The sequence below is a fragment of the Nicotiana tabacum genome, chromosome 9, assembly GCF_000715075.1.
Source record: "Nicotiana tabacum cultivar K326 chromosome 9, ASM71507v2, whole genome shotgun sequence".
Lineage (NCBI taxonomy): Eukaryota > Viridiplantae > Streptophyta > Magnoliopsida > Solanales > Solanaceae > Nicotiana > Nicotiana tabacum.
Window position 1 is genome coordinate 113,166,135 of NC_134088.1, and position 72,089 is coordinate 113,238,223.

A 72,089-nucleotide genomic window follows, 5' to 3' on the forward strand; every position below is an offset into this window, starting at 1 on the left:
TATATATATATATTGGGTATCAACAACCGTTGTGCTAGTGATCTTGGCAGAGTTGTATCGAACCCTCAGTGAGGTTAGGGGAGGTGTTAGGTTTTTTGAGGGGAGTAACCTTTTTGTTGCAATTGGGAATTATGGAGCACTTACACATTGCTTCCTTACTTTGTCCCGTCGACCGTGCTTTGCGTGATTGAGTGGTATGTATTGAGCGAAGAATGGAGTCTCCTAAGTTTACATATCCAGTAGGTGTCATGGCTTGGATTGAGTTTTTAGGGTTGAGGACAAGTGGGAATGTTTTGTGGACCTGCCTTTGGCTTCCTTTAGATGAGATCTTGGTAGGATGTAGCATGCAACCTTTCTTGATATTGATAGGACTTAGGTGTGTCAGGTCATACACGCCAATTTGGGTGATGCGACAGTTGGGCAGAAGACAAGGGGAGTCGCCAACTCTGAATCTTCGGAGGCACGTCATGAATTTTAGCAAAAAGATGGCTGATGAGATCAAGTACATGCAATATTGGAACAATGCAAAGAGGATGAAAAAGAACACATTAGAAGAGGACATTGGCAGGCTCGAATGTACTCATGAGTATTTGATTTAGTTGCAGTCTATTCTACCAGGGGTCAGTACCCCATTACCAGCACAACTTAGGGGGCGAGCAGTTCAGACAGATGATTCCTAGGAGGCTTCGAATCCAGATCTTTGGGGTAGGCTTGAGTTGGTAGGGTCTCAGTTAGCAGGTTTGTAAGCCAATGTGGAGCAGTATGGTTAGTATTTGTTTAGGGTCGGCCTTCAGGAGGCGGGGTCACACGCCAGGACCTTTGTTCCCAGCATTGTTGCATCTTTACGGGGCATGTTACAGAGCTTGAGCATGACAGACGCCCCAGGACCATCCCAGCTGTGGGCACCGCATTCATTAGCTGCATGGGGAGGCTTTTTATTTATATGCTCTGAGTCTGTTTTGTGTTGTGTTTTACTTTCTAGTCTTGTCCAGTAGTACTGAGTCCGATAGGAGGTATCAGAGTCTGTCGTAGTCTAGTTGAGTTTGTTGAGTCTTTTGTTATAGTACTTCATGTTTTATATTTGGAAAACCAAAAATAATTTAAATTAAAAAAATCCAAAAATATTGTTTTTTAGTTAGTTTATTTTGTCCATTACTTATTCCAGAACTACACTTGGTCTGATTCATGTGGAACATGATACGTAGGTAACCTACATCGAGTTCGATCGAATCATTTTTAAAATTAAAAAAAAAAGAGATGAAGTTGTGTGATGTGAGAAATGAGAGGAAAGAAAAGAATGGTAAGCATAAAGGAAAAGAGAGGATAGATCTGGAAAATACAGAAAAATCAGAGAGAAAGTTTTGGGGAATGCAGAATTAGGTTTTTTAAGAGGTTCTTCTTCTCTGTTTTTGGAGATTCCAGAAAAATACGAAAAAAAAATCAGTTTAGTCTTACTCATTTTCGGATTTCTCTTTTAGATTTTAGGTTGGTTTAAGTTTCAAAAAATACAAAAAAATTCTGCCTCTTCGCTTCAATTTCGAATGGAGTTTGACGGAGTTTGAGGTGTTCGAGTTCGAGCCGTCCGGTTGATATTTGCAGTTCGCGTCGTTATTCTTATTTGCTTGATGTTTGGATCTGAATAGTCAGATTCAATTGTACTTCTTCAAATCATCCTATTTAATTTTTAAAGAAAGCTTCTTACAAAGAGTCATTAGTTACAATAGCCCTTCCCTACAAACACATTATTTTTGGTCATTATGATCTTATCATATTCAAATGATACTTTCACTCCGGCTCTTCCCAACAAAGATACAGAGATCAAGTTTGCCCTCATAGTAGGAATATGCAGTACATCAACAAGGGCTAAAGCTTTTCCCGAAGTGAGTTTCAGGAGAACTTTACCCTTACCCAAGACTTTGGTAGTACTTGAGTCTCCAAGGTAGACCTCTTCTCTATCATCATCTAAAGGAGTGCAATAAGAAAATGCTTCTCGATTTGCACAAATGTGCCGAGTAGCCCCAGAGTCTACCACTCATTCTTTTGCACGTGCTACAATGCTTACTTGAGAAATAACAACCACAATAATATCACCTCCTTCAGCTAAGTTAGCCTTAGGAGTTTTAGTTTTTCCTTTGTCATTTCCTGCTCTGTACCTACAGTGTGAGGCATGATGGCATGGTTTTTCACAAACAAAACAAGAGCTTTTTTTTCTCTTATTGTTAGCATTTTGGGGCTTGTAACCTTGAGACTTATTCTTATAATTTTTGCGGTTGTTGTTATTACTTTGCACTAAGTTTGCTTTAAGAGCTGTCATCCGAGCTTTGGGAGATTCTTTTCTGTTTGAATCTTCAATTAGGATGTGGGTCACAATTTTCACAATGGTGAAATTTTTCTATTTGTGCTTTAAATTGTTCTTGTAGTCACTCCATGAGTCAGGCAGCTTCTCAATTAGTACTCCAGTAGCAAACTTTTCTGGTAGTACTTGAGTCTCCAAGGTAGACCTCTTCTCTATCATCATCTAAAGGAGTGCAATAAGAAAATGCTTCTCGATTTGCACAAATGTGCCGAGTAGCCCCAGAGTCTACCACTCATTCTTTTGCACGTGCTACAATGCTTACTTGAGAAATAACAACCACAATAATATCACCTCCTTCAGCTAAGTTAGCCTTAGGAGTTTTAGTTTTTCCTTTGTCATTTCCTGCTCTGTACCTACAGTGTGAGGCATGATGGCATGGTTTTCCACAAACAAAACAAGAGCTTTTTTTTCTCTTATTGTTAGCATTTTGGGGCTTGTAACCTTGAGACTTATTCTTATAATTTTTGCGGTTGTTGTTATTACTTTGCACTAAGTTTGCTTTAAGAGCTGTCATCCGAGCTTTGGGAGATTCTTTTCTGTTTGAATCTTCAATTAGGATGTGGGTCACAATTTTCACAATGGTGAAATTTTTCTATTTGTGCTTTAAATTGTTCTTGTAGTCACTCCATGAGTCAGGCAGCTTCTCAATTAGTACTCCAGTAGCAAACTTTTCTGGTAAAGATATCCCCTCGGCCTTCAAGTCTTCTAGAAATTTTTGATATTCGTGATTTGCACATTCATCTCTTTGTGATCTCTCATCTCCTAATGATAAAATTTTTCTACCACAAATTTTTGTTTTGTAGCATCTTCAGCAATGAATTTTTTAATTAAGGCTTCCCAGATAGCTTTTGCTTCCTTATAACTGCAATACACGTCAAATAGTTCATTAGAAATAGTTTGCAATATAGTATGACAGCATACCTTGTTGGCATGTTGCCATGATTCCACTATTTTATCATCAACGTCTGCACTAGGTTGTGGATGCATCAGTGCATGTGAAATACCATGGGCATCAAGCAGTGAGAAAATACGTTCTTGTCAACGCTTGAAATTTTTATTGGCGGAAATTTCAATATTTGACACATCTGGAAATGGCCTGGCATATGGCAGTGCAACTGGGGCTAGAGCAGCAGACGTAGCGCCAATATTGGCGGTATCGGTAGTATTTTTAGTATCAGGGTTATTTACCATAGTTTCTTAGATTGTAGGGATATAACACTATAAAATAACAACAATACTGTAATAACATTATTGAGCGAAAATATACGAATTGGCTTGAGTCGTGCTGAGCACTGTCCTAAGAAACTATTTCGGCAGTATGAAATATTTTCCCAGGATTAAACAAGCTTACCTCTATTTTATTTAGAGGATACAAGAATCAAAAAAATATTAAATTATAAACCCATCTAGTTGGAAGAGAAAGAACAACTAATATGTAATGTTAATTAAATATTATAGAAAAGGGAAATAGAAAGAAAGAAGAGGGACAAATAAGAGGGAAAGAAGATGACCTACGTTTAGGGTTCACTAACAAGGCAATTTGGGGGAGTGTATGGCCGATGGTGGCTGCTCAAGCTTTCCACCCACTCCATACGCCCGACGGCCCCCTCCTAAAATAAGGGTGACTGAAAAAAGAGTTTGTGTACGCGCATACTACGAGACTTGTTGCAGAAAGAATTGACCTAGAGTTATGCAAGTGATGACAGTTATTAAGCAGTAACACAAAAAAGGAAAAATTGTAAACACATAAACAACTACCAAATAATAAAACAAAATAAGCAAAATACTAATCAAACAAAGCAAATAAAGAACATAAAAACCTCAACCGGATATACTAAAAAGCCAACAATATCAAGTACCAGCTCGAACCTGCAAATCCCCAGCAGAGTCGCCAAAGCTATCACACCCCTTTTTCACCTTTACAACCTCTTAAAATAAATATAAAAAGTAATTTTAAAGCTCAAAAGGGTTTTCAATTTGAAAGTGACAAAGTTTACGTGTTTAAAAGAGATTTTTCAGAGTCGCCACTTTACATGAATCTCGGTGTGCTAAATCACCGTTTAAAAATAATTTTCCCTTAAAAATAATTTTGACTCTAAAACATAGTCTGCACCATAAATCCAAGTTATGGGGTTCATTTGACTCAGGAAAAAGGTGTTAGGCACTCCCCAAGTCCCGTGAAAGTCACAATTGCATACATGATCGAGTTGGCTTCTATCACGACCCAAATCTCACCTGAATTGATAGTGTCTATATCGATACTAGGCAAGTCGACAACCTCAATGAACCACAGTTTCTCTTAAGTTTGAAAATAAAATATTTACATCTAGTGGAAAAAATCTCACAAATACATATATAAATACATTCCCAAAATCCGGTGTCACTGAGTACATGAGCATCTAATATGAATACAAAGTCTGACTGATAAAATATTGTCTGAAAGTATATAACAGTACAATAACTGAAGGACAGAGAGACAAGGTCAGCGGACACCAAGCAGCTACCTTGATAGTCTCCAACTAGTAATACATTGAGGTCTAACAGTCGCCGTATCCGAAAGCACCTGGATCTGCACACGAGGTGCAGAGTGTAGTATGAGTACAACCAACTCAATAGGTAACAAGACTAACCTTTGGGCTGAAAGTAGTGACGTGCTCCGCAGGTACAGTCCAGTACATAAATAATGGTACAGAAATGTAAGCATGCTTTCAAGTTCAACAGTTAAACTCAGTACAAGCAAAATAGATCAATACTGCATGATATGAGGAATGTGACATCTCAGCGGAAAGACCTCATGTACTACTAGTCACTAATCATTCGGCCACTCGGTACTGTTTATGGCCAATCCAGCCTAGAGATATTCTATCCCGTATATATATATATTCGCATCGACTGACAGTCAGTCACTCAGTACCGTATAAGGCCAATCCATCCCTGGGGTAATTTATCTCCACATGTAAGTGATACGGACAAGATCCATGTCCGAAAAAAATTCATCACAATATAAATAAATAAGGCAAGTCCATGCCCTGGGAAGTCCATCCCGAATATATATATATATATATACAAATCCATGCCCTGGGATGTCCATCCCGAATATATAATCATCTACGCTCACTGGGGGTGTGTACAGACTCCGAAGGGGCTCCTTCAGCCCAAGCGTGATATAAAGCCGATATGGCCTACTGCAGGCGGGCAGTCTCGATCCGTATAATAATAAAGCCTATAAGACTTGTTGCAGGCGGGCAGCCCCGATCTATATAATAGTAAAGCATATAAGGCCTGTTGTAGGCGGGTAGCCCCGATCCATATAATAATATATATACAAAGATAATATGGCATGTTGTAGGCGCGCAGCCCCGATCCCATAAATATCCTCACAATGGATGAACATGACTGAGTGTGAAATGTATATTTTTAAAACAATTAATTCAACAGCAACACGACCCCATGGGTCCCAAAATATCGGCATGTAGCCTAAACATGATCTTTAATAGGAGCCTCAGCTCAATTTCTCTAACATGTGGAGGATACACAGATAATAACTTGATTCTTTAATTTTACAACTTCACAGGATTTATTCAAGTCACAATTTCTATGGTGCACGTCCACACACTCGTTACCTATAGTGTGCATCACCTCCAAACAATTTAAATAACACTAAATTTGAGGATTCATACCCTCAGAACCAAGTTTAGAAGTGTTACTTACTTTAAACCGTATAATTTTTTACTCCGCTATGCTTTTGCCTCGTGAATAATCATACTCTCAATAACCCATCTTTACCCAAACTCAAAATTGAAGACTTGGGTTAGAAATTTTTACCTCTTTGAAGCCCCAGCAAGATCCTTGTGAAATTTTCAAACCTTGAACAAGAATTGATAGACAAATGGCTAGGTCTTCACTTTCTCTCTCTAAGATGCTCTCACATCTCTCTAAAATATCAGATGAAACCCTTCAAAATGACCCCTAATAGTGTTTTATAATAATGAGGTCGGGTTTATAAAATCAGAAAAATGAAGCTCTGAAACACACTCTGCGGTCGCATATGCGACCGCATAATGCTTCTGCAGCCCGCAAAATGGGTCGCAAAAAGACCCTCCGGAACTAGGCAACACTGTTTTAGTCTGCGGCCTTTATGCGGTCCGCATACCTATTCTGCGATCGCATAATGCACCGCAGAACTAGTCTGCGGTCGCATAATGCGTCGCAGACCTTCCTCCAAACTTGCCCTACTTCTGATTCACTCTGTGGCCATTAATTCTTCCTCCAAACTTGCCCCAAAAATTTTTTGGGGTCGTTACATATAAGTCAATATCCGGTCAACCTTTTCAACTTAAGTTCTAAACCTTGTAACTAAGTGTTCCAAATTATTCCAAAACCTCACCGGGCCCGAACCAACTACCCCGGCAAGTCAAATAATAACCGTAAAGTACATTTGAGCAATAAATGGGGAGACGGTGTTGTAATACTAGAAACGACCTGGCCGGGTCATTACAGCTTCAAAGAATAGTCTAATTAAGGTAAAACACACAAGAAAATAAACACAAGGAGATTCAAGGTTGTCCCCGCCTAATAAAAGAAAATGAAAAGAAACGACAACAAAAGTCCTAAACTAACCTACACTATACATCCTCCACGATGCTCGTCACGACATCCAAAATATTTACAAGTTCTTCGGGGCATTCCCCGGATAATATAATCGACTAAAGGGACAACCTCTCGCCTCAAAAGAAACCAAAACATAAACGCCTTATAAGTTTGCCTACCCAAATATAGTCGGCCTAAACATGCTACTACCGATTAAACTAATAAAGCAAAATAATTAACAATATAAATTCAACCTTTCATCCTTAATGTCCAACCCCCACGGCCCAATTCACACAAAGAAGCACGTAAACCGTGGATATGAACGAAACCAAACCAAATAGCAAGAAACATTCCATCAAATAAGCACTCAAACCATTCAAGGAAATTGGATAAATAAGCAAGCAATTAAAATTACAAAATACTAAACAAGACACAAAATGAATCAAAACTATTAGAAAAACCCTTAAAAGATTTCTTGTTACCCTAATTCTTCTGTTAGGATCGGAAACCCGGGTAGTGCAGAATTTAGCCAAACAACGGTATAATGACAATAACAAAGACAATGGAAGTTGATAATAACGGCAATTAAAGAATATAAAGAAGACACAAATTTAACGTGGTTCGGTCAAGGTGACCTACGTCCACAAGCGGAGATGAGCAATTTCACTATACCAACAAGAGTACAAAAGAGAGTACAAAATTAGAGTAAATACTCTAATTAATCCCAAATACCCCAAGAGAATAACCTCACAAGATCACTCCAAAGAAAAGGTTCACACAAGTATTTTCCAACACTCACTCTCTTACAAAATACTCTATAATGAAATAAAGGAGGAGAAAGAAAGACAAGAGTGAAAAGCTCTTGAATTGGTGTGTTTACAAATGAGGAGAAACTTCTCTATTTATAGCAAGAAATCCTTAGCTTAATAATGGATATTATGTCATGGCAAATGTCATGATCCACAAATTTGTTATAATGTATATTATGTCATGGCAAATGTCATGAACCACAAATTTGTTATAATGGATATTATGTCCTGGCAAATGTCATGAAAATTTGGCCATATTACAAATCTCCACCTTGGCCTAATTTCGTCTTATAGTAAATTTGCTCCACCTTCTCCGAAAAAACCCCAATAGGCAAAATCATTCTTCATAAATGTCAATCAAGTTCAGGCAAAGCTTGAACCTGGATACTGGAAGAGGTTTTGTGAACATGTCAGCAGGATTGTCTCTAGTGTTGATCTTCTGAACAGAGACTTTTCTTTCAGCAATGGTTTCTCGGATGAAATGATACTTTATATCAATGTGCTTCGTCCTCTCATGATACATTTGATCTTTAGTCAAGTGAATGGCACTTTGACTATCACAGAAAATGGTAATACCACCTTGGTGTAAACTGAGTTCCGCAAATAGACCCTTCAACCATAAAGCTTCTCTGATCGCCTCGGTCACTGCCATATATTCTGCTTCGGTAGTAGATAAAGCTACTACATGTTGTAATGTAGCTTTCCAACTAATAGCGCAAGCCCCGATGCAAAATACATAGCCTATCAGTGATCTTCTTTTGTTAAGATCACCTACATAATCTGAGTCTACAAAACCAACCAAAGTGTTAGTATTTCTCCCAAACTCCAAACATGTGTTTGAAGTACCTCGCAAGTATCTGAGAATCTATTTCACAGCATGCCAATGTGCTTTACCAGGGCAAGCCATATACCGGCTTACCACGCTCACTGCTTGTGAAATGTCTGGACGTGTACAAACCATTGCATACATAATACTGCCGACTGCACTGGAATAAGGAACCTGTGCCATGTACCTCTCTTCTTCCTCTGACTGCGGGAACTGAGCAGCTGATAACTTAAAATGAGCAGCAAGAGGGGTACTAACTGGTTTAGCATCTTTCATGCCAAACCTCTCCAAGACTTTCTCCAAGTACTTCTTCTGGGTCAGAAATAGCCTGTTGGCTTTTCGATCTCTTTTGATCTCCATGCCAAGGATTTTCTTAGCTGCTCCCAAATCTTTCATCTCAAATTCACTTTTCAGCTGACTTTTCAAATTGTGAATTTCTGTTAAATCCTTAGCAGCAATGAGCATGTCATCAATATATAATAATAGGTACACAAATGAACCATCATTTAACTTTCGGAAGTAAACACAACTATCATACATGCTCCTCGAATAACCATGACCCAACATAAAGGAATCAAACCTTTTATACCATTGCCTTGGAGACTGCTTTAATCCGTACAAGGATTTCTTCAACAAGCAAACATGATCTTCTTTTCCTTCAATTTCAAATTCCTCGGGTTGATGCATGTATATTTGTTCCTCAAGTTCGCCATGTAAGAAAGCTTTCTTAACATCAAGTTGTTCTAATTCCAAATCATACATGGCAACGAAGGCAAGCAAGACACGAATAGAGCTATGTTTAACAACAAGTGAGAAAATATCATTAAAATCAACTCCTTGTACCTGACTATAGCCCTTTGCAACTAATCGTGCCTTATACCTCGCATCTTCAACCCCTGGAATGCCATCCTTTTTCTTGAAGACCCATTTGCAACCAACAATTCTTTTTCCTGATGGTAGCTTCACAAAATACCAAGTACCATTCTTGTGGAGAGACTCAATTTCTTCATTCATTGCAATCAGCCACTTGGCTGAGTCAGCACCAGAAACTGCTTCTGAATATTTTGATGGTTCTCCAATTTTTTCAGTTTCCTGTGCAACTGAAAAAGAAAATGCAACATAATCTCCAAACCTTAATGGTTGTTTACCTTCTCTTCTTGGTCTATGTTTGGCTATAGAATACTCCTCTTCTTCTGGTTCAACTTCAGGAATTTCAGCTTCTGTCTCAACTTCAGGAGTTTCAACTGTATTTTGCTCCAAAGTTGATGAGCTTGGCTCAGAAGGAATGCCAATCTCAATCTCCACCTGGTTCTGTGGACTCTTTCCTTTATCTGTATTACAAGAACTAGAAGACTCTTTTCTAGAATGTAACATAGAGGATTCATCAAAGGTTACATCTCTGCTAATTATAAATTTTGGTGTCGTGGGATCAAGATACCATAGTCGGTATCCTTTCACCCCAGATGCATACCCAAGGAAAATGCACTTTTTAGCCCTTGACTCTAATTTTTTATCATTTACATGCATGTATGCAGGGCAACCAAATATCTTTAAATCAGAATAATTAGCAGGAGTACCTGACCACATTTCCTCTGGAGTCTTAAAGTTCAAAGGTGCAGAAGGAGCTTGGTTGACAATATAACAAGCTGTAGAGATAGCTTCTGCCCAAAAGGCGTTTGTCAACCCAGCATTTAAAATCATGCAACGAGCCCTTTCCAAAAGAGTTCTATTCATCCTTTCTGCCACACAATTTTGCTGAGGTGTCATTCTCACAGTACGATGTCGAGCAATTCCTTCATTCTTGCAAAATTCGTTGAATTTATCATTACAAAATTCCAAGCCATTATCTGTTCTAAGCCGTTTAACCTGTTTTCCTGTATGCTTCTCAATCAAAACTTTCCATTGTTTGAAATTTAAGAAAACATCACTTTTATTTTTGAGGAAATAAACCCAAAATTTCCTTGAATAATCATCAATGAAAGTTAACATATACCTGGCACCACCTTTTGATGGGGTACGTGAAGGACCCCAAAGATCTGAATGAATGTAATCCAAAGTACCTTTTGTTCTATGAATCGCTGGAGATTTGAAGTTGACTCTTTTCTGCTTCCCGAACACACAATGTTCATAGAACTCCATATTTTCGGTACTTTGGCCACATAAGAGGCCTCTTTTACTGAGGATGGAAAGACCTTTTTCGCTCATATGCCCCAATCGCATATGCCACAATTTGGTGATGTCAGAATCTGATTTATCTGATATTGAAACTGCAGCAGCACCTGTAACAATAGATCCCAAAAGAGTATACAACGTACCAGATCTGCGTGCTTTCATGATCACAAGAGCACCATGAGAAATTTTCAGAACTCCACCTTCACCTGTGTACTTGCACCCAAGAGATTCTAGAGTGCCCAAAGAGATGAGATTTTTCTTCAAGTTAGGAACATGTCTAACATCGGTGAGAGTTCTCACCACACCATCGTGCATTTTGATTCGGACTGTACCTTTTCCAATAACTTTGCAGGCAGCATTGTTGCCCATCAAGACAACTCCACCTCCAATAGATTCATATGTGGTAAATAAATCCCGACTGGGACACATATGATAAGAACAACCCGAATCTAAAATTCACTCATTGTTAGATATGAAACTATTATTAGTTGCTAAAAAAATAGTTCCCTCAGTCTCATCAGCAGCTATACTTGCTTCAGCAGTGTCAATATTTTTGTGCTCATTTTTCTTTTCTGTATGCTTTTCTTTGTTTTTCAATTTAAAGCATTCAGAAATAATGTGACCTTTCTTATGACAATATTTGCACATGACATTTCTGTATCTGGATTTTGACCTTGATTTAGGTTTCTCACTACTTGAATCTTTCTTATTGGATCTACCTCTTATGAATAAGCCTTTCTCTTGGTTCCCACTAGTTTCCTCAGTAATATCTCTATCTATTTGTACTTTTGATTTCAAAATAATTTGATATCTTTATAAGAGATATTATCCTTTCCATAAAGCATAGTATCTCTTATATGTTTAAACGACTGGGGTAAGGAAACAAGTAATAACACAGCTTGATCCTCATCTTTGATTTCAACATCTATGTTACTTAAATCAATAAGAAGAGAACCAAAAGTATCAAGATGAGTAAGTATAGAGGTACCTTCAGCCATACGAAAAGTGTAGAGTTTTTGGTTTAGGTAAAGTCTGTTTTCTACTGTTCTTTTCATATATAGGGTTTTAAGCTTTTCCCATATGCCTTTGGCTGAGATTTCTGTTGCAACTTCACGCAAAACCTCATTTGAAAGATTTAAAATAATACCTGCTTTTGCCTTTTTGTCTATGACGGCAAACTCCTCGTCCGTCATTTTATCCGGCATCTTCTCCTTTCCTTGCAGTGCCAAATCTAAGCCATCCTGAATTAGGATAGCTTTCATCTTTAATTGCCACATTCCAAAGTTTGTACTTCGGTCAAATTTCTCAATATAAGACTTTGTTAGAGTCATTTTGGCCGGTTAGATCTGGCTCTGATACCAATTTGTTAGGATCGAAAACTCGGGTAGTGCGAAATTTAGCCAAACAACGATATAATGACAATAACAAAGACAATAGAAGGTGATAATAACGGCAATTAAAGAATATAAAGAAGACACAAATTTAACGTGGTTCGGTCAAGGTGACCTACGTCCACAAGCGGAGATGAGCAATTTCACTATACCAACAAGAGTACAAAAGAGAGTACAAAATTAGAGTAAATACTCTAATTAATCCCAAATAACCCAAGAGAATAACCTCACAAGATCACTCCAAAGAAAAGGTTCACACAAGTGTTTTCCAACACTCACTCTCTTACAAAATACTCTATAATGAAATAAAGGAGGAGAAAGAAAGACAAGAGTGAAAAGCTCTTGAATTGGTGTGTTTACAAATGAGGAGAAACTCCTCTATTTATAGCAAGAAATCTTCGGCCTAATAATGGATATTATGTCATGACAAATGTCATGATCCACAAATTTGTTATAATGGATATTATGTCATGACAAATGTCATGAACCACAAATTTGTTATAATGGATATTATGTCATGGCAAATGTCATGAAAATTTGGCCATATTACATCTTCCCTAGTCCTTTAACGTGTCATACCTTAGAATTCCACCAAGCAAATGAAAATGTTGAATAAGCAGGATGCAAGACTTGGTAATTTCCATGCACACACGTAGCATTCAAAGAGACGAGCTAGAGCCCAACAGCATACTCAATACACTCAGGTCCAAAAATCCTGAATTACTAAGAATTATTTTAATGAAACTCGAATGAAGTCACAGCAGGATTGAGGTTTAGTGACACTCTTTAACAAAGCACAATGTAAAGAACCTTTAAATTTACTAATAGACCAAACTAAAGAACATACTATTATGTCTCACTTTTAATATCATTCTATCTATTTGTTCATGGAGAAACACTGTCCGGATGTTAAAAGAAGGAACTTAGGAAAACAGATTGGTCCAAAGAGTTAAAAACATGCTCCAGAACACTAAGTTAATGCATGGATCCAAATAGTAATAAATCAACTAATATTGCAAGAGCAATACATTACTATCTCAAATCAGAAAGATAAAACATATATTAACAAGACACTCAAACTAGACTAAATCAAAGAGAAGGTCAGCACCATACTTATCACCAAAGAGCACAAATAAACAAAAGATGGGAAAGAAACGGACCTCACAAGAAGCTTTCTTTAAAAATTAAATAGGATGATTTGAAGAAGTACAATTGAATCTGACTATATAAATCCAAACAGCGAGCAAATCAGAACAGCGACGCGAACCGCAAATATCAACTGAACGGCTCGAACTCGAACACCTCAAACTTCGTCAAACTCCACTTATTTTGAAACAAAAATTCGAAATTGAAGCGAAGAGGCAGAATTTTTATTTTTATTTTTGAAACTTAAACCAACCTAAAATCTAAAAAAGAAATCCGAAAATGAACTAGACTAAACTGATTTTTTTTTTTTTTTTTGTATTTTTCTGGAATCTCCAAAAACAGAGAAGAAGAACCTCTTAAAAAACCTAATTCTGTATTCCCCAAAACTTTCTCTCCGATTTTTCTGTCTTTTTCAGATCTATCCTCTCCCTTTAGTGAATTGTCAATGAGTTTATAGTAAAAGATGAGAGTGAATGTCCGGAGTATATTGTGTATGTGATGGAGGGGATAGTGGTGATATGAGTAGGCGCGACATGAGTGGTGAAAGTAAGAGTGTGAGCGAGGGAAGTGGGAAGTTAGGTATCGGAGAGATGAGGGGGAAAAAATTCAAGCACGGTTAAAAATTAAATGCTCACAAATACCATGTATCAAAATTTTCGATTTCGTTACTGTAATTCGGTATTTACCAAATTATGCACGGCCATCAACCTTGATTCTACGACTTTCCTTAATCTATTCAAATCTCCTTAATTGCTTAATCTTCCCTTATTAATGGAGGATTGTTGCAGATTACACCCCAATATCTTTATATTCAAGTTTTCCACATAATCACCGTTTCCCCATGCAGTAAAAAAGCAGTCTGGTGCACAAGATATTCCGCATTCACGCAGGGTACAGGGAAGGGTTACACCCCAAGGGATGCGACGTAGACAACATACCCTAATGCAAGCATTAATGGTTGCTTCCACCAGTGGCGGAGTCACATTCAACCGAGTGGTGTCAATCGATACCCCTTCGCCGGAAAATTACACTGTATTGCTAGAATTATTTTTTTATTTTATGTATATTTATTATACATTGATTTCCCTTGATTTTACGGTGTATTTAAATTCTTATATTTTAATACCCCTTAATGAAAATCCTGACTCAACCACTAACTTACACGGTTCGAACCCGTGACCTATAAATTTTAAGGCCCCCTTCCATTTCCTCGTGCAGTGTGATCAATTAATTCTGAAAATAACTTAAGCACATATATGATAAAATTATTTTATTTGCCACTAAGCTTTGGAATAGGTAAATATATATAAGATCGTATTCCGATTATATGGACGAGATAGTGAGAAAAGAAGATTCGATTTAAAAGTGTGGTTAAGATCAAAAGCTACTAGGACAAAAGCTACTAGGAGCAATAAAGCTGGTAGCATTATGAGGAGAATCGAGTTACGTTAAGAAAAATAAAGAAAATCCTATGGTCGATGTTGAATAACCTTTTCTTATTATTATTTTTCCACCGAGTAAGTAGTAACCCTTTTCTTATAGCTCTTTCATTTATTTATTAAGCTCATTTTCAATCAACTTTACTTCCCAAGCATCATTTTTTACTGGCTTCCATTTTCAGCAACACCTACATCCAATTTATGTTTAGTTGAATCTATATTTTTATTTTGATTAATAAATTGCCAATGTTTTCATGTTGAAGTAAGAGAAAGTAGTAATGACGTTTTATCTTGAGAAGATATCAACATTATCAGTGAATGATTTTTCTCAGCTGTACTAAATTGTGTGGCTAATTCATTACCCAAAAAATTTAAAGAGTACATTTGTTATTTATTTAATTATATCTTCATTACACCCCTACTGTGTGTGCTTAATTTTTTCATGAATTACTAATATGGATGTATTTTTATGAAGGGTGAGGATAAAACTCGACCTGAAGGGCAATGTTCGATATCTTAACTCTAACTATGTATCTCCAGCTGGAATTCTATGCATCATGCATGATCATGCACAAGAATCGTACACACAAACCAAGAAATTATTCAAAATTATGTTTATCTATCTCCAGTTAATATGATTTTTATGTTAGTTGAATAGAATCTATATTTGACTTAGCATGATTAGGTAAGACTTGGAACATTTATTTTTGAGAAGATCTACCAACTATATATCACCAAAATGATTTTTCTCAATTAATGCATTGAACTGTTTGACCAACTTATATACAAACTTAAACTATATATTAGAATTATATTTCTTTCTTTATTTAATTACATTTTTAATACGCCCCCTCTTGTGTGGGGTGAGCTTGATTCTTTTTTACGAGTCAACAACGTGAATACTTTTCTTTGAATAAGGATGGTGGTGAGACTCGATGCAGTCCTATATTGAATTGTGAGATCATCCCTTTACATATGAACAAAAAAAAAAGTCCTTAACAGAATGGTACTTATTTTCATATAGGTGTTGTTTGGTTGTCGTCAGCTCGTGTCATGAGATGTTTGGTCAATTCCTATAACGGGTGAAACCCTTATTTTGTATTGCTGAGACATGTGTCTAAGAAGAAAGTTTTTGCTTCTGAAGTGAACCAAGAAGCCGAGTAACATGCCAGATCTGTGTGAGAAAAATAAAGTAAAGTTAATTTTTTGGAAAAACATAGGTTTCTCTAGAATGTCCTAGTGTAGTATCCTTAATATTTATCTAGTAGACACATCTAGATATTTTAGAATATTGTGGGAAGATAATGTTATCTAGTAGACACATCTAGATATTCTAGAATATTGTGGGAAGATAATGTTATCTAGTAGACACATCTAGATATTCTAGAGTATTGTGTGAAGATAATGTTAACTAGTTTTTTCTTGTACATGTTCTAAAATTATATCTAGAACCATCCTTAGAGAAGTATAAATAGGGGTGGTCATTGACATTTGTAATTAAGCCAAAATCAAGAAAGCCTTCTTTTAATGACAAAGTTATCTTCCAAAACTTTTCTTCTCTTTTCAAAGCTTCCTCTTCTTTAGTTGAATCTTCCTATTTTTAGTTAACAATCTTGGGTTAGCGGAAGGTCTCCAAATAATACTTTTCTTCTGCTATTCTTTACATGGTATCAGAGCTATAGTTGGCTTCTAGATATAATTCGCAAGGTCGGGTTAGTGATTTATTCAATTGGTTTCTCTAAATAGATTTGGGTGGTCGTGCTAATGGACTGGGGATGGAGTTATTGAACCAGTCCAACTACAAGGTATGGAAGACTTGTATGGAGTCTCCTAATTTATTTGATCATATTATAAGGTGTAAATCAGCTCATGAAATATGGAGGACCTTCGATCGGCTGTTCAACAAGAAAGATGAAGCTCGGCTACAGATTTTGGAGAATGAGTTAGCTAACTCCACTCAAGGTAATCTCTCTATCATGGGGTATTTTTTGAAGGTTAACAATCTGTGTTTCGAAATTTCTATATTGAATCCGGATGAGGCTATCTCTGAAGCACGAATAAGAAGAATTATTATTTGAGGTTTAAAGCTAGTATATATTCCCTTTGTTAAATCGATTCAAGAATGGGTTCAACAACCATCTTTGGAAGAATTTGAGAGTTTGTTGTCGTCACAGGAGCTATTAGCCAAACAGATGGTTGGTGTATCTATCAAAGAAGCAGAAGGAAATGCTCTTGACGCCGATAATAGGAACATTAAATGGAAATCAAGAGATAGCATGCACTTTCGTTCCTCAAGTGGTTCAAGCTCGCCAGAAAATAAGGGGGAGTCTTCCAACAATGGTAAAAAAGCCTTTAAAATATTACCGTTATGGCAAAGTCGGACACATAAAAAGATATTGTCGATCCAAAGAGAGCAATATGGATCAAACCAAGAAAGCTGTTGAAGCAGAAGAAAAAGAAAAAAACTGGGAAAAGTGCTTCGCAACGGAGACTCGAGCAATAAATGCCATGGCTTCCATAAATTTTGAAAGAGACTGGATCGTGAATTCAAGTTGTGGGCACCATCTCACTGGAGATAAATCCAAATTCTCTAGCTTTCGTGAATACAACGGACATGATATTGTTGTTACATCAGATAATACAATCCATAATATGGAGAAGGAAATCATTGTTGTGATCAACGAGAAGCAACAAAAACTATCACCCTCAACAGTGTCTTTCATGTTCTAGCTATGAAGAAAAATCTATTTTCAGTTGCAAATGTCGTAGATGCTGGAAACTATTTGCTATTTGGCCCACGTGATGTGAAGTTCCTCCGAAATATCAAGGTGCTCAAGTTATATATCATTCACTCAGGTAAGAGAGTTAACGATTTATATATCTTATCTGCCTATAATTCATTTATTGAGAAGATGAGTAGCAATGATAAACACACATATTTGGCATGCTAGACTTGGACATCTTAGCATGGATAAATTAAAAGTAATGATAAAATTGAATCTAGTAAAAGGATTCCCTAGCTTAAGAAACTTTATTGGAGGAGAGGTTTGTGAAGTATGTCAATATGGAAAGGCATATCGTCTTCCATTTGATAGATCTTTGTCAAGGTGCAATGCCCACTAGAACTTATTCACAGTGACTTGATGGGGCCAACGAGAACATCTTCATTCTCAGGTTATTCTTATATGCTAATTTACATTGATAATTTTACTAGATTCACTTGGGTTTATTTTGTGAAGCACAAGTCAGAAGTTTGTAATAAGTTTGCGGAGTTCAAAGAAATAGTTGAAGGTGAACTCGATTCCTAAATAAGGCGGCTGCGAACTGATAATGATAGTGAGTTCACTTCAAATAAATTTCTTTTATTTTGTCGTCGGCATGACATTAAAAGAGAACTCACATGCGATGATACACCATAACAAAATGGAGTGGCTGAAAGGAAGATCCGACACTTAACTGAGACATGTAAGAGTTGGCTTCATGCCAAGAATTTACCTAGAGCCTTGTTGGCTGAAGGTATGAAATGTGCAGCGTATGTGATTAACATGATGTCGCTTTCTCCAAACAATGCAAAGTCTCCCTATGAATTGATGTTTGGAGAAACGCCTAGCATTAAACACCTCAGGGTTTTTTGCTCTATTTGTTATGTTCACTGATAGTAGGCTATAACTATGTAGTTTGGCCACTATTTGCACTCTAAATTAGCTGCACTTCACTGATGTTTGAGCGTTAAATGATAGTAAATTGCTTTGATTGAGTATTTTATACTTTGCATGAGCAATTTCGGGTAATAATGAGGTTAAGGAGCATTTTGTGATAATATGGAGCGTTGAAGGCCAAGTAAAGGCTTATGGAGTACATTGGGAGTTTGTTCGACGATCGAAGGAGGTTAGCGCATTTAAAAAGAAGAACAAAGAAGAGTGCAGAAAATCGCCCAGGTGCGTGGCCGCGCACTGACCGCACACTTGGCCGCGCAAGTCATGCAGAAACTAGCCAAAGTGCGCGACCAGATGCGCGGTCACCAGCCCAGGTGCGCGGCTGCGCACGTCCTTCCGAGAAATATTATTCCAGGGCTAAAATTATAATTTTAGATGCGACTGTCTTTGACCTATATGAAACCCATCTCGCCCAAAAAGAGGGTATCTTGGTTTTTAGAAGAATCTTGAAGGCAAGAACATGCAAGGAGCAAGACGGAAGATTCGGAAACGAGTTTTTATCTTTCTTTCTCCCTTTTTTTTCATTGATGATGAATTCTTATGTTGTGATTGTTAAAACAATTATGAGTAGCTAAAATCTTCATTCTAGGGTTTTATGGAACCTCTTGGAGTATGAATCTTTGTTGCGTTTAATATAAATTTTCCATTGAATATTCCCTACGTGTTCAACTACGTGATTATTGTGGTTGATTGAAGGGACCTCAATCGGCTATACCTATTTAGTGTGTATTACTTGAAAACGGGTACATATTTTAGGTAGTTGTTGAACAACATCACTCCTACATATATGAGAGATCAATACGGAGGGTTTAAAAGTAAGATTAGGAATAACGAAACCTTGGTGCGATCGTAGTGAACGGTAAACGAGTGCTAGCTAGCGTAGTTCGGAAGAATACGTTTAGTAAATTATTGTATCTGCTCGGAAGAGAATTATGACACCTAAAGTTCTCACGATCGGTAGAGAGTATCTAGGCGAATTTATAGGAGAAGTAACAAAGAGGATTCCGATAAGAGGGGAAATCGCAACCCTAGACCTTTCCAATCTTGTCTACAATATTCGCTTTTTACAGCTTTTCAATTACCTTGTTGTTAGTTAGTCAGTAACACTCAATTAAGTATTCAATATTTTTGGAAGTTGATTACGTGGATTCTTGCTAAACTAAAAGTTGTGATTAGTACGTTAATTCCCTGTGGGATTCGACTCCGGACTTGTAAACCGGATTATATTTGCAACAACCGCTTAGTCCTTTTTATAAGGCATAGTTGGGCGTGATCAAATTTTGGCATTGTTGCCAGGGACTTTAAAGGTGTTATTAATTGCAGCAAAAAAAATGCTAGAATTCTTAGTGTTGTCAATTTTCTTCATTTTAAACAAAATACATTAAAATTCTAACGTTTATAGTCTTGGGTGCTACAGGTACATGCCTAGAAACTCCTCAAGAACTGGTGAATTATTCGAAGCATTATCAGATCCTGAGAAAGTTTTCAAGGCATTGAATCGTGTAAACAAGAAATACAAACAGCAACAGAACTCAACAGAACGAATCAAACCATACATGAAAGATGTAATAGAAAATCCAAACAATAGAAATAATGTGAATGACCCAAACAACCAGGGTGTGGCACCTCTTATGCCAGAAGCAGCCTTGTATGATTGGGCATAACCTACCGTCGAAAATATGGCAATCGCAATTGCAGTCCCTCAGATACAAGCGGAATCATTCCAAATCCAAAACAACATGCTACATTAGTTACAGAACAAAGGACTGTTCTCAGGGTCTTACATTGAAGATCCTCAGCAGCATCTGAAAAATTTTCTGTCGATATGTGTCACGCAAAGGCAACCAAATGTGACATCGGAAGCAATAAGGTTGTTGTTGTTTCCATTCTCGGTGACGGGAGAGGCTCAGACTTAGCTCAATTCACTCCCTATAAACTCCATCACTACTTGGGAGGAATTAGTCAAGCAATTTTTGAACAAGTTCTACCCGCCTAATAAGACTGCCAAACAAGTTGATGAGATATTGAGTTTCAGGCAGAGACCAACAAAAACACTACAAGAAATGTGGGAGAGGTTCAAAGGTATGTCGATTAAGTGTCCTCATCATGGCATTCCAAATCAGATGTTGGGGAAAAGGTTCTACATGGGATTGGCAGACAGCTTGAAGGCCAATGTTGATGCTTCAGCAGGAGGAGCATTTTTGAGCAAATCATTCAGAGAATGCAAGAACTTACTTGATAAAATGTCTCAAAACTCAGTATGGATAACAAGAGACTCTACGATCACTCATGTCGTTCACTCGGTGGCTTTGGACCCAAACAACTCCATAGCCGAGAATATGGCCACTCTGATGACGCAAATGAGTATCCTTACCAAAAAGATTGATGAATCAAGTCAGAAGCAGTAGGTACATATAGTTGACACGACTAATGGGGGCTTATGTACACCATGCATTAACCAACCGTATGTATGCTCATGGAGTGTGGAGAGTGATAACCAGAACTATCAGGAAAATATGAACTATGTGGCCAACTATGGAGGACAGAGGCAAGGTGGTCAGAATTAGGGGCAGTAGAATCAGCAATATAGACCAGCACAGCAACAGTATAATAATGGCAACAATCCTGGAGCTATGAGACCACAGGGTCAAGTTGTGCCTTACCAAAGGCAACAGGGGTACAATCAGCAAAATCAGTAGCTAGCTTATCAACAGCCTCAACAACAACAGATAGTGAGACAAGATGCCGGGTTGTCCGAAATTAAAGGAATGTTGCAACAATTGATTGAGTCCAATGGAAAAATGCAAGAGAAATTTGAAGCACATGACTCAGCGATAAAAGGCATTGAGATACAATTAGGGTAGTTATCCATGGCTCTAAATAATTGTCCTCAAGGGACGTTGCCGGCAAACACACATGTCAATCCAAAAGAGCAGGGCCCGAAGCAGCTTATGGCGGTGAGTCTAAGAAATGGTAGAGATCTTGATCTAGAGCAAGAAATTGCTCTCAAAAGCCGACCAACTGAAACACTTGTGCCAGTACCAATCGAGGTAGATGATTCAACAGGGTTAACAGAGGTGACGGTATAACATGCACCAGCTGAATCAAGCAAAGAAAAAGAGGTTGTGAAGGAAATTGAGTTAGTGCAAGAGAAGGCAGTAGAAACAGTGCTCGAGCAGGTTCAAACTCAAATCACAGGAAAGAATAGGCCTCCAGCACCCTTCCCCCAAAGATTGGCCAAATATCAGAAAGATGAGCAGTATAAGAAATTCATGGAGATGTTGAAGCAAATCCAGGTGAACATTCCATTGATTGACGCCTTGAAGGACATGCCTGGTTATAAAAAATGATGAAGGACTTGATTTCTCGTAAGTTTGACTTTCAAGACTTGGCCTCGGTTACATTGACTCATACATGTAGTGTTGTCATGACGAGACCCATAGTTGAGAAGTTGTCCGACCCAGGGAGTTTCACAATCCCATGCACAATAGGTAACTATGCTTTTGCTAAAGTACTTTGTGATTTGGGGGCCGCATAAACTTGATGCCCTTGGCTATCTATAAAAGATTAGGCATTGGAAGAGCAAGACCCACATACATGTTACTACAGCTAGCCGACCGAACAGTGAAGAGGCCATCAGGTATACTTGATGATGTGCTGGTACAGGTTGGAAAGTTCGTGTTTCTGGCAGATTTTGTCATTCTGGACTGCCGGGTTGACGAGGAGATTCCCATAATTTTGGGAATGCCATTCTTGGCCACTGGAGAGCTCTAATTGATTGTGAAACTTGGAAGCTAAAGATGAGACTGAACGATAAAGAGATAATATTCAATGTGCAGAAATCTATGCGGTGACCTAGTGAGTTTGCTAATTGCTCTCTGATAGAAGCTATGGATGTGATTTTGGAGGAGGAAGGTGAGACTCTAAACGCAAAAGACCTTCTAGCAGCCTGCCTCATGAACTTAGAAGAGGTGGATAGTGAGGACTTGGTGGAGTGGGCTTTGGCCCTTGATGGGCAAGGGTACTGCAAAAAAGAGCTCGAATTCGAGCCTTTACACTTAGAAGAAAGAAAAAACCCTCCAACTAAGCCATCAATTGAAGAACCACCACAGTTAGAGCTAAAACCGTTACCGGCTCACCTCAGGTATGCCTTCTTGGGACCTAACTCAACTTTACCTGTTATTATCTCATCCAGTTTGTTAGATGTGCAGGCATAACAACTTTTGTAGGTGTTAATGGAATGCAAGACTGTAATTGGTTGGACCATTGCAGATATTAAAGGGTATCAACCCGACATTTTGTATGCATGAGATTCTACTGGAAGATGGGCACAAACCTTCCGGAGAACATCAAAGAAGGCTGAACCCCAATATGAAAGAAGTGGTGAAGAAAGAAGTGATCAAGTGGTTAGATGCGGTAATCATCTTCCCCATCTCTGACAGTAACTGGGTCAGCCATTTCAGTGTGTGCCAAAGAAGGGTGGAATGATTGTAGTGTAAAATAAGAACAACGAGTTGATCTCAACAAGAACAGTCACGGGATGGCGAATATGTATGTATTACAGAAGATTGAACAAGGCCACCCGGAAAGACCATTTCTCACTGCCATTCATTGATGAGATGCTAGATAGATTGGCAGGGAGGTGTCACTTTTGCTTTTTGGATGGATACTCGGGGTATAATAAGATCTTTATTGCCCTAGAGGATAGAGAGAAAACGTCATTCACCTGTCCATATGGCATCTATGCCTTTCGGAAAATGCCGTTTGGTCTATGCAACGCACCCGCCACATTTCAGAGGTGCATGATGGTCATCTTTACAAATATGGTAGAGGAAATAATGGAGGTTTTCATGGATGACTTCTCAGTGGTGGGGAACTCATTCGATGACTGCCTAATGAACGTGAAAAGAGCATTGAAAAGGTGTATGGAGACTAATATAGTATTAAACTAGGAAAAGTGCCATTTCATGGTACAGGAAAGTATAGTCTTGGGGCACCTAGTGTCAAGTAAGGGCATTGAAGTGGATCGCGCAAAGGTTGATGTAATAGAAAAGTTTCCACCACCCACTTCCGTCAAGGAAATAAGAAGTTTTCTTGGCCATGCCGGTTTTTGCAGGCGGTTTATAAAAGATTTTTCCAAAATTGCTAACCCTTTGTGTAAATTGCTTGAAAAAGATCACCTTTTTGTGTTTTCTGAAGATTGCAGGGTAGCTTTTGAGGAATTGAAGAAGAGGCTCATGTCAGCACCTATCATAATTGCACCCGACTGGGAGCAACCATTTGAGTCGATGTGTGATACAAGCGACTATGCGGTGGGAGCAGTCCTTGGGCGGCGGAAAGATAAAGTCATGCATCCAATATACTACGCAAGTAGTACTTTGAGTGGTGCCCAACTAAATTACACAGTGACTGAGAAGGAGATGCTAGCAGTGGTGTTTGCATTTGACAAGTTCAGGTCATACCTGATAGGCTCGAAGGTAATTGTTTATACTGACCATGCTGCACTCCGGTACCTAATTTAGAAGAAGGAATCAAAGACGTGCCTAATTTGATGGGTGCTACTGCTGCAAGAATTTGACTTGAAAATTCGTGACTGGAAGGGAACGGAAAACCAAGTGGCTGATCACTTGTCTAGGCTGGAAGGAGCAGAGAAGAAGGTTGAGACGGAAGAGATTGTGGAGACTTTCCCGGATGAAAAATTGTTGGCCACGAGCCTGGAGGTATCGCTATGGTATGCAGATATTGCAAACTACCTGGCAAGCGGTATTGTCCCCTATGACCTTTCCTCTGTCCAAAAGAAAAAGTTCTTTCGTGACTGTCGCATGTATTATTGGGATGAGACTTATCTATTCAGGATTTGTGTTGATAACATGATCCGGAGATGTATCCCCGAGATAGACCAATCTTCTATTTTGCAAGCTTGTCACGCATCCCCATATGGCGGCCATTTCGGGGGAGTAAGGACAATTGCAAAAATGTTGGAGTTACGCTTTTACTGGCTTATATAGTTCAAAGATGCACACTTCTGGGTGAAGGGTTGTGATGAATGCCAACAAACTGGGAACATTTCCCACCGACATGAGATGCACATGAACCCAATTCAGGAGGTAAAAGTGTTTGATGTATAGGGAATCGATTTCATAGGGCCTTTTATCAACTCATATGGAAACAAGTACATACTCGTAGCTGTGGACTACGTGTCAAAATGGGTAGAGGCTGCAGCGCTCCCTACAAATGATGCAAAGGGGGTCATTGGTTTTTTTAGAAAGAACATCTTCACCAGATTTGGCACTCCAAAGGAAATAATCAGTGATTGAGGCACTCATTTCTGCAACCGAACCTTCGCAAATTTATTAGAAAAATATGGTGTAAGCCATAAGGTTGCCACCCCATATCACCCACAAATGAGTGGGCAAGTCGAAATTTCGAACAGAGAGATAAAGAGCGTTTTGACAAAGACCGTGAATGCTACAAGAACGGATTGGGCGAGAAAGTTAGATGATGCACTCTGGGCCTATCGTACCGCTTTCAAAATGCTGATTGGCATGTCGCCATATAAATTGGTATTTGGGAAGGCGTGTCACTTACCAGTGGAGTTAGAGCATAGAGCATTGTGGGCATTGAGGCAGTTGAATCTCGACATAGAAGAGGCAGGTACAAGTAGAGTCACTGAGTTGCATGAGCTTGATGAGTTTCGCTACCATGCTTTTGAGAGCGCAAGACTATATAAGGAGAGAATGAAGAGGATGCATGGCAAAAATATTCTTGAGCGGAACTTTAAACCTGAAGATATGGTATTGATGTACAATTCAAGAATGAGGTTATTTTCGGGCAAGTTGAAGTCAAGATGGTCAAGACCATTTCATGTGGTAGAGATGCATTCAAGATTCAACTGGAGCCATCGAGATTACATCGGAAGATGGATCCCGTAAGTTCAAAGTTAATGGGCAAAGGCTAAAACATTATCAGGGCATGGTTGAGGAAGATAAATGATCTCGGCCTTGTACTTGAAATATCCTTGATAAGGGATAACCCGAGTCATGCCGCGACGTTAAATCAGGTGTTTCTTGGCGTGAGAAATATATTCAACATATCACATCAAATGGCACGGCAATACCTTCGTGCACTTGTCTCATTCTCACCCAATATATATATATATATATATATATATATATATATATATATATATATATATATGTCAAATTTTAATTTCATCATGAAGAGCATGTGGCCGCGCATTTTTATACCCTCACTACCACACGTGCGCGGTCGCGCACCGACCGCACACTGGGCGCCGTTTTGTAGGGTTTTAAATTAGTTTTTTTTTCTTTTCTTTTTTTTCTTTCTTTGTTTTTCCTTTAAAAATAACCCCCCCCCCCCTCCCCCTCCCCCCATTCTCCTCTTCTAATCTAAACTACCCCCTCTCTAAACATAAGAAAACAAACGCACAATCCCTTATCCCTTACCCCAATTTCAAAATCAAACCCTACCCTCTTCTCCTCATCTCTCCTCTTTCATAACTTCCCAACCCAAATCCTCACAAGTTCCCTCAGGTAAGTGCCATTATTTTTGTTTTTGTCTTAGTTTAGTTTAGTACCACGTATACTTGTTTGTATGTTGAGGTAATAGTAGAATTTTACCATGTTGGGTTAGATTCGACTTTGGTATATCTGTGATTGAATTTAGGGTATAAAAATTGGTATTTGGGAGTTCGGGTAAACTTGCACGTCAGGTGTTTGTATAAATTCCACAATGAGTTCGAGAATGGAATTTTGTGACCAAGTGTGCTGGTGAAGTTTGAGTAACCACTCTTGGTTCACACATCGTGCCTTCCGCTGATAGTGGTATTTATTTCAGGTAGTATGCCGACATCCAAGAAACGAAGAACCACAAGTGCATCCTCCAGTAATCATACAAGCTCCTCCCGGGTCGCGATCCTCGGCCAATGCACCCCAGTATGATAGTGTCAAGTTCGTATCAAGCACGTTTTGGTCATAAGGCTCCCAAGAAACCCATACCGGAGAGGGGAATTGATATGGGGTCCCTCTAAAATGACCGTCTCAATATGTATCGTGAATTGGTTCGTCGCGGGCTGGGTATATTCTTTGAAGAACCTGATGAAGCCAATTTAATGATTGTGCGGGAGTTTTACGCGAACTGCCCGAAACATGTGAACCATGTCTGCACGGTACGACAGAAGAGTGTGGATGCATCCATCGAGGCCATTAGTAGGGCTTACAGGTTGCCAGTGTTTGGGATAAATCCTGAAGCGGAGGACTATTATGATACCTATAGCAGAGAACCAACCTCGTGGAATTTGTTCTTTAGAACAATATGTGTGCCCAACAAGGAAGTAGTATGGATTAAGCAAGGGCAGAAGTTTCATTCGGCATCGCTTACCTTTGAAGGGAAGTGTTGGCTCTATGTCATCAATAACCGCCTGCTGCCTTCTTCTAATACCACTGGGGTGAATGGTCCCCGGACTGCACTGATCTGGTATTTTATCAATGGCCATTATTTTGATGTGGCTAAGGTTATTCACGACAAAATGTTCATTTATTGTCCGGTGCAAAGGTATGGATTCTTCTTTCCTTCCTTAATCACTAGATTATGCCGTGCAGCACGTGTACCGGAAAATAAGAAATTGGATGGGAAAGTAAAAAAAGAACAGAAGTTCTGGGCTGATAAAGTGGTAATTGGGAAGGATCTTGTTGCACCCGTTGAGGCAAATAGTGATGAGTCTGATGAGAGTAATGAAGGGCAGGCTGAGGTTGTGGCTGCTTCGCCCCCGCACGAGCAGGTTGCTGAGGGAACATCAATTGTCAGATGGGACACGAGAATGACGATCTTAGAGCAGGAAATGGCAGGGTTGCATACTTCTGTCACGGACTTGGGAGCTAAAGTGGATGCCCTTGCTACCCAAAATGCAAAATATAAGAGGAGGGTCATGGCATGGCTGCGTGCACTTGGCAGGGCTTGCCATCTCGACCCCGGCACTGGCTCCGACCAAGACTGACTCTATCGGGGAAGTTTTTTTTATCTTGCATTTTTTTCTTTGGGTGACATGGGGACATGCCGCTATTTAAGGTGTGGGGTGGGGGATATCTTATATTTATGTTGTATATATATAGTAATGTAGATTAGTGTTAGTTTCTTTAGTTAGTTGAATAAAAAAAAGATAAAAGGGTTCACATTCCGGATTCTCAGCGGAGCAAGTTGGATGCCAAGGCAAGGAAATGCATCTTTGTCGGATATGATAAAAGAAAAAAGGGATGGAAGTGCATGGATCCTAAAACTCATCTCTTTGTTGTTTCAAGGGATGTCATATTCGATGAAGTCTCTTTATATTATGGAATTGCGCAAAAAGGGGCAGGTTATAAACCTTTGAATCCTAAAGCATCAAATATGCCCATCACAAGTACTCTTTTAGATAATACAGCTGTTGAGGAGCTAAGAGAAAGGGGGAACCCAAGAACTCAAAGACATTGAACTCAACAAGGAGATGATTCAAGTGTTTCAGGAAGGCGAAAAAGAACTATTATCAAGCCAGCTCGTTTTAGAGTTAAAAATTTCGTCAGCACATACTCATGTTTCTTTGTATAACTAATTGAAGAACCTTCCGTCATTAGGGAAGAAAGAGGAGCCGGAAAAATAGTGCTGAGATCTTCACCAAGACACAGCCTAAAGAATTGGTTGAGTTGTTCCGCGACAAGCGTGGGATAGCTTCCAAAAAATCACTTTAAGGGGCAGTGTGAGAAAAATAAAGTAAAGTTATTTTTTTTTTGGAAATACATAGATTTCTCTAGAATGTCCTAGTGTAGTATCCTTAATATTTATCTAGTAGACACATCTAGATGTTCTAAAGTATTGTGGGAAGATAATGTTATCTAGTAGACATATCTAGATATTCTAGAGTATTGTGGGAAGATACGGTTAACTAGATTTTTTTTGTACATGTTCTAGAATATTATCTAGAACCATCCTTAGAGAAGTATAAATAGGGGTGGCCATTGGCATTTGTAACTAAGCCAAAATCAAGAAAGCCTTCTTTCAATAACAAAGTTATCTTCTCCAAAACTTTTCTTCTCTTTTCAAAACTTTCTCTTCTTTAGTTGAATCTTCCTATTTTTAGTTAACGATCTTTGGCTAGCAGAAGATCTCCAAATAATACTTTTCTTATGCCATTCTTTACACTAATTGAGTACAAATACCTAGTTGTGTTGTTTAGTAAAAAGGTAGTTGATGCCTTCCGAAGCACTTTCTATTTCTAGTGACCGTTGTTTTTTTATTGCAACTAGCCCGCTTGAGTAATAAGATAGAAAGGGTCTCTCTCGCTTTTTTAGTAAATTCAAATTTTTGGCTTTATCTCGGAGGTGACGACGACGTCACTTTTAACTTTTATTTATTCTATATTAGTCTAAAAAAATCAAATAAATGTTAGTCGATTTCAGAATGTCATCTACTCCAATATGTACAACGTCAAACTTCTATATCCGGACTTTTTTTGCCTGCTATAGTGATTGATTGTAATACACTTACACCATAATGAATTCTCTCCTTGCCTTAATCCTTTCCTTGCATGAAATTTTGGAGTCAGTCCCCCATTAAGCAGTATAGAATAACTCATGGTTGCAGTCATAATTGGGTTCACCGTTCCAAAGGGAAGTCCAAATCCTAACAACACCATTCTCAAAAAGCTCCATTCAACTGAGTCATAAGCTTTTCTTATGTCTACCTTGATCAGATATCTAGGAGAGATCCCTTTTTGTGAGTATCCTTTGACCCGTTCATGGGCAACCATCATATTATATTGTCAATGATATAATGAGTGTGTGTAAACAAACTCTCACATGGAAAGTAGAAAAGAAAAAGAAACTACTTATGAAGATTAGATACTCTTAATGGTGTGAGGCCTTTTGGGGAAAACGGTGAAAAAAGTGACACTGTATAGCCGCTCTCAAAATAATAGCCGAAAAAATATAGTATAATTTTTGTATATTGTTTGTGTATATATACATTTTTGTGTTATATACAAAAATTATATAGATTTTATATACTTTTTGGGCTACCGAATGTAAATAATTTATGGCGCGGGTAAAAAGTGATAATACGCCGAAATCATGCGGGCTTGGCCCAAAGTGGATAATATCACACCATGTTAAGAGTATCTTTGAGCCATTTTAGTTCAACAACTAGTATCAAAACCAGACTCATCCTAATTTACTGTTACCGATATTGGGCCCCATTTATGTTGTCCACGCTTGCAAAGCCTAGGCATGAGGAATTAGTTGCTTCAATAAAAGCATGTTGGAAATTTTTTACCATTAATCCACCACAGTTTTCAAGCTGGCAGTGGGTATCTTTGCAATAATCTTATAAATTGTGGAAGGTGTAACTTGAAAAACCAATTAAATTTTGTTGAAGGTGTAAAATTTTCTTACATTAATGTTCATACATAACTTAAAGAGTGTAAGTTTTAACCATTAGCAGTGCTGATAAATTGCTACGCTATGATATTGCTTAAAAGGTTATGATGAAAATGTACACCATACCAAAATCGTTACGAATTAGAAACAAAGTGAACCTTACATTCACAGAAGTGATTTTGATCAAACCAGTGTAATATCACACGCACAATTTTCTCGCCTAGTGAGTAATAGCAAATATCATTAATATGTTGGGTTTTTAGTTCAAAAATTGGGGTGAACATGAAATTGAGGGAAACTTGAAATTTTGATTTTTCCTCCTTTACGAAGGAACATTGTCTCATATTGGAGGAGAAAAACTCATTTGTTGAGTGTATATATAATTCCACTTCTTCTAGTGTTGCATCTATTCGTTTGAACCCAACCTGATGGCTATAAATACAATATCGGTACACCAGTGTGTAATCCCTGTGAAGGGTTCGGATTTATTTGCTTCTTCTATATTTTTGTTTTGCTGTTATTTTTATTTCTAGAATTATTTTACAAATATAGATTATTAACATAATATTCGCCATACTCTGTTGTATCGAATTTCAAGTAATATAGAGAAAATAGAAGTAAGAAGAACATAAATGACGGACTTTGTGATTACGTTAGCAAGCAAATTTCTTTACCTTTAGGAAAGTTCTCGGTTACGTAAAAGCATGTGGTTCCGAATTGCTTGCACTATACTTAATCTTATTATATTCATTTTCCAATGAGAATCAATTATATTTACAGCAAACAATATTCCAAATTTGCTTGTAGTAGAGTTAAGAATATTATTCCAAATGACAAGACTTAGTATTTATGTCTGAAGCAAATACTAGTAGTAGTAATATTTCATTCCTAATTAACTAACAGTAGCAGAGTCAGTCTCCAACCATACTAAAATATTTTAACATGCAAATTAAAATAGGAAGAAAATGCATCACTGCAAGTGTTCGCCAATCTGCAGCTTACACAGCAGCAAATTGCGAAGATGAAAAATCTATAGAAATCCTACGCGATTTCTGTAGAGAAGAAATGGTGTCACCTATTGATAATCGCAGCGACACCATTCTTCATTTTATTGCCATTCACGGTAACGTGCGAGCATTTCGACTAATTATTGATGAAAGGCCAGTGAGCAGTGAAGATTTGAGAGTTAAAAACAAGAATGGAGATACACCTTTGCATGAAGCTGCTAGGTTTGGACGAAAGAAAATTGTGGAGATGATGTTAAGCTTGAAAAGAGATCTTGTTTTGGAGAGAAATAACTGGGGAGAGACACCCATTTATGTTGCAGCTGCGAGTGGAGAAAAAGAAGTGTTCATTTTGTTAGCAGAGAACAATCTTTGTAATGAATTTACTATGACGAGGAACGATGGAAGAACTGTTCTACATGCTGCTGTAACTCAAGAGTGTTATTGTAAGTTAACTTATTTTTGAGGTTACTAATTTCGTTGTAGGTTTACTTCTCACATTACCCCTCTTTCCCTTTCCTCAGCGGCGGAGCCATAATATGGCTCCATGGAGGTCAGATTAACACTCATTCGTCGTAAAATTACACTGTTTTTATAGGTGATTTTTTCAATGCATATATATTATGTGTTGATTCCCGTTGACTTATTCGTATGCTTAGTTCTTTAGATTTTGACACCCCTTTATTAAAAATTCTGGCTTCGCCTTCCCCTTGCCCCAATACCCTATATGTAATGGGAAAAAAACTTTTGGAAAAAAATTAATTCCATTAACTATGAATATAGATAGTACAGCCAGGGGCGGATGCAATGTTATGCAGACGGGTTCAATTGAGACGCGGAGTAAAAATTTATATGTAAAATTCATTAAAATTGCACAAAAAAAAAATAGATATGAACTCATAACTTTAAAAATATAATGGGTTCAATGCTAAAAACCTTAAAAGTTGAACCCATAGAGTTTAAATCTTCGATCCGCCTCTGAGTACAGCTCTAATTGCGCCTTTAATGTGACCTCAAATACCATACAAAGAATTAACGCTATAAGTCATGTATAAGTGTTGCTACATTCGTGTGTACGTTTAATTTTAAGAAAGGGACTAGTTTGCGTCCTAACATCTCAATTAGATATAAATTTAAATTATATACACGGATAATATAAAAGAAATTTTTATATAAATTAATGTGGATTTGCCTCCAAAAACAAGTTACCATGCTTTGAGGTTATCAGATCATGCTCGTTATAGAATAGTACATATAATGATAGGTTTTTAAATGACAAGACAACAATAATAACCCAGTATAATCACACTAGTGGGATCTGGTGTGGAGGCTGTTTCCGATAGACCCTCGGCTCCCTCCCTCCAAGAACTCCCCACATTGCTCTTGGGGTGACTCGAACTCACAACCTCTTGGTTGAAAGTGGAGGGTACTTACCACTAAGCAACCCACTCACTGGTACAAAAATTATTTACACAGTCAACGTATAGACGACGTTAAACACTTTTGATATAGGTTTACATCATCAGTTACAAGTTAAATATGATACTATTAAAATGAAATGCTCTAGATATATTTCGTGGTTTTGCATTGATATAGTTTTTGCCTAAATTCTAATAATCAAATTCGTAGAATATGACAGTGGGCTTTTGTTTTGTTTTGCACGAAATGAGAACCAGACTTCGCATTACAGTTGCTGGAAATATATCCTGAATTAGCCAGCAAAGCTGACGGAAAGGGTACGACTGCATTAAATATATTGGCTACAAAGCACTTATCTTTTAGGAGTGGATCCATCTATACAATCGGACAATTCGGCACTACGCCTTTCGTTCCTATGCAGGGATTTGAAACCTTTATGTATTTCTGTAAGTACTTTCATTTCCCAAATTATTAATTCTTTATCAAATGCTTAATTTGAAAAGAGAACAATCTCCTTACTAAATACTCATAGAATTAAGGCTTAATTAAATAGTAATAGTTATTTTTTTTTTCACCCGATGTCCTGTATTCGCATGGGGTCTCGACTGATTCGAATTCGAGCCACCTAAGACTTAGAAAAACGCTCCTTATAAGGATTTTTTACACTCGCAGGGCTCGAAGCGGAAACCTCTGTTGAAGATTCCTATATGGAGTATATATATCTGTTCCACCATCACTTTGGTGGTGCTTATATAGTAGTTTTACCTTTGAGTAAGCCAAAAATATGACTTGTTTCTCGTTTAATCTAATGTAATAATGAAACAGGCATACCAGCAATATATGGAGAGTCAAAACTTAGTTACAACTTGGAGGATCCAGAGACTACTAAAAACGTTGTCTTTCAAAGAAAAAGGTCTTCATTTGTTAACTCTCTGCTAGGTAAGGTATCTTCAAATTAAGCCTATACACAGATGTTAACTATGTATGTATAATGTTCATTATCGCCTGTTTGGTTGGTTGAATAAGGAGATCAATCTTTGTATAAAATTCAACACAATATATATCCGTATAAATAAGTTTTGCGAAACTCAATATATTGTTTCATTCATGACATAATATGAAATAATAAGAATACACGTATTCGTAATACATGAATTACACAACAAATATAATATAAATGTCTTCATATAAAGGGTTCCGTAATAAACAGACTTTTATATGTTTGGTTAAAGAATAAACACACATTTTAATTTTGCCAAACATCTAAGAAATAACTCTTGCATTACAGTTTTTGTATTACTAATACATGCATTACCATCCACAATTTAAACCTATGTCCTCTTCTGATTATCATTTTTTTCTTGGGTGCGTGTTCTTGTTCTAGGTAATGCATGGTTAGGAGAAATTGATTATGAAAAGCAAAAGCATATTCTTGCATTAATATTAGCAAGAAGATTGATAAGGGAAGAAGATTGGAGCTTCTATGCCAATTTTGTGCCAAATCCACTAATACAGGCAACAAAACATGGTATAAACGAGTTAGTCGTGGAAATTATACAAAATTATCCTCAAGCAGTAGAAACTGTCGATGAAGATGGAAAAAATATATTGCATATTGCAGCAGAGCAGAAAAACAGGTTCCTATTTGATTACATTTTGCAAAAGGTATCTCACAAAGATAGGCTACTTGCTGATATCGATCAACACGGAAACACCATAATGCATTTTGCAGCAAGTGTTGGATCGCCATTCAAATTTTCTGCAGGGAAACCGATTAAAACAATAAGGGGTTACAAAACACTCGTACTCATGGCATGGGGTATCCTCTGGTTTAAGGTGCTTTCTTATTTGCTTTTTTAACAATATAACATATATAACACGCAGAAAACACCAGAAAAATGTGTTTGTTACACTTCAACAATCGTATTGTCATTGGTTACATGTATATATTGACAAGTAAATGGCTGAGAATATAAGAGTATAAATGAGTTTCTAAAAAATAATGCAATATGGTTAAATATATCATGATCTTCATCTGATGAATGGAATGAATCCCACATCGGACCGGGATGAGATCCCTGGTCTCCTTATAAGGTTTGGGCAATCCTCCTTCCTTCGAGCTAGCTTTTGGGGTGTGAGTTAGGCCCATCATCCCTATCTATTCCAATAGCATATCACCTTAATGTTTCCATATAAAAATAGTTGCATGACTGTTTTAGTTTCTCCCAAAATTACATCTTTGTCACTTACCATGAATACATTTAATTTTTTGAAGCGCGTAAAATATTGTGTACATCCACGTTTATGGACGGTGGAAAACAATGAAGACACGACTGCAACAGAGTTATTCGAGATAAAACATTCAGAAGTATGTAAAGAAGCAGAGAAATCAATCAGAGAATTAGCAGGTTCAATTCTTATACTAGCTACTCTTCTCTGCACAGTCAACTTTGCTGCAGTTTTTACAGTCCCTGGAGGTTTTGATCAAAATAGTGGCATACCTATTCTCCTCAAGACACAACATTCAGATCTATGGATGTTGATGGTTTTCTTAGGTGTAGCTCTTTATGTTTCAGTATTCACTGTGGGAACATTGCTTTCCATACTTCTATCGAAGTTTGATTCAGACGACTTTTATATTGCCTTGCCAGTGAAGTACTGCACTGTCATTATTTCTGTGTATTACTCCGCAGCATTCACAGTTCTGGCCGGCGTTCAAGCTCTTAATGTTGAGAATATATTCATGGACAAAGATGTCTGGTGGCTACTTTTTTGTATGTTTGTTCTTGGATTTGTAGGACCTTTAATACTCCTAGACTTAAGTTATTTCGCCTTTGATTATATGTACCATTTCATTCGTTATTCAGTTTCTTATAAGAGGTTCATACATGTATTCTGAATTACTATATTTTACTATGTTTTATTATGATAAGATACTTCAGTTGGACTATGTAATGTGTTATGAGATATTTAAGGTTTTTTCTGTAAAAGGGACTTAGGAAGTAATTTGCATAATCTTTTGCATTTATTGCTTTTTATTTATTTATTTATTTATTTTAGTAAAGTGAACCCATAACAGGTTTTCTTTTGCTTCTAGTTGCATAGCTATGTTTCAATAGGAGGATGGTGATGCAAGAAAATTAAAAAGAAATTGTCATTCTATCTTAAAAGCTCAATCATATAAAGTATAAACTAATAACTATGACATTGTGTTGTTAATTTTTAGATAAATGATTATTAGAAAAATGGTTAAAGATTAATCAACTTAATCAAAATAGTTATCTTGTTTGCGACAAATATAGAAATGTTACCAAACTATTAACCTTAAGTTATCACTAGCACCAGAAATGTTTTTCCTGGTTTTATGCTCCAACTAATCCCGATCAACTACGAATCCAACCGAAGCACTCCCAATATATTCAAGTCAACTCATGCTAACTTTCACATTCAAAACTTATTCAAAATCCAAAATTTCATATACAGGCATACGTAAAGCATCAATTCCACAACCAAGTAACACAAAACAAGCATATAAAACATACAGAGTAGAAACTCAATCCTGAATTTTAAAGGTGAGATACCTGCAGAGTAGAAAACATATAGCTATTGTGCTTGTATGACCTCCTCAACCTCCCAAATAGCTTGTCTTTTTTCTTTACCATGGTGTCCGGGCCAATTTGCGTGCATCTCGACTAATTCCAGGAGATATCTGTCACTAGGAGTGTACATGGACCGGGTTGGTTCGGTTTTTATCAAAACCGAACCAAACCAACTATATCGGTTTGGATTGGTTCGGTTTTGTCGGATTTTTCGGGTCTTTTTTTTTTTTGTTACATGAATATTATTTCAATCTTACTTTGTTAAAGTTATAGATAAAGTTTTGATAAGTGAATATATGTTTAGTAAATATTGAAAAAATTGACAAACATATGATCTATTATTCTAATGGGAGAATGTTTTTAGTAACACATGATAGTTATTTTCTTAGTCGTCTAACAATAATTTTCGTTAATGTACGCTTTCAAGGTTAACACATGAGAGGGTCCCAAATATTTCAATATTTTTTAAGAAAAATTCAATATAAAGTCTTAAAAATATATATAAAAATTATATATTTATATGTCGGTTTGGTTCGCATTTTTTCACTCAATACCAAACCAAGTCAAACCAAATCTAGTCGGGTTTTTTAATCGATTTTGTTTGATTTTTCGATTTGGTGCGATTTTCCGGTTCGGTTTGAACACCCCTACCTGCCACCTCCCAAATAGCTTCTTTATCTCGAGTGGTTCCTCTTATGGGTGTTTAACGGGCGGGCTGGGACGAGCTGGACACAAAAAAAAAATAGCCCGTCCATTTAACGTTGCGGGTTGTTAGCGGGCTGAGTTAGTGGGTTGTTAGTGGGCTGTACTTTTTCGGATTTTTTTTGTCCGTCCGGGTTCGGGCTTAGCGGGCTGGACCGGGCTGTGCATTTTTTTTTTAAAGTAAATTTTATTTTTCTTATTCAATATTATTGATACTTAAGTGTTTGCAAACTTTTAAAGCTTAGAATTAAACTTTGAAGTTTAAAGTTTTAAATTTGAAATTTGAAAGTAAGTGGCTACAAAAAATTATTTAATAAGACCAATAGGCAATATGTAAGGATCAAGCTCTGAAAACTTTCATTTGATATTTTTATTGAATAATATATAATACTTCAAATTAAGTTGCAAGTTCTTTTTTGATTTTGTTATTTTTGAACTTGCAAATTAAAAGTTTACAATAATTATTTTTTAAAAAAAAAAAAGAAATAGTACATCACATGCTTTGCATCATTTTTGTAAGTTCATCCATGTCAACATGAGGTTCTTGATTTCCGGCATTGGTTGAATCAGAACCATAAACCATTATATCTCCAATTTCTTGGTCCTCCGCTTCATCTACCTCGTCACGCCCTTGATTTCGCCGTTCTGATCTTATCCAATCTCTGAAACACACTAGAATTTCCAAAGCGTTGCTGCCCAATGAATGACGGGTATCTTCTAGTTGCTGCCTTGCTTGGCTAAATGCGCTCTCTGATGTGACTGTTGAAATCGGCACATTTAGCACGTCTCGACCCATGGCCGAAAGAACATGAAATTGATTTGAGTTGCTCCTCCACCAACCCAGTGTCAGAAATTTCTTTGTGCGGGGCTCTGCTGACTTTTGCAAGTAGAATTGAAGTTCATCAATATTTCTGCTACTGGTTTGTTGATGCTCCCCTAGTGTTGACCAAATCAAATAATCTTCAATACCATCATTATCATCCAAAGCACTGGTCCCAGATGTTGAAACTGAACTTGAAGGAATATTTGTATCTACAGCAGAAGAAGCATCAACAATGTTAGCATAATAATTATATAATGATTCTAAATGTTTGTGTAGATCAGAAATACAAGTGTCAATATCAGGAGTTTCAGTTTGTCCAATGTCCATATAAGAATATAAAGCAGTGATTAATTGGCGACAAGTGGCCATTTTGATAGAAGGGTTTAAAATAGCACCAATTAGGTAAATAGGGGGAATTAGGTAGAAATATTTTTTAAACTTATCTAGCATAGATTCAACAACAGAAGTATATCCTTCTTTCTTCTTCAAATTATGTAGTAAAAGAGAAATTTCAACAATATGAACTAAACCATTTGCAATAGTAGGATAATAAACTCCAGAAAACTCAAGTGTAGCCACATGAAATTTTTGTAAAAACTTTACAACATCTTCAATGACATCCCAAGTTCTAGATGTTAACAAACGGCTAGGATCGGTACAATGAGAATTAGCAATTTCAGTTAGAGGCATTCTATATTTATAACAACATTTTAAGAATAAATAAGTATAATTTCACCTAGTAACTATTTCTTCAGGTATGAGTCTTGGTTTTAGTCCATAGTGTACACATTTTTCTTTAAATGCATTTAATCTAGCACTTCTATTATTTCCTTGACTTACATCAACAGCTCTTCTAACTAAAGTGATATCATCTCTAAATAATTCAAGGCCACTCTTCACAATCAAATTATAAATATGACATGCACATCTAACATGAAATATTTCAGGAAGTGGTGGGTGTAGATGCAATTTTAATATTGTAATAGCAGCATTGTTGTTAGAAGCATTATCAAATGACACACACAAAACTTTTTCTGCAAGATTATAAAATATAGCAACTTCATGGATAGTATTACTTATAAATGCACCAGTATGACTTTGATCTTCATCATATTTAAAAGCAATAATACGTTTTTGCATACAAAAATTATCATCTATCCAATGGCATGTAACAGTCAAATAATCATTACCATTTACAGCACGACCAATATCAGAAATAAGAGAAATTCTACAAGAAAGACTAGCGAACAAATAACGTATATATGTCTGATATTGTCTAAAAAGCCTAAAGATATCAGCTCTACAAGTACTTCTAGGAATACCTTTAAACAAAGGGTTATAAATTCTTTGAATATAAGTAACAAGATATGGTAAAACAGCAAAACTAAAAGGTAAAACAACCTAAAACAATCATTTTAGTTAATTCTTCCCGATCTTTCCTAATATCGTATTTACCCATTAACGCTCCAGTACCCAAGTTAAGTTTTTGTGGCCCATCTCCCTCATCTACTCCCCAATCAAGAGGGTGGTTGTCTACCATGTGCCTACGAAGTTAACCCGTTCCCCCTCCCTTATCGGTCTCATGTTTATAAATATCCTTATAAATTCTACATCTTACATAATTTTTATCTTCTTCTAGTCTGTCAAAAAAATTCCAACACTTACTTCTTAATCTTCGATTCTTCTTAATAGGGAGGGGAGGCCTACTTGTATTACCACGACTTCCACCCCTAATATTTTGAGTTTGACTAGCATTACCAGGTGTAGCTGGTGGTGTTTCAAGATTATCAGTTGATGGAATATCATCTAAATTATCATCTAAATCATCATCTATACCATAATTTTCTTGAAGTCGCTCATAATCTACATTTAAATTTTCAGATGAACTTTTAGAAATATGTGTAAAGCTACTAGAAGAACAAGCACCACCTCTTGATCTTTTGGAAGTTTTTTTACTATCACCTCTACTAGTGCACGCTTTTTTAGCTACTCTAAATATATCCATTATGTAAATTAAATTAATAATTTTAAATAATAAAATAAATATACACCAAAGAAGAGAAAGATATAGAACGAGTGTACCGGGATTCCGGATGCCGCACTAAATTTGATATCAAAAATCAAACTTCAATTGATAGATCGATACTTGATAGTTGATACCACACTTCACTTGAATACTTGATATTTGATAATAATAATTTTGTAATGGCTAAACTAAATATTTGATGAAACTTGAAATAATAAGTAATTGAGAATTTAAGAACAATAATCAATAATATCAAGAGAGAATTGAGAGAGAATTAGAGTAGTAAGAGAGTGAATTGTGAGAAAAAATGAAGAAGAAGGGGGGCTATTTATAGTTTTTAAAAGGTTAAAATTGTAATTTATCAAATACTAGGGGTGTGGAGGCTATTTTCTTAAGGGGTAGGCCGAAATGGTCATTTCTGCAAAAAAGGGTCGTTGGCCAACGATCATATTTTAGTAGCAAAAAAGGACCGTTGGTCAGTTCAGGGAAAGGGCCGGACGACAAGGGTTTAAGGACCAGATAATAATTTAGTAACAACAGGAAAGTTTGTCATAATTTCTTTACAAAAATGTCCAATCCTTGCTGGTTGATCATTAAATTAGGTACCTTACTAATATATTGATTGTTTGGTGAGTTGATAAATTCATATGCACAAACTAAAATTTCATCAACTGTGTTCCGGCTAGCTAGTTAGTGCATTTAATTTTAATTTGCTTAAAGGTTTAAGCTTGTGGGCAGTATGCCTTCTTTTAAATATGCACCGGTTTACAGGTATGAAACCATAGTGAATGAAAGTGTTAAAAGAGGATGAGGTAAATCTAAAATCATATGAAATGAAATTGTCTCGACCTTTCTCATTTTTTTCAGATCCATGTAGAGTTAACCCAAGATAAAAAAACATCTATATATACAATTAGGGGTGTTCATAAAACTCGAAAAATCGAACCAAACCGAAAATCGACCAAAAAAACCGATACTTTTTAGGTTTGGTTTGATTTTGGTTTTGAATTTTAAAAACCGATCAAATTTGGTTTGGTTTTGGTTTTAATAAAAAAATAACCGAAAAAATCGAACCAAACCAACTATAAAAGTAGCCATTTAAATTTATTATTACACACACGTGTATATTTTATACTCCTATAAAGTTTGTAAAATTTTATGGTACATATTAGTCATTTGTATTTTAGTCTAGTTCTTTGCTATTATAATAATCTAATTCTTTGTATTTACATTCTAGTTTGATTAGTAGTTTTTTTTTTCTAAGTACAAGAATTTATTTAATGTTAAAAATAATCGATTTTTAATTGAGTACTTCAATTATTCATCACTATTTGATTCAATTATCATCAATATATCTTGGTAAATGATAGATTTCTCAAAGAGCAATTGATTTGATAGTGTTACGTTGAAAATGTAGTCGCCGGAATATGCGTTTGGTAGTGTATGTCTCATATTTAAGAAAAAAACCGAAAAATCGAATCGATAAAAAATCGAATTAATTGGTTTGGTTTGGTTCCAATATTTGAAAAACCAACTTACTTGATTTGATTTCTTTTTATGGAAAAATCGACCCAAACCGAACTATCAACACCCCTATGTACAATAGATATTAGTAGAGAATATGTTTTAGACATCTACACTTTTACTGTTTTTAGGAGTGATTCAGCCTTTTTAGAGATTTATATTTTTAGAAAAAATATACAGAATGCTTTCTAGGATTAATTTAGCCATTCAGAGATTTCTATCTTTGAAAAAAAAAATACACGGAACTTCTAAAACTTTTTAGTTGTATTTGCATATATTTACATTGAGATGAGTTTAAACAGAGTAATATGATCAGTAAAAATTCATACACTGAATATCCAAACACGCTTATTTTTTTGCACTGTTGGAGTGAATTCAAGAGAGAAGAGAGACTTACGGTCGTCGGCGATGTTGATCGATTGTGTCGGCGAATCGCGGTTCAGGCGCACTGCCAAAAAAGAAGAAGTTATAATTAAAGAGAAAAAAGATAAAATAAAGAATATTCAGTGCACGCCTAATTAATTTGTGTCCTAATTAGTCATGAACTTGGCAGATTAATACCTTTTTAAAGTCAAATATTATTTGGATTATCATATTCAGTGCGTGATCTTTAAAATATTTTTGGTTAGAACTCTATTATTTTGGATAATTTTTTATATTTGGCTAAAAATAATGAAATTTCAGCTTATTATTTATAGATTCCCAAAACAAATACAGTTAAGACAAAAACAAAAACAAAAATAATATATATATATATATATATATATATATATAAGAGTTGATGAAGTTGAGGGGCTATGCGTAAGATGAGCAGGGGCAAAGCGATCAAGCCGGATGAAATTCCGGTGGAGTTTTGGAAGAGTGCGGGCAAGGCAGGCTTGGAGTGGCTCACTAGGTTATTTAATATCATTTTTAGAACGAAAAAGATGCCCGAAGAGTGGAGGCGGAGCACGATGGTTCATGTATACAAGAACAAAGGTGATACCTAAAATTACAATAATTATCGGGGTATCAAGCTGCTTAGTCATACTATGAAAGTCTAGAAGAGAGTGGTAGAGCTAAGGGTGAGTAGGAGTGTGTCTATTTCTGAGAACCAGTTTGGGTTTATGTCAGGGCGTTCGACTACAAAAGCCATCCACCTTGTTAAGAGATTGATGGAGCAATATAGGGAGAGAAAGAAGGACTTGCATATGGTGTTCATCGACTTAGAAAAGGCGTACGATAAAGTTCCGAGGGAGATTTTGTGGAGATGTTTGGAGGCTAGATGTGTACTTGTTGCCTACGTTAGGTTGATTAAGGACATGTATGATGGAGTAAAGACCCGAGTGAGGACAGTGGGTGGGGACTCGAACCATTCTCCGGTTATGATGGGGTTGCATCAGAAGTCGGCACTCACCTCTTTTTCGTTTGTTCTGGTGATAGACGTACTGACGCGCCACATCCAAGGGGAGATGTCGTGGTGCATGTTATTTGCAGATGATATTGTATTGATTGACCAGATGCGAGACAATGTGAACGCACAATTTGAAGTATGGAGGCAGACCCTGGAATCTAAAGGTTTCAAGTTGAGTAGGACCAAGACAGAATACTTGGAGTGTAATTTTAGTGGCGAGACTCAAGGGGAAGGGGAAATGAGGCTGGACTCACAGGTCATCCCTAGGAAAAGGAGTTTTAAGTATCTTGGATCTATTATTCAGGGGGATGTGGAGATTGATGAATATGTCACACATCATATACTCGATTCAGGTATTTTGTGTGACAAGAAGATGCCACCGAAACTTAAGGTTAAGTTCTAGTGAGTGGTGGTCAGACAAACGGTGTTGTATGGGGTTGAGTGTTGTCCAGTCAAGATCGCTCATATCCAGAAGATGAAGGTAGCAGATATGAGGGTGTTGAGATGGATGTGCGGGCACACCAGGATATATAAGATCAAAAATGAGGTTATTCGCGACAAGGTGGGTGTGTCCCCTATTGAGGACAAGATGCGGGAAGCGCGGCTCAGGTGGTTTGGTCAAGTGAGGAGGAGGAGCACAGACGTTCCGGTGATGAGGTGTGAGAGGTTGACATTGGAGGGCTTACGGAGAGGTAGAGGTAGGCCAAAGAAGAAGTGGAGAGAGGTGATTAGGCAAGACATGGTACAACTTCAGCTGACCGAGGACATGACCCTTGGTAGGAAGGTATGAAGGTCGGGGATTATGGTAGTAGAGTATGTAGTCTAGAGTATTCATAATAGTAGTATTAGCACACAATCTCGCTTTCTGTTGGCAGTAGGTTTTTATGCCTACCCGTTATTTTCTTTCATTGTTGATCACCTTACTGTATTGTTGTTTTTATTCTGCTTTTATATAGCTTTTTGGTACTGTCCCTTCTTGTCTTTATTTTTATTAATGTGGTACTTATACTTTCATAAGCTGAGGGTCTATTTGAAATAACCTCTCAATCCTCACAAGGTAGGGGTAAGGTCTATGTACTCACTACCCTCCCCCAACCCCACAGTGTAGGATAATACTGGGTATGTATATATATATATATATATATATATATATATATTCCAACCAAGATATTTGGCTAGCGTTTGGACATATATTTGGTTGAAACAAAAAATGAGTTTTTTAAAGATGAGATAAAAAATAATTTTTGAAAGTTGAAATTGTGGTTGGACACGTATTTTACTTGAAAAGAATTTGAAGTTTTGTGAGTAACAAACTTCAAAACTACTCTAGAGTTGTTTTTAGGATTTGAAGATCTTATTTTCAAAATCTATCAAAAAATAGTTAAAATCCATAAACAATCAGATATTTGAAAATAAAATTTGAAAAAAAACTCCCAATTTTTTTTTTAGCCAAACAACAACTTACAAATCTGTTACAAAAAATGAGAATCACAGAGTTAAAATAAATAGTCATATGAAGCAGAAAAAAATATACAAAATTTCGTAAAACATGCTCAGTGTATATTAAGATGAAGAAAAAAGAAAGAATAAATACTACATAAATTGAACAATTAAGCCATTCTATATAGTTGTATGGTATCTTTTTCGATTTTTCTTCACTCCCACGCATTTAAAAAAAAATTATCCACATCATTTGCCAAGTCAAATTTTCGGGGTTTAAAACTATCAAACTACTAAGAGCATGTTTGGATTAGCTGACTGTAAATAAATGATAAACTTGAAGTACTGAAAATCATTTTTAAGTGCTGAAATTGATATTTTAAATAAGCATTTTACGTGTTTGGATAGACGTGCTGAAACTGGTAATAACCAGTTGATGTGTTTGGTAGAAAAATACTAATAAGCTATTATTTTATTAAAATGACTAGAATACCCTTAAAACTTCATAGAAGATTATAAATGAAAAGGTTTCTTTGTAAATAAAATGACGAACGACGAATATGGAATGAAGAGAAAGTTAGGAAATTTATTTTGAAAAAAATATTTTGCAAATTAAAAAATATTATTAAGGATAAAATAGTAAAAGCTTTGGTCAAGCTAAATGTGTTTATAAGTTGAAAAGCCATAAGTCGGGGGTGACCAATTTATGACTTATGTCTGATTTTAGCTTATAAACACTTGATTTATAAGCACTTTGGGTATTTACCAAACGTGTAGATAATCCAAAAAGTACTTATAAACTAGCTTGACCAATTTATAAGTTTAGCCAAACACACCCTCTGAGTTCATGAATAATATGAGACTAGACTTCTCTTGTAATCCAATTGCTATCCAATTTTTTTTTTTTTTGGTAACTAATTGCCATCCTAATTTCGTATGACACTCGACAACGTTCACTCTTCCATCTTCAGCTGGTCTATTCTACACTACCCTAACAACATTCGTCCGTCTGAATATTGGAACAGTAACGAGAAAAATGCCCCACTCCTCCACATTCATAATTGTTACCAGATCCCCTCTGCTAAGCCTTTTCTTATATCCTCTGCAGCAAGCTCTGTTGGCCTCGCGCTCCAAACTGATAGCGTCTCGACGTTCTCCTGGCGCTCTCCCCCTTTAAGAAGTATGTGAAAAGGTTCACGTTTTTTAGCTTCCTATAAACCCCTCCTAGGTTGTGGCAACTTTCTACTCCTCCTAAGCTGTCTTGCCATATCTAAAATGACTTCGAGCATCCAGCTTCACCACTGCTGCGTACTCTCTCATTCTTCGGCACTTCCCAGTCCACAACAGACCTGGTCTTCTCTTGATCCATCTGAATCACACCCTTGCTGATCCAATGGCCAAGAAATAGCACTTTCGTCTGAGTACTCTTTCACGTACAGCCTCTTTTCCTGCTACACCCGGAACACTGTACTCAGGGTTCCAAACCTCCAGTGAGTGACTATAAACGATTATGTCATTGAGGTTTTCCACTACAAACTGGTCAAGGTAAGGGTTTTTCCACTACTCACCGCACTAGATCTCCGTCAATTAGACTCAACGTGAATAACTCACAACCGTTGATCATTCCTACACCGCCACGTGTAAAGCATCCAAAATAACTACAACTATATCTTCAACCCGAGCCCGTTTATAATAATTAGGTGACCCGAAAAGACACATCCAATCAACTCAAAAAAAGCGACCCAACCCATTTCACTCCCTCTCTCTCTCTCTCTGAAGCTCCAAAAGCAGTTGTGTGTGTGGTTCTCTCTCTTTCTCTCTCTATCGTTTTGTGTCTCATCCGTTTTACAATTCGCCCGAATTTGACCCACTCATCACTGTAAGTCCAATCGCAAACCCTAATTTTATAATTTTTATCTTTTTGTTATCAGATCCCTGATTTTGTTTTTTGTTATTAATTCAATCGATTTGTGTTGGTGTTTGATTGATTTTTGTTTGTGATTTTATGGGGTTTTGGATTTTGAGTTGGTAAAGCTTAATTTTTTTTATAAATAATTTTATTTTTTCAGAGATATAATTCTAGATTTTTTACTAGTTCTTTGTATTGGATCGATGGGTTTGATTAATTAGAAAAGTAAAGGAAATAAAAAAGATTGAATCTTCGAGTCAATAAGAGTTTTGACTTTTTTTTTGTGTGTGTGGATTAAGTAAAGCTGTTGAGATGGAATTTCATGCAGAGAGAGTGGTGCATTATAAGTGAATGGATTGTGAGATTTGAATGGTTCTGTGTCGAGTTAATTTTATGGCGATCTACTTCACGTCCTATGCTTTTATAGGAGTTGCTTAGCCTTTCTGAGATTTATACCTCAATAGAAAATATAAGGAACTTCTAGTACTTTTTATTACAATGGTTATTTTGTATAATATGAGATGAGCCTATATGGGGTAATATGGTCAGTGAGTAATCATACAGTAGACCCTGATTTGTTTGTGTCTGAGGCTTAGTTGTTGTTGTTATACTTTGTTTGGTGAAGGTAACCATGAGTGACCAAGGAGAAAGAACCTGCCCTCTATGTGCTGAGGAGATGGATTTGACAGATCAGCAGTTGAAGCCTTGCAAATGTGGCTATCAGGTTTGTAATTCATCAAATTTCCTACACTCCTACACTAAAGATAATGTCCTTTTTGAATTATTGATTATGTTTCACGAATGCAATTTGAAGCCGTGTTGTTTGTGTTGAACCTGGTCATTGAGAGACTAGTTATTGTTTATTCACATGTTCTCCTTATTAAGACATGCTTATTATGGCTGCAGTGGAGATGCCTTTCTGGTATTTTGGTGATTGTCCTCTACTCTTAGTCCTCTAATTTTGTCTTGAAAGTTAGTATTTTATTTGAGAAGATTGAAAGTCAGTATTATCAAATGTTAAAAGCGAAATGAAGAGCAGAGATCTATAGCGCTATGGGGATTTTAATGGAAAAATGTCTATTAAAAGTATCTGTGCAATTCAAGAAGAATAACTGTAAACACAAATCACAATTTTATTGAAAAAAGAATAGAGAAAAACTACAATTTTTGCTTATTGGCACTGCCTTTAAGTAAAAGCCCATGGCGATGGTGATAGGCGCACGCCTTAGTGCTTCCACTGAAGTGTCAGCTAAGCAAGGTGAAGCACTTAACCTGTTTTGCACCTAGCTTCATACCATAAGTGCATCTCAAGCGAGTCTTTGATAACAATGCTTGTATTTTTCATAAGAATTTGTGAAATCGATTTGATAGTTTGTGTATCTGTATGATGTTACTTCCAAAAAGTTGCTTTTACGCGTTCGTGCCTGTCCTTCCATATGCGTAAGAGATAAGAGTTCATAAGTATGTGCTTCTGGGTGACAGTCGCAGTTAAATTTGTGTCTAGCAAACCACAATCATACAACTATATACTTAGAGGTACTTTAATGAAAATTGTCTTAATCAACTTCAGGAGGCCCTTTTTTTTTGGGGGGGGGGGGAGGGTAAGGAAAATGGCTGATTAATTTTGCAGTACGCTTCTACTGTGCATATGCTTTATCAGGTCAGATGTTTTCACCCTATAGTAGTTCTGCGTGGAAGATAGCTGACTCTTTTAGGTTGGTAATCCATGTGCTTTGGGTGGAACTGCTGCCCATATCCTCTGTGGAAAGGCAAAGAGAGATTGAGAGAAGGATATATAAGTTCCCGTCTCCACTTATTCTTCACAGTTGATGTAGAATTTGGTGTTGCATAGAGTGCATACTTGTCCTTATTTGTGCTCTATTATGCGCTGCTTTTTTCGAATACCTACTTAGATCGTCTTATTGGGTGTGGGGTTTTTAAATTTTAGTTTCCTTAGCAGGAAAATCCAGTTTCTTAAAATGACAAGAACACCTAAAGCCCACCCAGCAGGTTGGCATGTTTTTATGTTTGCTTTTCATGGTAAGTTTTGGATTAACTACAGAAAAGAAACCTGTATGTGCAGAAACTAAAACAAATCTTAGAGTTACCTTTTAAGGTAGTAGCTCAAAAGAATATGGTAGTATAGATAAAAAAAGGAAAGCTATACAATAGATCTGGACCTATGCATAAGAGGAAATTCGTATCTTTTATCTTACCTGTCATTAAAAAAATAAAGGAAGAGGAAATTCTTGTCTAACTATGACTTGCAAAAAGAAATTGTGGAGAACTACATAACATAAACGTTATCAATAAACAAAGTACATAAAGGTTTACGGATGTCTAGTGCCTAGGAGTGTCAAATGATCAAGTTGGGCTGAATTTGGGCAGGTCAATATGGGTTGAGTCACTAAATTTACATGGTAAAAATGGGTTAGGCCAATTTGGGCAAAACAATAGGTCATAACTTATTCTTTATAACTCAATTCAACCCGCACTTGCTCTTTGTTCACTTTGTTGTTTCTTTAATAATTTGTTTAATCATCAAATTGGAAAAGGTTTCTTTTCTTTACAAGGAGGGAAAGAGTGCAAATCTATAGAGAATATACATAGCTAATCAACAACAACAACATACCCAGTGTAGTCCCACAAGTGGGGTATGGGGAGGGTAGAGTGTACGCAGACCTTACCCCTGCCTTTAATAAGGCAGAGAGGTTGTTTCCGGTAGACCCTCGGCTCAGGACGAGAAGAGGGGAAGGGCAATAACAAGCAAACCGATTTGACAACCGAAGCAAAATACAATATATACATAGCTAATCAAGAAGTTATTTCCTTTTGTTTTTTGGACAAAGCTTTTCTTACGTTGTCAACTTGGGCTACTTAGATAGCCCAAATTGACTTATAGATGAATATATTCTTAGCCTAACCAGCCTAAGTTTGAGTGGGTTGGGTGAGTTACACTTTTGTGACTAAACTCGACAGCCCTTTGCATGACCATTCCTTATAATATAAATACTGAAAGAATCATTACGCTGAGTTGAAAGAAAGCGATAGTACAATTATTTTTTTTGTATAATTTTTTACATCCGTTTTGTACGATAACTACACCATGAGTTTATTGAGGTTTCCCTTGCTAATTGGGAAATAAGTTCTCTTTCTATACTTTCCTAAGAAAAGTTTGAAACCTGTGATAGTTTCTTGGAACCATAGTAAAAACATCAAAAAAATTGCATCCAAGGGTGTGGGTTAACCATCTGAAATGGAGGTTCAAATTTTAGCAAAAAGACTATATGATTTCTTACGATATGTCTAAACCTCGGTAGGTAAAGTCACCACGTAGTTGTATTATTGAGAGGATACAGTCATCCCGAGTTAGTCGCAAGCTAGTCCAGATACCTCCGCAGCTGTGTAACAGACAAATGGGACATTTCTTTTAAGGGACAAGCTGGGTAGAAGTGTCTTCTATATGTTAATGCTTCTGACAGCTATAGGCCTTGTTTTGTCCATGCATATGATAAATCGTAATCTGGTACTGTTTGTATCAATGATTGTTTACTTTCTTCGGTGGTGTTGTAGAACTCTTTGTTTTCAGTGCAGAGAATTGTACCCTGAAGCTATATCGTAGCTGATTCAAAATATATAGGGTGACTCAATTAATGCCTATTGTAAGATGTTCTACTATAGATAACACGTTCTAGGGGTTATTTCATGCGTGGATAACAGCTACTCAATCCTTATCGCCATAAACGAAAAATACAATCTATGAAGTATGCAATAGGGTATCTTCTAGGAATCAAAACTCTTGTGCCATTCTGAAGTATGATAGGTTCACTTGGATTTATATTAGGCATTTTTGATGTATTTATATTTGTCATGTCTAGCTCTGGAGATATTCTTGAGCATGTCGATTGATGGATGATCTAACCTAACCAACTTATAGTTGATGGTATAATTCAGATGATTCAATCTGATGTTTATTTTCTTCATGACAATATTTGAACAAGCTAGACTACCTTAAAGTTACCGATGTATGTGGTCCTAATCAAAAAAGGGTTTATTAACCTCCTCACTAGCCCCTTTCCACTCCCAATAAGATATGAGATTCTTTGGGCTAATTACGCATCAATGCTTGTCTTTTGATGTCAAGTTTCACTCTTCAAAAAACCACTCTTGCTAGGTTGGGATGGTACATTCAAACATTGAGATACTAAGCAACACTGTATTTCCTTTTCTGCATATTGACTCCTTAGATATATTATTTCATGTTTGTTTCCTAGTTTCCGTTTCATATCTAAATTAATAAATAAAAGTATCACGTTTTAAATGATACAATTCAACATGTTATAGAGTAGAAAAAGGTGTTTGATTCAATTTATTGCCAGCCATCAACCCAAAAGTATTAATGTGCTTGGTCCAACAAAAAGAATCAGATTCGCATATTAGAGGAAGATGGAGGGTGGCATATTTCTGACCTAAATAAATAAAAGTGCTTCCTCTCTAACAGCTTAAGCTTTAGATGAAACAGTTCACAAAATTCGACAGTTTTTTTGCACTTCTCTCTCTCTCTCTCTCTCTGAAAAATTATGTTAACTTTTGGCATCCATTACTATAGATATGCGTCTGGTGTTGGCATCACATAATGGAGATGGCTGAGAAGGACGAGACAGAAGGGCGGTGTCCTGCATGCCGCAGTCCATATAACAAGGAAAAGATTGTTGGCATGGCAGCAAACTGTGAAAAGTAATATATGATTTTTTTTTCTCAAGGACAAACTCCATTATCAGATTAGTAGGTCCTATATTTTCTGCATTTTTCATATTTTGTTTTTTTGGGCCATTTCAACAGGATAGCGGGCATGGAGAAAAAATCGACATCTCGAAAGGGTAAGAGTAAAACAGCTGATTTGCGAAAGCAACTTACCAGTGTGCGAGTCATTCAAAGGAATCTTGTCTACATTGTGGGGTTGCCTCTCAGTTTAGCTGACGAAGATGTATGTACAGTTAGCTTAAAAAGATATCATTTTCTCCAACTTATATGAATTTTCCCACTTAGGAATGTCCTAAATATTTGACACTTCTCTATTAGTAACATTATTCTCACAAACTAACCCAAATTTAACCCCCCCCCCCCCCAAAAAAAAAACAGCTTCTACAGCGGAAAGAATATTTTGCTCAGTATGGAAAGGTTCAGAAGGTTTCCATGTCTCGAACAGCTGCTGGCGCCATTCAACAGTTTGCAAATAATACATGTAGTGTGTAAGTATGCTTCCTGATTTAAAATTTGTACCAGTTCTCAAAAATCTTCATATTAAAGCAGTAATAATAGGATGCTCCAACATGTTGTAGGAAATCTCAAAAATCTTCATATTAAAGCAGTAATAATAGGATGCTCCAACATGCTGTAGGAAAGAATTATGTAAGGCTTCTAGCCTCAAAACCAAGCATCGATCAAAGTGGAGAGTTGTTTATCTTCCAGAACCTTGTTCTCTGTCCTAGAAAACCCTCTACATCATTCTATGAGATCTCATATGTTCCAATTCGAAGTGTCTAATCATATGTTATGTTTAGGATAACAATTTACTATTCTTGTGTTAACATTGCTTTATACTCACGTAAGTCGATAGTCACATGTTTATCTTCTGCATATAGGATTTCCCGCAAGTATTTTAGTGGTACAATCTTCAAGACAGGACTCTCTAGGGTGTACTTCCTTTCTCTGGTGTTTTGAAGAGATGAATAAGAAGATTGTTTTCTGCTGTGGCCTAGTGGTCCATGAAGTGGGAGGAGAACCATGAGGTCTTAGGTTCAAATTTCAGCGGAGGCAACACTAGGTGATTTCTTCCCATCGGCCTAAGCGTTGGTGGTTGGTGGGCAGAGTTACCCGGTACCTGTGCTTGTGGGAGGTGGTAGGTATCGGGTGGAATAGTCGAGGTGCATGCAAGCTGGATTGGACACCACTGTGAAAATTGTTCTGACTGCCTTATTAATAAAAGAACATTGTTGTGAATAAGCATTTGGTCTACCCAACGCTACGTGGTCTAATCCTCTTGTTTCTAGGAACTGCGCCAGGCTGCCGCCGTAGGCAGGTCCAATTTTGCAAAGTAAAAAATTCAGACCAGTCCTCCATACTGATTCTTTTTTATACTTGTACCTCGAAGTTGTTCCCATCCAAGAAAGCATGCAACAAGACCTGTTTCGATCAGTTTTTCCATAAAATATCCAACAAAAATTTTCCAGGATTTGCCTTTCTATTAGTGTTGAACTTCATGATATTTATTAGGTGTTCGGCATTTAAAATCCTCAAAGCATATTCTTTTATTTTACATTCGAAAGAAAGTCAGTTAGCTAGTACTTATAAAATAAGTTCCGTTAGCTATCATTTTTTAAAATATTTCTGTTGGTTACAGATATATTACCTATTCAAATGAGGAGGAAGCGGTCCGTTGTATTCAGTCTGTACATGGATTTGTTTTGGACGGTAGACCTCTAAGGTGTGTGCAATTTTTTGTTATTGATATGCTGCATTGGGTGTTATAGTTCAGTAATTATTTTTTACTTTCTTACTGGCAGGGCTTGCTTCGGAACCACAAAATACTGTCATGCTTGGTTGAGGAGTGTGGTATGATTTCACAATTAGCCAATTACTTAGAATTTTGATCAGAACATTGATTAGGGGTCGTCACTTGAATCTTTATGATTTTATATTTTGTAAAGTCTTTCTGTAACATCTTAGATTTAATGTCTCTAAGGGAAGAGTTTTCTTTTGGTCCAGCCCTGCACCAATCCTGATTGTTTATACTTGCACGAGATTGGGTCACAAGAGGATAGCTTTACTAAAGACGAAGTAATATCGGCTTACACAAGGTAATGGGATTTATTTAACGATGATTTTATTATTGTTGTGGTAGTTAACAACATTGTTGCTAGAATTTCATCATTGGCGTATCAAGTCCAAGAAGTCTAGGAGTATGTGACACTGAAAAAAGAGCAACTATTCTTTTGCACTATTTTGTCCATGCTGTAGTCATTGCTCTTCGTAAAAATCTATGTAACAACATAATTATGAAATTATTGATAAACAGGTGCCATTTCCACGGCTGTTGCAGTATAAGCTTCAATTCTATTCTGTACGCTCTGATCAGTCCAAAAGAGTTTTTTTCAGAGGTCTTGTAGTATATTATTATTTATCTGTGTCTGGACTCTGGACCGGTGCGACAACCTTATATTGTGACTCTGCGTGTCATCTGTTGTATATGTACATTCATTGGATAAATAATTAACTTGCATAGTTATTTTAAAGGAGTAGAGTTCAACAAATTACTGGTGCCATTAATAGTATGCAACGGAGATCAGGGAGTGTTTTACCATCACCAGCAGACGATTACTGCAATAACAGCTCTGCTTCTGCAGGACAACCTATTAGTAAAACTGCTGCAAATGTAAGATTTTCTTTTATTATTCTCTTTTCTTCTATCTTTTCTTTCCATTTTTTTTTCTTTTTTCCATTCCCCACTTCCCATCGTTTTGGGAAGGAGGAAATGCTAGCTCCTTATTTGGAGGAGGCCGGAATGGGGAAGTCAGCTTCTCAAGGAAGGGCCATAAAGCTTTTGCTCTTGTGATCTAAACTTTTGATATTTCCATCTTCATATGGTCGTATTGCATTTTCGAGATTTTTAGGTATAAAGTTGATGAAGTTTGAAATTTCTTATTCCTACTGCCTACTGGAGATGATGCCAAAAGTGTCTGTGAAATTTATAATCTTGTCATATGCCTTGTAGAATTCAGCAATCAATGCCAGAATCTCTCCACCAAATAGCAGCTCTGGTAGATCAGCTGCTCTTCCGACCGGCGCTTTATGGTATGCAATTAGAATCACCCACTTTTCTCATTGGTATATGGTTCTTAAAATCTTAATACATTTTTTTTATTTTGCTAGGGGAACGCGTGCATCAAATAACCAACTGCCGCCAGCCACTGCATCAAGTTCTAATGGACTGCCGCCTGCCAGCGCACCAAGTTCTAATGGGCCTCTTAAACAGAAGGCTGAGACCTGTAGCTCACTGACATTCTCTACAGCTGTTGCAAACACTAGTCAGGTTTTGTCATTGCCTACTGAATCAGGAAAGAAATTTATTCACAGCAAAGAAAGTGGCACTAGTCAAGAGAAAGGTAAAACAGAGATGTTAGAACCTGTTAAGCAGTCCGCAGGCGCAGATGATGCAACCTATAGTTCTGAAGAATCCGCTATCGCTATATGTACTGCTTCTTCATTCATGAACAATCAACTACCTATCACCCCATCTTTGGAGGACAAAGGTAAACATTTGATCACACCATCCAGAGCTACAAATGCCTATGGACCTGGTTTATCAGAAGATTCCTGTGATGCCACAGATGTTGAGATCAATAATGAATGCTCAGATTTATCATCATTTAGCATTGATAGACAGCAAAAGTCACTTGCCAGCTATGAGAAATCAAGGGAACCTTCGCCTCCTCAGATGAATGGGAAATCTGTGACTGCTATCTCAAGAGAAACGTCTAATTTGAGACTGGAAACACAGGCTCAAGAAAGACAAGACACAACTCCTGCAATGGAGGATGATTTGCTATCTTTCAATGCACAGAGACATAGGGATCCGGAAGTAATTGTAGAGAAAAGCTACTCATCAAGTCCTTCCATCTCTTTACACTCTTCAGTGCAGCTTAAGGGTTATTCTCCACAGCTTGCCAATGGTGTTGGACCTATTAAAGCCAACATGCAATCGTTTGACCAAAGAACTGATTCAGTATTACAGCCTTCTAGCATTGGAGGACTTCCTAATGGATACCCTGAAAATGCATTCCATCGTGTGGGTAATTTGGGAAGCACTGATGACACTTATTATCCACTGTCTAATGATGGGAAGGGGATGAACATGGATAGGTTTGAAGCTGAAGCTGCTAGTGTGGACCATAGTACTACTGTAGATAGGGGAGAGAACAGTATAATATCTAATATTTTGTCTATGGATTTTGACCCATGGAATGAGTCGTTAACCTCTCAGAACTTGGCTAAGTTGTTGGGAGAAACTGATAACCAACAAGGGTCTCTTAGAGTATCAAACTCAAGAAAATTACAGAGCGGCAATCAATCAAGGTTCTCCTTTGCAAGGGAGGAGGAGACGATGAATCCATTGAGTCATCCTCAACCATCTCTAAGTTACACTGAGAGAAGTTATAGTCATCATCCTCTCGGTCAAGATTTTCCAAATAGCAGAAGCTATCAGCTTGATGGTTTTGGTACTCAGAATGGTTTCGGTACTCAGAATGGTTTCTCTCTATTTAATAATGAGGAATCTAATGGTTTTACCAACAATTATTCTCAACTCTCTTTTAACAAGCTGTCAGGTTAGGGCATCACTTGTCTTTTTAACTTCTATTCCGCTTATTTATCTGCAGCTTTTATTGTTTCAGATTTAATCTGAGTGCAATTATCAAAAAGAAACAAAAGCTTTGAAGTGCTTAACTTACTGATTTTCTGGTGAATTCTCCAGGGTCGAGATCTCAGATGACTGCGCCTCCAGGATTTGCAGCGCCAAACAGGGCCCCACCCCCAGGATTTATTTCTCATGATAAAATGGAACAGAATTACGGTTCTCTCTCTGGTCAGTAATCTTATAACTGTCTTTTTGTTTCTCCACTTTGTTGGACCTAATTTTAGATGTGTATTTCAAATCATCTTATTTTGTAGGTAATCACATTCTTGATACCACCTCCTTATTGCGCAATGAATATCAGGCTCCACCAATTGGAAATGTTAACAACGGGGACATTGAGTTTATGGATCCTGCAATATTGGCAGTTGGTAAAGGGAGGGTTCCGAATGGCCTTAATGTCTCAAGTATAGACATGTCTTCAAGTTTTCCTCCACAGCTTAGTGCTTTTGAAAATGAAGCAAGACTTCAGTTGCTGATGCAAAGATCTCTCTCTCTGCATCAGAACCAGAGATTCAGTGATATGGGGGATAACTTTACTCCATTCAATGATGCTTATGGAATTTCTTCCAGGGTTGTGGAGCAAACTCTGGCCAACAATCTTTCACCATTTTCACAGCTCAATGTTACCCAGAGCAGGAACTCTGTCATGTCAAATGGCCAGTGGGATGGCTGGAATGGTGTCCAAAGTGCAAACGATTTGGGCATGGCTGAACTCCTCCGAAGTGAAAGGCTGGGTTATAACAAGTTCTTTAATGGATATGAGGAATCAAAGTTCCGCATGCCCAATTCAGGCGAACTGTATAACAGAACATTCGGGATATAATTATGCTTGTGTGATTGGCTGGGCTTGAGTAGTTGTGGACGAAACGATGAATTGGAAAGATCATGTGTGACTAACAGACGTGCTTGAGATGATCAAAGTTACGATGATGCTCAGTGGTGGTAATAACTCAATGGATAGCTGTGAGGAAACTTGACCGACTTGCATTCTAGAAGGAAGCTCGATTCATGACCGTCTGAAAACTGCTTTCTGATTGGTGAAGGATGAAATCCTCGAAAACAGGATGTCCAGATACCAACAGGTTAGCATTTCTCAACCAACTTCCAGATTAGTATGCTTATCGCGAGCGTTTACTCTTACATCATATGGATAAGCTCACAAACTAGAAATTTCTTCATATCATAATGGAGACAAACATAGAAAAAACATTAAGTTTAATGCAGTTTTGATTATGAAGAACCTTTCAAGATTTTTACTAGTACCTGATATTTTCTTGAGAAAGGTGGAAGTGCTTTAAGCGCTTTTGGTTGTGGAATCATTTTGTAAAAAAAAAAAATTGATTTCAAGTGTGGGAGAGACTAGCTCCTCATCTTTTCCCCTACCCTTCTACTGATATGAGTGGCCCAAAAAGTATTGTTTTCAAAGTTTTGTGAGTGATGTGATTGCTGTTCGATTACATCTATACGTTTGTGTTGATGCCTGTTGTTTTTTTATGATATGACATTTCCAGGTGAAAGCTGAGATCGGGGCTCAACACGGTGGTTTAGTCAGGATACCATGTGTGATTGAGTTGGCAGGTGACACGGGAGTGGAGAATCAGGTTGTCACACACACACACACTCTACTTGAAAGCATTGAGAGACAATGCTCATTTAAAATGCTGGAGCTTGATTGCAATAATGCAAATAGTGAAATTTTGCAAATATAAGTCAAAGAAAAATATATCTGTTACCGAACTTTCTCCTAATTATTTTTGGAAATGATGAAGTCGCTTTTATGTTGAGAAGTGGAGGAGATTAGTCGTCCTTTGGTTGTTACTCAGAAAAAAACTGGGCTCGAATAAATTAAGGTGTGTGAGAGTGCTTTTAAATATCTTGCTGAGTTTGGTCACAAATCTTAAAATCAGCTGATTTACGCATGCAAGGTATGCTTACGTTACCTTTTGGTGGGAAAGTTATCTGAAAACTGGGTTCAAGTCTGATATTCTACCTCTTAATATTGTATTTTTTTGGTGCTAAAGAGGCAGCTAAGAGATTAGAAAGTGTGTTTGAAAATATTCAAAGAATTAGAAGAAAAAAACTACTCAAAGAAACACCCTTTTCAACTTATCTTCAAACCCACTGTCCCTAAATGTGAAACTGAAACCTTGGATATTGAACTCGAGAATCCAGCTACAGAAGATGAATTACACTAAGTCCTTTTAAAATGAAAGAATCTGTTATCTTTCACTGCTAGTCATCAACTATAAAAAAGAAAAGATAGTAAAAAAAGGAATATATCTTTCAATTTTAGAGTAACCTATTTTGTACCTTAACATGAGGACAAACTCAACACTGTTAATGAACAGTGGAATGATGAATGACAGATGAGATGGCTTACTATTAACAAACAGTAAATGTCTTCTCATCTTCACATATACTTTGGACATTCTGTGGCTACTTTTCGGTCTCCTTAAAGCCCTTCTTTAGTGTCCACTCCTACTTAGTCCAAAGCTCAACCACAACTAGTCTAGCCAATAAACCTCACCCCCCCCCCCCCATTTCTTAGTTAAGTGATAGGTAAAGGTGAGAATTTATATTAATTAATTATAATTTAGTGATATTAATAGTTATAAAGATTTGTGTAGAGTATTTATTGGATTGATATAAACATTGGATTTGAATAAGCTTTTTCCTATTGATGCTAGTAGAGAGTGTTCCGTACTGAAGTGCCAAAAAACAAAATTTTCATAATGTTGCATAAATAGAGTGATAGGGATAATGGGATTCATATAGTCAGCATTAAATTATTAGAATAATAATCACAACAATAAAAATAAATGCAATGTAATTTCACAAATGAAGTCTGAGGAGGGTAAGACAATGTACAATAGACCCTGTAGTCCGGCCTTTCTCTGGAACCCGTGCATAGTCGGAAGCTTAGTGCATCAGACTACTTTTTTAATCTGAGGAAGATAGTATGTACGCGGTCTTACTCCTGCATTGTAAAAGTAAAAAGAGTATTTTCGATAGACCATTGACTTAGAAAAAGCATAAACTTGTCTAGAATGGAGGTATAATAATAATTGTTGTGTTTGCTGATTCCATTAGTAATAACTAAAGACATTGAAGTAATAGTAGACAATTTTTTGATATAAAAAAAATACCGGGACAATTTTTTTAATTTTAAATTATTTAATAAACTAGAAATCTTGCAAGAAGTATCTTATATGATAGATTGACTGGCATATAAAAGCAACATAAAAATGGAACTCATGTAAAAAATTAACTAAGACAATAATAAATAAATAAATTAAGAATAAAAAAATAATTATTACTCTCTCCGTTCACTTTTACTTGTCCACTATTAACTTTGAACACCCTTAAGAAATAATAAATAAAATGCATAATTTATCATGATATCCATATTAATTGGTGTATAGTGTTAATAAATTTGAAAAATAATTTAGAATTAACAATTAATGCTAAGGTCAAAACAGGAAAAAGTAAATTATTTTTTTCTTGATATGCGAAAGTGGACAAGTAAAATTAAAAATTTATTTTTAATATAGTAGACAAGTAAATGTGAACGAACGTGAATAATATATCTCAATTCCAAAAAAGTTTGAATTCCCGAATTCTCGTAAATTAAGGAAAATTCCATGAAATAAATGGGGAAAAAATTGGAGCATAGAGCACACAAAAATGGAACACACCCCAAAATCTCAGCAAATGGGGTGTCTAATTCAGTGCCACGAGTTTTAATATTTCTTTATTGCAGAGAAGAAATAAAATCTAAATTGAAGGCCCACCAACCAATATAAAACACCCTAGCACTTAGTAGTACAAAATCTGACCTAAATCCAACAAAAGTGACAAATGGGCCCATAAGGTATGAATTATGGACCCACCACGTGTGAAAAAAGCCATATAGTACTATCTTAGGTCATAGGTCTCTGTCCTCCTATACTTGTAATTCAATCATCATAGGATAGGACTTAGGAGTATAGTGAAAAAAAAGGGCTATGTTTGAGGAATATAACATAGGACAAAGCAACTTCTGAAACCTAAGTGGAGCAAAATGAAGAAATTGCAAAAAGAAAAAGGAAAGAGCAATTGATTGTGTGAGAATAGTGCAAAGTACATATGCATTGCATCTATCTCATGTGTAAAGTGAGAAATAGGCCTAACTTATGGTACATGCTCGGAGTACCTTTTCATTTGGTACTACTTGTATTATACATGGTACTTTGCAAAAATTAAAATCCTGAACCAAAGTGTGATTGTTTTGGACTCAAGCGACATAAATATATTTTAAAAAAAATCGGGCACCATTTTATATATAGCACGGTTATTCACCGCGCTATATCTTAACAACAGTTTTGTCCGTTAAGGTATAGCACGGTGAATAATCGGGCTATATATAAAATGTAATCCCACTAATAATTCATCTGCACTTAATTGGCCCATCAATAATTCATATGGGTACAATGCCTATAATGCATGTGCTATACATCAAATAATTGTACCTCCAGACTATTTTTTTTTTCTTATTTAAGGAGTTTCAGAATTTGGTAAAAATCTATTCAGGATGTACCTTTGTTAAGTTATTTTGCATTTTGTCATAGTGTCCGAAAAACAAAAAATTAGGGTTTCATTATATTTGGGGGGGAGGGGTTGTAGAGGAGAATAACTCAGTACACTATAGTTGTTCTCCACAGTGTCATGTTAAATTGCCACTTACAATGGAGTACGATAGATTGGTATCGTTGTTATATATTAAAAAAATGAGTATGAGCAAACGTTTGGTGGATATCAAAGTAACCGAAAGATATCTGTATTCTGTTACTCCGCAAGGGGTTGCTTGTTATGCTGAGTTTAACATCGAAGACGATGAAACTCTGACAGTTTTTTTGAGGACTCCGGATGAATATCGAAAACTTCTTGTGATAAAAATATTGAAAATGTACGTCAAGGCTGAAGACATTCGCAATAATGAGGTTCCGCAAAGTAGGGATATCCCTCAATCATCGGGTGGTTATTTTGGAGTAGTTTTAGCCGAATATGTTCCAGGTGAAAGAGTTTGGCCTGATCTAAACCTATCTCCACGGGCAAATGAGAATAGAGGACATAATTTCTCCCTAAGTTTACATAATCCACAAGCCGAGTGGTAAACTTCAATTTTTCTTTTGTGTTACAATATTTATTTTTATGTATTGAATTTATATTAACACTCATATATTCCACAGGGGGTACCGTCCAGATATGAATTTTACAAGTTTTGAACCAACGGACAGTTGAAATATGCCTAGTTTTGGTGTTGGATCATGGTGGTCCATCTGAGAGTTATCACCAACAGGATAATGTGCATCATGGGATATCAACACATTATGATTTGTAAGTGAAGTGAAAAATTTTATATGTAAAGTTTGGATGAATTTGAGAAACTCATTATTTTATTGGTTGTGCAGGAAAAACGAGCAACTTAAAGGTCATGTCCTTACTCAATTCCCCGAAGACGACATATTTAATCGGGATCTGGCAGATGCGCAGAGTCAGGAAAATGATAGTGATTATGACAACAATATTGACAAGTCTGGATATGACACACCCTTCCTGATGAGGGTGACAGTGATGAGGACGAGAATGATGAACTTGATTTGACGAGGGAGCATGCTCCACCTCCCGTTAGACCAAGAGTATACGAGTCTCATGCGCCGTTTCATTCAAGGGATGTTCCCTACCTTGATCAGTTGCCAAGTATACCGGATGTAGATGCTCTCACAAAGGATCTTGACGAAATTCGGATAGCAATGTGGGATGAATTTAGAGCAACGCTATTGTCAAAGGGCATGCTTTTTGTTGATAAAGCGCGTCTAAGCAGGGCAGTGCGAATGTACAACATAAAAGAGTGTCGTGAGATCGTGGTTCATGAGTCATCTCCAGAAGTATAGAAGGTTATTTGTCGTAGATGGTTTTAAGGTTGTAATTGGATGTTGCTTGCGAGAAAGTTAAAAATAAATATGTGAATTATGGGGAAATACATTGACACCCACAATTGTGAAATGGACACATTCAGTGGGAATCAATTTAACTTGAATGTTGACTTGATATCTCTTGTCTTGATTTCACACATTGAAGCGTCCATAAGATACAACATCAAAGAGTGTATAATATCTGTCCACCAGGTATATAGATGAACCATTACCAAAAGAAAGGCATTTCTAAGGCGTAAACGTGCGTTTAGAATTATTTATAGTAAATGGGATAAGTCATTTGCCGCTCTACCCAGGTACATGGCTGTATTGCAACACTTTAGCCCCAGGACTGTTGTTGAATGGAAGCATGAGAGGAGTACGGGAATACCAGAATAGATATTCAGATATGTGTTTTAGGCATTTAAATCAGTCATTGATAGTTTTGTGCATTATCGGTCGGTAATATCCATAGACGGCACTCATGTCTATGGAAAGTATGATATTAAGTTGTTGATCGTCGTTGTTGTAGATGCTAATGGAAGTATATTTCCCCTAGCATTTGCTATATATGCCAATGAAATCCAAGAGACGTGGACATTATTTTTGAACCACTTGAAGGAGCACATTGTCAAACAACGTTAAGGTATTTGTCTAATATCTGATCGGCATGGCGGTATTCTAAGTTTTGTATAGAATTTGCATGCACGGCAAGAACCGTATGCCTACCACCGTTACTGTGTTAGGCACTTGGCTAACTTCCAGAGGGCTTATCCGAACAAGGACTTGTATGATTTAATATGGATGGCTGCAACAAATCACCAATAGTGTAAATTCAGAAGGCAAATGGAATTGATTAGGCAGGAAGTCCCAGAAGCCTATCATTGGTTGATGCGACATGAGTTTGACAAGTGTACTTTGCATGCTGATGGTGGTAGAAAATGGGGAATTCTGACTACAAATGTGCCAGAGTCTTTCAATGGGTTATTGAAGTCTGCACTTGGATTGCCAATCACTGCCATGGTGCGTCATTCAAGCAGATGGCAGAGAGGTTTGTTGAAAGATCTAGAGGTGAATCATCATTGATGGAAAGAGGTTTTGAATTTATGCCACAACCAATGAAACGATTTGAGAAATATAGGAAGCGAGTACAGTGGCATTCATTTTTGCAGTATTGCAGCGAATGAAATATTTTTGCAGTTCGCACTGGTCTGCATCACAACCGTGGGAATAATACACACACCGTCAATGAAGCCAGAAGACTATGCTCCTATGGAAAATGGTCAATCTATCACTTGCCATGCTCACATGCCATGAAGTGCTTTCAACATACAGGTTTTGCGGCAACGAGGTACGTTGATAAAGAATATAGTGTTGGTGCATACTTAAATACCTATATTGGATAGTTACTCAGTGGGTGCTGATCATTATTGGCCGTCGTAATTATTTGAAATGGTGTGTAACAAGGATTATGTGTGTCAACAGCAAGTGCAAAAAAGAACGTGTATACGGAACTAAATGGATGTTGGTGATACCGTTTATGCGCGTAAATGTGGCATATCTTCCCAAACATGACACAACCGCCATAAAATGTCCTTCAGCTGGTTTGGGAATCGGTGGTAATTCAGCTCCAGGGGGTAGTTCATCTAATGTGCATAATTATCAAGGATAAATGTAGTGTTTTATTGGAGTAATTTTATTGCACTAAATTTATGTAAATTTTCAGGTTGCAAAATTTATGAAATAAAATTATGTTTTCAATGGGTTAAATCTAATTGATATTTAGAATTATAGATTCAATACAATAATTTAACATACACCCCAAGGAATAAAAAAATAATTGTCATTCGCCATTATCGACGTTGTCTGGTACTATTTCATTGTCACCGATTTCATCTTCTTCGTCAACATCTTGTATGCACCCTTTAGGACCAAGGGCATCGTAATCTAGGCCTCAGTTGACACACATTTTTCGTATTTCATCGCTATCATCAGTAAGACTACTTGCTTGATTTCTACAAAAGTATGTGACTCCTACGTCAAATGTCTATGGTAAAAACTTAGGTAGTCCCTCCCACTCGACAACTGTTAGGAAAACAGGATAATCATTGTCTCTATGCAATTTTTCATTTTCTAATAAATCCAGTACTGATCCTATGTTCCTTCCAGGTAGTTAAGATCATCCATTGCATGATGAACAACAAGTGCCTTTACCATCTCTAGAATCTCATTCATCAAATGCTGAATCACTTCTGGTTCATCTTTGTGTGTGCTTGTTTGGAAGGTTGCAGACAATGTTTGTGGTACAACAAGCCCATGCCAGTGACATAGTACTTTATAATCATATCGTTTTGAGTAAAGAGGAACCCATTATAGTGTTTTGCTCCAAATTTGTTTACCTTTAGGCTTTGTAGAATGTGCTTCGCGCTTAATAATGTGTCCTGCAACTTTAAGATCAATGTGTATATTTATAGGCTTATTATCCAAGGGACGCAGAACACCAAACCACTTGTCATCAACAAAATCAGTATAGCAACCTAGCATATTTTTTTCAAGGCAGGGATCGATTGTGTTATGACGTGTTTCATTTGGATCTTTTGAACTACCTTCACCTTTTTGCTTCTTCGTAAATCACTTATTAAATATTAGTGGCATTTCTGAATTGGATGTTGTTCTGGTTCTTCAAATGGTATTTGAATATTGATTTCTTGGTTCAACTTAAGAAGAACTAAGCACCATGCCGACCTGTAAGAACGCGAAACATATCGCCTCACCAATATGCGCTATGTGTATTGTCATGTCGACCTGAAAAAGCCGATGACCTGAAAAAGTTGGACGCACTTGTACCCTAAAGAATCATTATCACGCGAAACATAGCACCTCACCAATATGCGCTATGTGTATTGTCATGTCGACCTGAAAAAGTTGTCGGAATAAAAAAGCTAATGACCTGAAAATTCTGGACGCACTTGTACCCTAAAGAATCATTATCACTCAAAATATAGCGCATCGCCAATATGCGTTATGTAACCTAAAATCACTCTTAGTAGCTTATAAAAACCTCGTACATTTTAGTTATTATTTGTGTCGTAACAAAACGAATAGAAAAACTTTTCATTAATTTTCCATTTTTGAGCATTACGACATGTTTGGACGCAATTACGTACCAAGGTGTTACTGTGACAAACGTGGGATTTAGAAGCCATATTTGTCAAATTGCAATCTGGGGCACAGACGTTGGATATGTAAACAAGTTGTAAGTTATTGTTCTTGGAAGAAATATTTGTTAATACTTTTTATATAACAATTTAATTAATAGTCTTGTGTTATTCTCTCATTGGTAGGACAAAAAGAAATGTGATTTTGATGAATGGTATGATGAACTCATTAATCAGGAATACTACAAATCATGTTTGCTAAACATTTGGAATATGACCGGTGAATACGAACTCCAGATCGTGAAACTACAAGAACAACTTGTGGCATTGCAGGAGAAACTAAAGAGGCAGAAGAAGAAAAAAATAGGTTGGAGGAGAAATTTAAGTGGTTGAAGCATAGAATAATGGGCGATAGTGACTAAACAAACACATTGATGCGTTAAGTGTAGTATTTTATTTTTATGTTGTATGTGTCATTTATTATCTTTAATTGGTAACAAATTTAAATTTTATGTTAAGCTATCATTTTTTTTTGTGTTGAAGTGTTAAACTAATAAATGTCTCGAGAAATAAAAACACATGTGCAAATTATGTAAAACATAAATAATGTGGCTATTATATATTTAATGTCATATATACAAATAATAATAAATGTCAATGTGTCCCACAACCTGTATGCTTTAAAGCATTGGCTGGCCTAAGGGGTATCCCACCCCACCCAGCTACGCTATCAGGATCATCCTTGTCACGTCGTCTCTTTATCGGAGGATGCGCTGCAGCATGATCGTCAGTAAAGCTGGCAGACTCGGTATAAGCGGTCGTCGGGCTGGTAGTAACCTACAAAATAATAAGATATTTTACTATATGAGATAATAATTACTAACGTACGTGTTAGAAAAAAATTTAATGGTCATACCATGGTCTCAACGAGCTTCTGAATAAGATCATCCGTCTCCGGCATCTCAGTATCGCACAATGCGGCCTCCGTGACGGGCGGTGTCGATGTCTTTAAAAAAATAAAAATGCTTTAGATATTAGTGATTAATTAATGAGATAAAAACAAATAGAAATAATAGTAATACAAACAAACGTGCGCATGAGTAGTGCCGCAAGGCTCTGTCGGAACATTGAGGTGCACTGGAGTAGATGAAGTATGTACTAGATCCTCAACATCCCTCGATGATGAGCCATAACTTAGTCGTCTCCCATTATGTACCTCTCGTGTCGGAAGAGAATCAACAACCATTAATGGCTCTGCGATTAGGAAAATACTGATCCTACTCCTATCGCATAATGGTCGTGCCTGTGATCAATAGTGGAGCTGACGGGGTCACATGCGAAGTCCCCCGCGACAACTGAAGGATGAATGACGGCATGTAATGATGAGCATCGTCTGGATCGGGGTGCTCACCCAATTGATCATCTCTAATATCGTCCACGGGTGCCTTAACACCCCCTTGCTGGGGACCCCGTCCTCGCCGACCACCACGACCTCATGTGACACCCCTTCCTCTCTGCCCATGCCTGACACATCTACCACGTTCAGGCTCCACTGGTGGCCTATGATGGTACTCCTCTGGCGGCACATAAGCAGCCTCGTATCATAAGCGCTCATCATCTCGTGCACGTCTCAATGTCTCGGCAGCAAGATCAGTAACCCGATGTCCATACCCGTGCAAAGCTGCCGCTCCCTCGTCGGTATACTGCAACATCTGCAGTCCCAACTAGTAGAACTGATGTATGCCAATAGCCTGCATAACATGCAAAATATTAATTACGTAAGGATAATGTAACGTTAAAAGTAAGTATAACAAATAACATACCAGTGCCTCATGCCTCCCGGTGTATAGAATGTACCGACCACCAATGCGATGAATGGGATTCCCGACGAGAAGTCGGGTAACGCTGCAATACCAACCCATATACTCATGATCGCCATTCGTACGCTCAGGTGGAGGGGGTGGAGGAATCAGGTCATATCTCTGGTCCCAAACCTCAATCTAGGCATCTAGCCAGGCCAAGTATGTCTGGTCAACCTTTGAACGATCATCCCGCTAGTAATGTGTCCTAATCCAAGTGGGCGAAATAGGTACAAGCTGCGGTCGACCAAACTGGCGAAGGACTCACTCGGTGGCATGATGCTCGACAATATTTAGACATATCAGTGGGATGGAAAAGCTCCACATAGCTCGGCCGCGGGAGCAATAATTGGGCAGACCAACTATGAGCGCGTCGATGTATGGCCTCCATACGAAATATTAATTAAACACATGAATCGTCAGTAAACGCAACACGTATAAAGCCACGCCAAGTAAACTTAAGTATACATGTACCTGCGCGCCTTCAACAAATCCAACAAATCCCTGTAATAAGGAAGATTCGAGCCTAGAACTCGCATCCGTAGCCTCGCCTATCAACCCACCTCCAAGCAAAAGGGAGAAACAGTGTAGGTGGTGCATCCAGAGCCATCAGTGGTAGATGTGGATGGAACTGCAGGAACGGCTCCCACGCCCAAACCTAATATAGATTGTGGACGTAAAATTTAAGGTAATTTTTTTACTGTGTATATTATAATCATTAAAAAAATTGACTATGTTTTCACCTGCAGTTGCGGTAAAAATTCGGCAACGTCTCTCTAGGTGCCCATGCACGCCCGACACATCTTCCTATACAGGTAACCTAGAACAGCTGCACCCCAGCTGTAACCAGGTAAATCATCTAGCAGCTGCAGATGATGTAGAAATCTCAAGATGACTAGGTTTTCCGAAGTGTTCGGGAATAATACACCACCAAACATTAGCAGCAACAACAATCTCATGTGCCGGCCGATATCCTCCGCCGGTAAATCATCCGTAATCTCCGCATCCATCGCCGCCAGATGTTATTGGATGGGCATTAGCTGCAATCGACTCGCCCCACTCAATGCAGTCTCCTCTGCTGGCTGGAAACCGGTGAGTCGCTGCAACATATGCACGTAATGCACTCCCCTATAGTCTCTAAGAGCATGCAGGTAAGCTACATGTAATCCATCAACCGGTAGCCCGAAGAGAACCTCCATGTCCTCAAGTGTGATGGTAGCCCCGCCGATGGGTAGATAAAATGTGTGTGTCTCCGGTCGCCACCGCTCTATCATAGCGGTGATCAACGCCCAGTCGAACTGCAACCGGTCGATCTCTATGATCCTGTAAAAACACGTATCCTGAAGGCGTCTAACTATACGGGGATGAAGTGAGTGGTCCCTAATGAACTCCTACATATCGTCTATACGTATGGGGCGGAATGTCTGGGACAGACCATACCCATCCCAGATGTATGAAGACATATGGTTGCCCTGTAGCAACAGTAGCTCTCGAGATGCAGGTCCGAGATGCACATGGGGAACCTCCATGACGACGTGTGTAAATTGAACAATATTAATTAAAGTATTTTTTCTTTTTGATTGCTTAACGTCTTTATATATATTGCAATATCTTTTATATAATATTTAATCGATATTTTTACTATATTATTACTTAAGTGGATACATTTTCTATATTATTATTTTATATGTTAGGTTATTATTTTATATATTAGTTTATTATTTTATATGTTAATTAATTATTCTATATGTTAGTTTATTATTTTATACGCTAGTTTATTATTTTATATGTTTGTTTATTATTTTATATCCTATTTTATTATTTTATATGTTAGTTCATTACTTTCTATGTTTGTTTCTTATTTTATATGTTTTTAAAATTATTTTATAACTATACATGATATAATTAATAAGTATTCATATAAAAATACTTAGTTTGACAAATATTGTTGTTTTTTAATTTTATTTTCTTACATTTGTTGACTAACATTCGAGAGAGTTTGTGTTTGAACTATCATCTTCTTTTTTTAAAAAGTATTTTTGGGGTTAACAGATAATTAATAATTAATTTCAATAACTACAAATATACTACGCTAAAGGCCACTACATTTTACTACGCTAAAGGGCACTAGATTATAATTACGGGAACTACATTATAATTACGTGCACAACATAATACTAAAGGGTACTAAACAAAAATAAAGTCACATATTAATATATGTACAAAAATAAAATCTAAATAACTTTAATCATTCATAAAATAATAATTTATTAATTTTACTAATCTTTTAGCAAATAAATAATCTAATCCGGATAAAAAATAATAAATTAATTTAATCACACAACAATCACGAAAATACATATACCATAGTAAAAACAACAAATAAATATTTTCTATAACAACTAATAACATTAATTAATCATAAAATAATAATTTACCTATTTTACTACTTTTTTACCACAACAATAATCTAATACGGATAAAAAAAAACAAATTAATTAAATCACAAAATAATCACGAAAAAATATAGATCACAGTACAAAATAACTAATATGCATTTTTATATATGAGTTTTAACAAAAAGTAAGTCGGAATACTTCGATTTATAATTTTTTGAAAGGTGAGGATTTGATTATTTGGGGGCCGAAGCGAGCAATCCACTAAGTGATAACACCTTAGATCCGGTGTAAGCTTACTACAATACCGAGAAGATACACTTTTTGTGAGACAGATGGGCTCCATTGAGTTTTTTTTCTTTAAAAATAGAGGGGGGACCTATTTGTTTTTTGTTTTGGGATCTGCTGGTTCGCGTCTGGTGGGGGACGAGATGACATAGTTTTTTATATAGGTATAGCGTATAGCGCCATATATACGAGCGTTGTACCTCCCACCCATTTTAAGTTCAAATATAGCGCGGTTATTCACCGCGCTATACCTTAACGGACAAAACTGTCGTTAAGGTATAGCGCGGTGAATAACCGCGCTATATATAAAATGGTGTCTAGTTTTTTTAAAACCTATTTGTGTTGCTTGAAACCAAAATAACCACACTTTGGTTTCAGATTCCAAAAATTATTACTCTCTCTGTTTCAATTTAGATTACTCACTTTTTTTATTGGTCCGTTTCAAAAAGAATGACACATTTCTACGATTAGAAATAATTCAACTTAAAATTCTTCATTTGATCCATTTTACCCTTAATGAGAAACTTTTATAACTACACAAATGTCATGGTTCCACAAAGCTTTTACCACTTAAACTTTTAAGACCACAATTTTTTTTTAAAAAAAATTTCTTAAATTCCGTTCTGAGTCAAACTATCTCAGAGGACGTGCTTTCTTCTGTTTCTACACTTGAAGTTGTAGTTACGGATTACCTTGACACGACACTAGTTTCTGATCGAGTCCAGAACCCATTTGTGGTTTTTTTGGACAAGTGTGACAAAAATGTGTATTTAAAAAAAAGAGTGACATTTTTATATATAGCGCTCTTTTAAAGAGCGTTATACTTTAACAGAGTTTTGGCCGTTAAAGTATAGCGCTCTTTAAAAGAGCGCTATATATATATATATATAGAACGCTCTTTTAAACCGCACTTTCTTTTAAACCACGCTATACAGGGCTGATAAAACAGCTATGCATAGCGCGGTATATAACCGCGCTATACATAGATAAATAAACGGTTCCCCTCCTTCTTCCCCACACTCAAACCAGACACCCCCTCCCCCAAATTAAAAATTCTTAGCCGACCCCTCTCTCCCCCCTCCCCCCTAAATTTTCTTCTAAAAATATTATAGTGGACCCCATCCGTCACACAAAAAGATAAGATTGTAGGTCCTACATCCTAGCCAAGCCTTCTATTGTTGTGGTTTCCTCGTTTCGGGCTCAAAATTTCAATTCATCGACTTTCCGAAAAACATAAATTAAGGTATTCCGATTTAGTTTATGTCGAAACTCGTATAATAATGCATATTAGTTGTTTTGAATGTATTTTCATGTTTTTTTTTTTTTTTTTTGCGATTAAACTAGTATATTATTTTTATCCGGAGAAAGATATTAGTGTTTTGTGTTTGTTTTGTGATTAAAATGTATTTGTTGTTTTTATCTAGTTTAGATTATTTATTTGCTTAAAGACTAGTGCCCTTTTAGCGTAGTAAAATGTAGAGCCTTTTAGCGTAGAATCCCTATAGTTTAAGTATCTTTTATACTGATAGATCAAACACAAACTCTGTCCAATTAAATATGATAAAAATTAATTATTTAATTTATAAAACAAACATACAAAATTATAAAAATATTAAAATTGACACACACAAGAATTCAGGATAGCTTGGTGCTACTGCGCCTCAAATATCGAGCCTAGAACCCATAGGTATATACTCTGTCCAATTAAATATGATAAGAATTAATTATTTAATTTACAAAACAAACATACAAAATTATGAAAATATTAAAATTGACACACACAAGAATTTATGATAGCTTGTTGCTACTGGGCCTCAAATATCGAGCCCGGAACTCATAGATATATACTCTGTCCAATTAAATATGATAAAAATTAATTATTTAATTTACAAAACAAACATACAAAATTATGAAAATATCAAAATTGACACACACAAGAATTCAGGATAGCTTGGTGCTACTGTGTCTCAAATATCGAGCCTGGAACCCATAGGTATATACTCTATCTAATTAAATATGATAAAAATTAATTATTTAATTTACAAAATAAACATACAAAATTACGAAAATAATAAAATTTACACACACAAGAACTCATGATAGCTTGGTCCTACTGGGCATCAAATATCAAGCCTGGATCCCGGACCAATTAAATAGCTTGGTCTAATTAAATATTGTATAATTATAAAAAATAATTATTTAATTTACAGATCAAACATATAATTAATGTTGTTTAATTTACAGTATACGACATAGACGTGCCGTCCATGCATCCCGGATCTGTCTCCGATGAGCTATTAGTGTTACAGGGCGATCATAGGTCTGCCTACGTAAGGGAGGGAGAGTTACTGGCCCAGACTCTCCGCGCCAGGAGAGTGGACGACATGTGGGATTTTATGAAGGAGAGGGATCTCCATCCCCGTGTAGTCCAGCGCCTGCGGGATACGGGCTTCTAAAGGATTTTGGAGATCCGGAATCATCGACATTGTTGTCATAATCACAGTTCTTTTCCTCACTCTGTGCATCTGCCAGATCCCGATTTAATATGTCGTCTTTGGGCAATTGAGTGAGGACAGGTGGTTCAACTTACTCATTTTCACTGCACAAACAACAAAATAATAAGCTGCTGAAATTAATAAATACTTTCCATATAGCTGTATCACTTCACTTAGAAGTCGTAACGTGTTGACATTCCTTGAAGGACATTATCATGTTGGTGATGACTCCCGGATGGACCACCATGATCCAACACACCAGAACTACGCATATTCCAACTAGGCGTGGGTTCATAACTTGTAAAAGTTATATCTGACCGGTACCACCTGTGGAATATATGAGTGTTAATACAAATTCAATACAACAAAAATATACATCGTAACACTAAGAAAAATTAAAGTTTACCACTCGTCTTGTAGATTATGTAAAGCAGAAGAGAAATTAATTTCTCGCTCCTCATTCGCCCGTGGTGATAAGTTTAAATCAGGGCAACTCTTTCATCCGGAACCTGTCCGGTAAAAACTGCTCCAGAATAACCACCCGATGACTGAGGGTTATCCCTACTATGCGCAACCTCATTATTGCGAACGTCTTCGACCTTCACGTACATTTCCAATATTTTTATCACAAGAAATTCCCGGTATTCATTCAGAGTCCTCAAAAAATCCCTCAAAGTTTCATCATCGCCGATGTTAAACTCAGCGTAACAAGCAACCCCTTGTGGAGGAATACAGATATCTTCCGGTTACTTTA

At 36.9% G+C, this 72,089-nt stretch overlaps 3 protein-coding genes and 1 non-coding gene across 5 annotated transcripts; 3 read left to right on the forward strand and 1 right to left on the reverse strand.

Moving 5' to 3' along the window:
* Nucleotides 1-20,451: 20,451 nt before the first annotated feature.
* LOC142164476 (small nucleolar RNA R71) lies at nt 20,452-20,558 on the reverse strand. Its single transcript, XR_012695244.1, has one exon. It is a non-coding gene; the product is annotated as a small nucleolar RNA R71 (small nucleolar RNA).
* A 4,291-nt stretch (nt 20,559-24,849) lies between these two features.
* LOC142164096 (uncharacterized) lies at nt 24,850-25,377 on the forward strand. Its single transcript, XM_075221273.1, has one exon. It carries the CDS (start codon nt 24,850-24,852, stop codon nt 25,375-25,377), a length of 528 nt encoding a protein of 175 aa, XP_075077374.1.
* A 5,391-nt stretch (nt 25,378-30,768) lies between these two features.
* Nucleotides 30,769-35,248, forward strand: LOC107789043 (uncharacterized). The gene is made up of 5 exons (XM_016610814.2): nt 30,769-31,321; nt 32,552-32,740; nt 33,120-33,233; nt 33,679-34,130; nt 34,570-35,248. The coding sequence occupies exons 1-5, from the start codon at nt 30,814-30,816 to the stop codon at nt 35,191-35,193; spliced, it is 1,887 nt and encodes a 628-aa protein (XP_016466300.2). The 5' UTR covers nt 30,769-30,813; the 3' UTR covers nt 35,194-35,248.
* A 10,270-nt stretch (nt 35,249-45,518) lies between these two features.
* LOC107789042 (uncharacterized) lies at nt 45,519-56,972 on the forward strand. 2 transcript variants are annotated; one of them, XM_016610812.2, is made up of 14 exons: nt 45,519-45,680; nt 46,336-46,434; nt 50,320-50,447; nt 50,553-50,697; nt 50,853-50,962; nt 52,114-52,197; nt 52,277-52,325; nt 52,479-52,570; nt 53,007-53,145; nt 53,485-53,564; nt 53,643-55,096; nt 55,243-55,353; nt 55,440-56,267; nt 56,697-56,972. In XM_016610812.2, the coding sequence occupies exons 2-13, from the start codon at nt 46,342-46,344 to the stop codon at nt 56,006-56,008; spliced, it is 3,054 nt and encodes a 1,017-aa protein (XP_016466298.1). In that variant the 5' UTR covers nt 45,519-45,680; nt 46,336-46,341; the 3' UTR covers nt 56,009-56,267; nt 56,697-56,972. The 2 variants fall into 2 exon arrangements, with proteins under 2 accessions (XP_016466298.1, XP_016466299.1); XM_016610813.2 differs by having other exon boundaries at nt 53,013-53,145.
* Nucleotides 56,973-72,089: the final 15,117 nt, after the last annotated feature.

Coding starts and splice junctions, on each gene's coding strand:
- LOC142164096 (XM_075221273.1), top strand. CDS start 24,850: ATGAGTGGGCAAGTCGAAATTTCGAACAGAGAGATAAAGAGCGTTTTG.
- LOC107789043 (XM_016610814.2), top strand. CDS start 30,814: ATGCAAATTAAAATAGGAAGAAAATGCATCACTGCAAGTGTTCGCCAA. Junction 31,322..32,551: donor TGTAACTCAAGAGTGTTATT/GTAAGTTAACTT, acceptor AATGAGAACCAG/ACTTCGCATTACAGTTGCTG. Junction 34,131..34,569: donor GGGGTATCCTCTGGTTTAAG/GTGCTTTCTTAT, acceptor AATTTTTTGAAG/CGCGTAAAATATTGTGTACA.
- LOC107789042 (XM_016610812.2), top strand. CDS start 46,342: ATGAGTGACCAAGGAGAAAGAACCTGCCCTCTATGTGCTGAGGAGATG. Junction 52,198..52,276: donor TTGGACGGTAGACCTCTAAG/GTGTGTGCAATT, acceptor TCTTACTGGCAG/GGCTTGCTTCGGAACCACAA. Junction 53,565..53,642: donor CTTCCGACCGGCGCTTTATG/GTATGCAATTAG, acceptor TTATTTTGCTAG/GGGAACGCGTGCATCAAATA.